This window comes from Sinohyriopsis cumingii, chromosome 5, assembly GCF_028554795.1.
Source record: "Sinohyriopsis cumingii isolate HCF-2022 chromosome 5, ASM2855479v2, whole genome shotgun sequence".
Classification (NCBI taxonomy): Eukaryota; Metazoa; Mollusca; class Bivalvia; order Unionida; family Unionidae; genus Sinohyriopsis; species Sinohyriopsis cumingii.
Window position 1 is genome coordinate 152,414,829 of NC_142965.1, and position 72,089 is coordinate 152,486,917.

General features: G+C 39.2%; 1 protein-coding gene across 2 annotated transcripts; it reads right to left on the reverse strand.

Moving 5' to 3' along the window:
- Positions 1-25,847: 25,847 nt before the first annotated feature.
- Positions 25,848-33,745, reverse strand: LOC149800481 (uncharacterized). 2 transcript variants are annotated; one of them, XM_089960115.1, is made up of 7 exons: positions 33,646-33,745; positions 32,568-32,591; positions 31,711-31,914; positions 29,940-30,110; positions 29,310-29,399; positions 26,755-26,845; positions 25,848-26,323 (listed from the first exon to the last, which is right to left on the reverse strand). In XM_089960115.1, the coding sequence occupies exons 1-7, from the start codon at positions 33,689-33,691 to the stop codon at positions 26,185-26,187; spliced, it is 765 nt and encodes a 254-aa protein (XP_089816241.1). In that variant the 5' UTR covers positions 33,692-33,745; the 3' UTR covers positions 25,848-26,184. The 2 variants fall into 2 exon arrangements, with proteins under 2 accessions (XP_089816241.1, XP_089816239.1); XM_089960113.1 differs by having other exon boundaries at positions 29,292-29,399.
- Between the last annotated feature and the right edge of the window lie 38,344 nt (positions 33,746-72,089).

Sequence of the window (72,089 nt, forward strand, 5' to 3'; positions counted from 1 at the left end):
CAGAGACAGAAAGAAGAATTGGAGAAATTTATGCAACGACAAAAGGAAGCGGAACAAGCTTTTCTCCTACAGCAACAGCAACAGCAACAAGAAGAGGTAAGACAAAAACAATAACAAGAAGAAGTAGCAGCAAAGAAACAAGAGGGTGAAAATTAAACGGCTACGGTACTGTTGGACATTTTAGCGGAGTTAATAAGTCTGAAACAAATGTATCAGACTTCTTTATCACGACCGAAGAGAATACGACCTTCCCGAGCTAAACACGCCAACCCTGTGACTACGCCTATCGTACCACCCTTAGTGATTTCAACCCAATCATCATCATCAGAAGTAGGCCTCGGCCGTGGCAAAGGCTTAAGGCAGTTAAAGTTGATTGTTTAAAATCACCCCTACACCAAAAAAGGCCCTTTTCAGGGCCACCCACTTCTCTCGAAAAGAGATAGCCTTTCAATTTGCCAATAACTCAAAAATCAACAAAAAAAACCCCATTTTACCCTTATAGTACATGTTTGTGTATGAGTGCGTGAGTGTAGCTTCTTATTTAAAATCAAAACACTTACCTTATATAATTAATGTATTCTTTTCTCCATAATTACAATCCAATTCACAATTCACAACAGAACACTTTATAAATTACATTCACTTCTTCTGTTTCTTTTTTTACTCTCTCCTTTTTTTCAATTTCTTCACCGTCACAGTCTTTTCCTCCTCTTCCTCTTCACTTTCTTCCCTTCTTTTCTTCTCCTGTTTCTTTTTCTTCACCTGGCTGCTTTCTTCCTCTGAAGAATCTCTCTCTTCTTCTGAAGAATCCCTCTTTTCTTCCGACTCCTCTTGTTTCTTTTTTGGGCAATCTGGAGACCAATGTCATTTTTCTTGACAATAATAACAGGTATCTTGACTTTTGTCTTTTCTAGCCCCTGTTTTTGTTCTTTTTTGACGGTCTGGACACTCTGAAGACCAATGCCCTTTCTTCTGACAGATATAGCAAGTATCTTGACTTTTATCTCGAAAGGAAGGAGAGTAGTTCGTCGGCTGGTCTGAAGAGAATTTTCTAATGACCCCTCGCAAAGCTCTGATGAAACGTTCCATCTGGGTAGTCTCTTCCATCGTTGTGCTCGGTTTGAGAGTGAAATGAATAGTGAAAGGACAAGACACACACCCTTTTTATATACGCTGGTTTGCCATGACTATAAATTAGTCTATGGTGTTTAAACTTGAGTCATTTGACGTTTTGCACTCAAGATGAAACGATCCTATTCATTCGAGAAGAAAGAAGAAGAAAGTAAGAGGCAGAAACGTGATCGATCGCCTCGTACCAGAGCTGAAGTCTTGGCACAAATTCATGCCAGTGATTTTGAAGAGGACATGAGTGAATCAGAATCCGAACCCTCTAAACAAAGTTCACCACCCTTAGTGAACCCTGAAAAGTACTATTCCATTCGAGAGACGGAAAAGCGCTCCTCTAGAAAATTTAGAACCACGGCTTACTCCTACACAGTGAAGTTTAAAGATTTCAAGTCCGACGTACCATTGGAGAAAGCAGAAGGATTTATCACCGAGATGTGGGATTCTTTGCTCACCGCACTCAAGCGACAATGTCAACCCAAAGAAGACGATCGCTTGACGCTATCCATAGATCACGACAGCTTGAAATCCCCTGTTTGGATCGAGTTTAGCAGACCCGCAGAGCTAACCCCTTCCAAAGTCATGGACAAGATTCAACACGTACAACAATCTAATGACCAGTTTGACATCACCGATCGTAAAGCCACACTGAAAATGGCCCACGTCTCTCCTCCTCAAGGGACCGGACAACGTAATAAGGTGTTATTGGTGAACGACCTTCGCAACACCAAAAAGAGTCTCGTCCAAATTCACAATTCTCAAGACCAGATGTGTTTAGCCCAAGCCATCGTTGTGGGACGAACCTATGCCAACAAGAACGACACGGTAGAATGGAAAAGAGGCTGGAAAACTATTCAACGATCCGACCGAGCCAAACAAGGAAACGAAGCAGAACTCCTGTTACAACAAGCCGGACTGTCCAAAGACACACCCTGTGGCATTCCTGAGATGCAGAAATTGCAAGATGTCCTAGCTCCACTCTACAACTTGAAAGTGCACCCTCAAGAAATGCGCGGACCTCTGTTGTTTCGAGGGAAAGACTTTAAGGACGGAAAATACATTCATGTTTATTATCATGATGACCATTTCGATACCATTACCACTATCACTGGATTCCTGGAATACAGTTATTACTGTGAGAAATGTGACTATGGCTATAACAATCGAGAGCAACACAAACATTGCGGATGGAAATGCCCAGGATGTTTGGCCTCTCCACCATGTCTGAGCGAAGGAGAAGAAAGAGTACACTGTCCTGCTTGTCTGCGCACGTTTGTCAGCCCTGCCTGTTACCAACAACATCTGAAGACGCAAGATTCACATCAGAAATGTGCTTGTAAACTGCTGAGATTGTGCCCTACGTGTCGACAAGGCCTACGTACCAACAGTACCAAGACACACGTATGTTCAGGAAAAAAAAATGTCACATTTGTCACCACATCGTGGACCTGCAACACGAATGCTACGTGCAAAAATACCAACCCCCACCAGAGAAAGAGGACGGTCACAAAAAGAAAGGCAATTTCATCTTTTTCGATTTCGAATGCATGCAAGAGACTGGCATTCACATTCCTAATTTCTGCGTGGCTCATCGAGCGTGCGAGAAGTGCATTCAAGAACCTATCTTCAGTCATTGCCCTCACTGCAGCAAGATTCCCGGAGGGCGTGAAAAAATCTTTCGAGGACCGAACACGTTAGCCGATTTTGCCCAGTGGGTCTTAGATCCCATCGACAAGACGTGGAGCCAAGAGGACATCGAACGTTACGGAGATTGTCATCGTCATGCCACAGTGATGGATCACAATTTCTCCGGATACGATGGACAGTTTCTTCTCAGATACTATACGGAACAAGGCACCGAACGTCCTAAAGTCACTTTGAACGGAGCCAAAATCATTTTCATGCAAGTGGGACAAGTGCAGTTTAAAGATTCGATGAGCTATTTGGCCATGCCTTTGAGTGGAATGCCTAAAACGTTTGGAATGACAGAAATGGCTAAAGGGTACTTTCCACACTTTTTCAATACGGAAGCCAATCAACACGCCGTTCTCCCCCATTTGCATGAGGCTCACTATTACGACCCCAACAACATGCGTACCAAACAACGAGAAGCTTTCTACGCTTGGTACCAGACTCACGCCTCCGACCCTTTCGACTTTCAGGAAGAAATACTAAAGTATTGTCGTTCCGACGTGGACATTTTACGGCGATGCTGTGGAAAATTTCGAGAACTGTTCATGGAACACGGAGGGGTCGATCCTTTCAAAGAAGCTTGCACCATTGCCAAAGCGTGTTCCTTAGTGTATCGACAACGATTCATGCCTGAAAACACCGTGTCTGTCATCAGTCCTCAAACGACCCACTATGTCAAACGTCAATACTCGGTCAAAGCCCTACGTTGGTTACATTACTTGTGCGACAAGGAAGACAAATGGATTCAGCATGCCCGCAACGGAGGAGGCGAAAAGACCATCGGAACGTATTCGGTCGATGGCTGGGACTTAGAAAACCCCAAGATCGTGTACGTATTTAACGGTTGCTTATTTCACGGATGTCCCGTCTGTTACCCTGATCGTAGCACTAAAAATCAGTTTTTACAACGAACCATGGAAGACTTGTACCAGGACACTTGTCAGCGACGCCTAAAGTTAGAACAGCAAGGATACCAAGTGGTGGAAATGTGGGAACACGACTACGATCACCGTATGAAAACCGATCCGGAGTTTAAACGTGCCGTGTAAAGTTACAAGCTGATGGACCCGTTGAACCCGAGGGATAGTTTGTACGGAGGAAGGACCAATGCCACCTGTTTGCTGTACCAAGCCGACGAAGAGAAAGGAGAAGAAATCAAATATTTGGACGTGTGTTCGGTGTATCCTTACGTGTGCAAATAATGTTGCTTTCCTGCAGGGCACCAACAATTGTTCACGGAACACATCGACCTGAAAAACATTCGACAATACGAAGACTTGATCAGGTGTAAAGTTTTGCCTCCCACGAACCTATACCATCCCGTCTTACCTCACCATTGCCAAGGCAAACTGATGTTTCCTTTGTGCCGTACTTGTGACGAAACGTGCAACCAAGACCAACCTTGTCAGCACACCCAGGAAGAACGGGCCTTGACGGGAACCTGGGTCAGCGTATAATTGTTCAAAGCTCTGGACATGGGATACCAACTGTTAGAAGTGTACGAAATTTGCCACTTTCCCAAGACACAACAATACCACAAGGGTGACCCCAGTCACAAAGGCATTTTCGCCGACTACGTGGATGCCTTTTTGAAACTGAAGCAAGAAGCCAGCGGCTATCCTTCCTGGTGTCACACTTCCGAAGACGAAAAGACATTCAAAGAGAAATACTATGAACAAGAAGGCATCTCTTTAGACCACATCGAGAAAAACGAAGACAGGCGGTCGTTTGCCAAAGTGATGTTAAATTGCTTGTGGGGTAAAATGGCACAACGACCGTGTTTACCCAAGACGGAATATTTGACAGAACCTTCCCGCTACTTTTAGATGATTCACGACAAAACCACATACATGAAACACGTGGACGTCGTTCGCGAGGATTTGATCTTGGTCAATTACGAAGAAGATCTGGACTTTGTACAAGACGACCCCTTTGGAAATGTCATCATTGCGGCTTACGTGACAGCTCATGCTCGCTTAAAATTGTACGAAGCTTTAGAACTGTTAGGGGAACGTGTCCTGTACTTTGGCACGGACAGTTGCATTTACATCCATCACTCGAGTCAACAGCACCCTGACATCGAAGGAGACCGTTTAGGAGCCTGGACAGACGAACATCCCGACGACAAGATTCTAAGTTTCGTCAGTGGTGGTCCCAAAAATTACGGCTACGAATACCGGGACGAACAAGGAGAATTGCACACCACGTGTAAAATGAAAGGATTGACTCTGAATTATCGTACCAGTCGTGTGGTGAACTTTGGGGTATTGAAAGAAGCCATGCAATCGGGAGAGGATGGAAACTTTAAAGTGACCACCTATCAAGCCAACAAGATTGTACGTTTACCCACTCACCACATCGTCAGTCGACCCTTGGAAAAAGTCTATCAAATCGTGTACCAGAAGCGAGTGCGACTTTCCAATCATTTCACCTTACCGTATGGACACGTCGGTATTGGTCTGTATATAAAAAGGAACCCTAGGCAAGATCGATAGTTCATTGTGACTACCAAGACCGAGCGAACAAGATGAATACTTTCAGAGAAACACAAAACAAGTTTAGACAGGCACAATTAAAGTGTGGGGCTTCTGAAGTGGAATGCGATTGTGAGCCTTGCGACTTTTCAACCTGTGTTAGTGACGGTGCCAGAAGAACCCGTCACCCAGGACAGGACTGTCGTGGACAGGCCTGAAAGAACCTTTCGGGAGGACACTTGTGTGACCTTACCCCCTATAGAACTGGTCAGAACATTACCCAAAACATGCTGTACAGACACTTGTGTTTATTCCACGTTGATGGTTATCATGTGCCTTTTATCCTTGTACTTAAGCCTTTGCCTTTTATGTATTTTTTTTGTCTTTCAATAAACGTGTTCTGAAAAAAGTATATATACTCTCGTCTTGTTTGTTTTCGTGTCACAAGTTACATTCCAGACAATATGGCTACCTCTGCTGTCTCTGCTCCCTCTTCCTCTACTGTCAAAGTCATCGACGAACACTTAGATCGTGCCAGTTGGGAGGCTTTGTATCTTCGCCATCCCTTTAACATGCTCATTGCAGGACCTAGCGGTTCAGGCAAAATCGAATTCGTCAAACGTTTGATCGAACATAAACTTCATTTGATCGATCGACCTCCTCAGCGGATCGTGTGGTGTTACAAAGAGTGGCAATCGGCGTACAGCCTCTTGCGAGAAAGTCAAGGCGATTCCATCGTGTTTGTGGAAGGCATTCCTAAAGAAGACGACGGCATCGTCTCTGACTCCCGTCTAACCCATTTGGTCATTTTCGACGACATGTTAGGAGAAGACGAAGAAGAAATTAAACTGTGGTTCACGCGCAAAGGGCATCACCGTAATGCCAGTGTCGTTTACATCACCCAAAATTTGTTTCAACAAAGTAAAGCCCATCGCACCATCAGTCTCAATGCGCATTACGTGGTCTTGTTTAAAAGCCCTCGAGATAAATCGCAAGTGCAAGTCTTAGTCAAACAGTTAGGGACACCTTGGCTGACTCAGGCGTACGACGATGCCACTCAAACTCCACACGCCTATTTAGTCGTCGATTTGAAACCTACGACCCCCGAGGATTTGCGATTTCGTACCCACTTGTTTCACCACTGGTGCCAAGACGGAGGGCCTGTCCTGTACAGGTCTCCGTCCTCGACTTAATTTCACTCCACAAAAAAAATCTATAAAAACCTCAGACCCTTTTCGTCTGTCTCACACACATTTTGAACATGACGTCCCTTCAGTCGCATCTTCCCGTCAAATTGATTCGTGCCTTGTATGGCATCAGTCGAGAAAAAAATCCACAAACACGAGCTCGTGTCTTAGAAGCTAGTCTCAAAGAAGTCTTACGATGGTTCACGGTGACGGCACGTCAATTACTCCAAGGAATCATTCAGATTCCTCATCAAACCAAACGCTTTTTTGATCGAAACAAAGTCGCTTTGACCCAACTGGCCGATCCCCGCATCGACACTCAAACCAAAAAACAAATCATTTTGAAACCTGGAGGGAGAGGTACTCTAGGAGGGGTCATCATTCGCTCTCTCTTAAGATGGGATCCTAATGCCCCCAAACTTCTCCCCAAGAAAAAAGTCAAACGAAGCTAAAAGAAGAAGAAAAAGACCAGGTCCCCAAGGAGAGCTTCTCCAGTGGCGGGACCCTCCTCTTACCAGACGCCACCCCGGAAAAAGAAAAGAAGCCCCCAGAAAAAGAAAAGTCCTAAGAAGAAAACTAGTCGCAAGAGGGGCAGTTCGGCCAGGACGCAACTTTACACTCGCAAACCACGACCTGCCACGGCGGTGACTGCGTCTTCGGCAGCCTCATGTTCATCCACTTCTCCGTTGATGACACCAAGAACTGAAGAGTACTTGGAGACGTTGATCACACCAAGAACATCTCCGTTGATGACCCCAAGAAGGTCTTCTCCAGTGGTAGGACCCTCCAATTTAGTGGCAGTGGCTGCTGCTCACAAATTACCTTCTCCCAAAATCAAAGTCCAAGAAAGATCGGGCATGTTACAAAGTTTACTGGATTTGTCCAAGCAAGAACTGGCTCGATTTAGTCCGTTACGTACCCCTGCACGACGTGTCATGCCTGTCCTCAAACTGATACGACGTAGAGAGAATCAGTGGCGACGCGTTCCAGTATAAAAAAGGTCTGTGACCAAGTAGGGGTATCAGTGTTTTTGGTGCTGAAGACTCAAAGATGTCACCCTCCAGAAAACATCCCTCTTCTAAACAGCCCCATGGAAAGAAAAGAAAAGGTCTGCCTCCTCGTTTAGTTAAACATGGGGACATGTTATCTGTCCTGTCCAAAGCTTCTCCACCCCTACGAAAAAAACTCATTCAATCGGCCTCCAAAGAGGTCATCGATACCGTGTGCGAATGCTGTTTGAACGTCTTGAAAGGCACGATCCCTTTGTCCAAACACCAGAAACAATGCTTAGGTAAACATCGTCACGTTCTTCGCCAAATGGTTCAAAAGAAAATTCCCATTCGTCAAAAGAAGAAGATCTTGGTCCAACGTGGAGGCATTTTACCCCTCTTGTTAGGTCCCTTACTGAAAGGAGTCATGGGAACCATGTTGGGAGGACTGGTGGGAGCAAGATAAAAAGGCCCTCGGAAGTCCCAAGATCTCAGAATTGACCCTTGACAACCCCATGGAAGGACGAAAACTAGCTTTAGTGCCTTACAAACGATGGATGGAATACCATCGTTGGCAAGAACAAGGCACCCCGCATTTACCTCCCAATTCCCATTTGAGCGAGATGTCCCAGTTACAACACGAATTGCAGTCCTTGATGGATCGCCAAGATTTGTCCGAAACAGAAAAATCGCAAAAGTACGGTCAACTCTTGCAACGACTGCAACTCTTTCACCAGAAACCTTTAGACGAAACAGCTCTTCCCACTCTGAAAGATTTTAAGACCTTGATGAAAAGTCCAGCACCATCACCAGTACCAGTACCAGTACCGCCACTACCAGTGACCAAGACAGAAAAAGGAGAAGAAGAAGAAGAAGAAGAAGGGTTTCAAAATCCACCAGAAAAAGTACGCAAGTTAACAACACCACCTACCTCCAGAATTGGATGGATTAAAAAGATGATGGCCACCCCTTCTTCATCACAAGATAAAAAGAAAGTGAAGACAGAAGTGAAGACAGAAGTGAAACAAGAACCGATATCCCCCGCACAGACATCCTTCTCTTCAACACCTATTGCCGGTCGCACACGTAAAGCATTGCAATCCAAGAAAGTACCCCAAGAGAAAAAGAGTAGCATCCTCCAAGAGTGGGTTTCTTATTAACACACAAACACAAAAAAATGGAAAAAGTCTTAGCCAGCATTTACTACGATCCCTCTCATCCTGCAGGTTACGCAGGAGTTCAAAAATTGTATCGTGCTGCCAAAACTCGATTGAAAAGTCTCCGTTTACCTCAAGTGCAACGATGGTTACAAGAACAAGCTACCTACACTTTACACAAACCCATTCGACGCAAGTTTGCCAGAAGTCGCACCCGAGTGGAAGGCATCGATCATCAATGGCAAGCCGATTTAGCCGATGTCTCTCATTTGGCCAGCTACAATCGTGCCTACAAATATTTGTTTTGTGTCATCGACGTCTTTTCCAAATTTGCCTGGGTCGTGCCCTTGACTTCCAAATCGAGCAGCGAGTTAGTGCGAGCCCTGCAACGAGTGTTGAAACAAAGTGGTCGTCACCCTCTTCGATGGCAAACGGACAAAGGTACCGAATTTCTGAACCAAGCTTTCCAAAAAGAATTAAAGAAACGTGACATTCATTTTTTTACCACCGAGAATCCCGAAACCAAAGCCAGCATCGTGGAACGTTTTCAACGCACTTTGAAAGAACGCATGTGGAAATATTTTACGCATCACCACACTCTGAAGTACATCGACATTTTACCGCACCTGGTGCAAGCGTACAACCAATCTTACCATCGAAGCATCGGACGTGCCCCGCAAGACGTGACTCCCGACAACGAAGTGCTGGTGTTTGAGCGTCTGTTCGGTACGTCCCCGACGAGGGCTGTCCCCAAGAAAAGTGGAGAGTTGACCGTAGGAGATTGGGTGCGCATTGGCAAAACCAAACGCACTTTCGACAAAGGTTACTTACCTAACTGGACGACCGAACTGTTTCGCGTCACTGGACGAGTACATGACCGTCATCCTGCCGTCTATAAATTGGAAGACATGAACGGAGAAGTACTCAAAGGAACGTTTTATTTGCCCGAGTTACAACGTGTCACCAAAAAAGAAGACGACGTGTACGACATCGAAAGCATTCTCGAACGCAGAACCCGTAAAGTGGGCAAACGACGTGTCAAAGAAGTCAAAGTACGTTGGAAAGGATATCCACCCAGTTTCGATTCTTGGATCGACGCTTCGCAAGTCATCGACTATAAAAAGAAGAAGTGACCATCATGCCCTTTCACACAGCAGCAGACGCAGCTACGTCAGCCAGTCCTTCTTCCCCTAGTTCTTCTGTGCAAGATTTACAAAAACAACCCTTGTGGGTGTGGTGTGGAGAACGTGTGCCTAAAACGCAAATCGTCTTTTTCTGCCAAATCTTCGTGGTGTATTGTGTCATCGGGGCAGCCATTGCCAATTTGAGTTTGCAACAAGGAGACAAACAATTGTGGACCATTTTATTGAGCAGTTGCATCGGTTACCTGCTTCCCAATCCCTCCCTGAAATTCTCCTCATAAGGGAACGTTGTGTCCAGTGCCAGTGCCAGTCACCACTCCAACAACCACAACCAGAACCCCATTTTGGGCGGAGACACGCCTCTGACATCCACTAACCCCTCGGACAGCCACAGAACTCTGGAATTATGAGTCACCAAAACCAATTTTACTTAACCTTACCCAGTGACAGTTCCATGGAGGTGTTTCCCAACAACACGTTGTGCTGTTACACGGCCAAATTACCTCAGACCATCCCATTAGATCACGAAGCCCATTGGGAAGTGGCTTTAGTAGAAATCATTCACCCGACACAAGTCCTGAATGTCCTTCCCAATCAAAATGTTTTTGATGTAGAAGTTCATGACGAACAATTGCAACAGTACTTGGATACCTATGCCAAATATGACAAGAAAACCCCTGGCAGAAAGAATCAAAATTACACCACCTATCACTTGTTCATTCCTCCAGGCTATTATTTTAGTGGTCAACATTTGGTCAGCACCATAACCTCCAGATTTAATGTTGTGTTTCTGAAAGCTTTGGAGAGTGTCAAAAAAAGTGTCACCATGGAATACCACAAAGCAGCTCGTCGCTTCTTGATGAAATCTGACGGGAGTAAAATCCTGTCCATTTTATTTTGTCCTGAATTGTTTGACATGTTGGGCGGAGACATGGACATGAGAATGGCCATGCTCAAGAAAAACGAATTACCAATCGTTTACGACAACGAGTCTTTTAGCAGGTTATTTCGTGCCCCGGTAGAACTGAACCAAGGACTGAATTTGATGTTTGTGTACTCCGATGTGGTGGAGTACAACGTGGTGGGACACACCTCCGCACCGTTACTGCGTGTCATTCCTTTCAAAGTGGATTCTGCCACGGTCACTGACGAGGAAGGTGGAAACACTTATCACGTTCACCGCGAATTTGTCCATCCTCACTATTTGCCTGTCGGCAAGTCGTATTTGGACACGGTCAACATTGCTATGAAAGTAGTTCTGGGACAAAATATTCCGTTCACCAAAGGAAAAGTCACGGTGAAACTCCATTTTCGAAAACGGTTCTCTCACGACTCGTAAGTCATGTATCCAGTGTACCGAGGGGTTGCTCGACAGCGAGGACACGGTTTAGGAGATATGTTAAAATCGGCCTTTCGTTCGGTGGCCCCGGTGTTGAAACCGATGGTGACACGCGGATTGCACGCCTTGAAAGATGCGGCACTGACGCAAGGCAAAGAATTTCTCCAAAATGTCATCATCGACAAACAAAAGCCTAAAGAAGCCTTCATGAGGGCAGGCAAAAATGTCTTGCTGCAAACGGGCAAAGACCTTTTGGACCGACGCGAAACACCTATAAATGCCCTGCACGCTACCGAGTCAAGCATTCAGCAAGGACAAGGCAGAAAGAGACGACGAAGAAAACACCCTTTCACCAGACTTCACACGTCTAAAGCGAGAAAGACAAAGAAAAGAAGAACCGTTCGAGACTTAGACGTTTTCGATTATTGAGACACAGAAAAAAGTGATGCACCGAGAGTCTTGTGCTTGTTCCAAGTCGGAACTGGATCTCTTTGCCATGCCCCCTACCATGATGACGATGCAAGAATCCCAATGGGTGGAATTTCATCCCGTCTCCTCTTTGACGGATTCCGCTCCCATCGAGTTTGAAATCAAAGGACAACCCGAAGATTACATCGATCTGAATAGCAGTTACCTGTATTTGAAAGTGAAAGTGATCAAAACGGACAACACCAATCCAGGAGGCGATGCTAGAGTAGCTCCTGTCAACAATTTCATGCATTCCTTGTTCAGCGAAGTGGACTTGTACTTGAATAACAAACTGGTCAGCAGCAGCATGGATACTTACCCATATCGTGCCTACTTGGAAAATCTCTTGACGTACGGAAAAGAAGCCAAGAATACTCATCTGGATGCTTGCGTGGCATGGAAACCTGACACGGCAGGTGTAGGCACGTTTAGCGACACAGTCCTGACAGAAGATGACAATCCTCACAATGTGGGGTTTAACGACCGTCGTAAGAAAATTCTGCAAGGGCGAAGTTTAGAACTGATGGATCGTTTGCATTTGGACATGTGGTTACAAGAAAAGTATTTGCTGAACGGGGTGGATATCCGTCTGTGACTGAATCGTAGCAGTGCTGCTTTCCATTTGATGGCCCATGCCAACGAATACAAAAATATCATTCAAGAAGCCCGACTTTACGTGCGTCGTGTGGAAGTGTTACATAAAGTGGGAAACGACGTCAGTCAGACGTTGAGCAGAACGACCGCCAAGTATCCGATACGACGCGTAGAAGTGAAAATGTTCACCATTCCCGATGGACAGCGATCTATGATCGAAGATCATCTGTTCCAAGGACAGTTACCCAAGCGTTTGATTGTTGGTATCGTCAGGAATTCAGCCTTCAACGGAACCCACGATGAAAATCCTTTTGAGTTTCAACATTACAATGTGTCCAAGATCGAAGTCAGTCGCGACGGCAAGACCTTGTGTACCCACCCTTTGAGCCCAACTTTGGTGTCGCAAAGAATTATTTGAGATCGTACTTGTCCCTGTACGAAGCCACGGGACAGTTAGGAACCAACACCAGTCACTGTATTTCGTACGAGGATTATGCAGGAGGCTATGCTTTGTGGGGTTTTGATTTCACTCCAGACCAAGGCAGCGACGAGGGACATTTCCACCTTATAAAATCGGGCCAGATCCGTGTGGAACTTCAGTTTGCAAATCCACCTCCAGATCACACAGTGAACGTCCTCCTGTATGCAGAATTCGACAATACCATATAAATCAACAGTTTGAGAGAAGTCATTCTAGACTATTAGAAGCCATGGAAGACTGTTGTCCCTCTTTGCCTAGTGGAGAAACTTTAGACATGAAATGTGAGGAGACCGTGGAAGGAGAATCCCAAGACAAAGACGAAAAGGACATCATGATCAAGTCGAGATGTCCAGAACAAGAACAGCAATTGGTCTCCTACTGTGCTACATACCTGGCAGACACAGTTACGATATGGATGAAGCATGATTACTATGAATGTCAAAACATCAGTCAAGAAGAAAAATTCAACGAATATCTGGATGAAGCTTGAGTCTGTTTAAAAAAGATGTGTTACGTTGGTGGTATAAAGACTTGCGTGAACATTTCTTTCCTCCATTAACGACTCAAGAAATCCATTACATCAAAGCCCTATTTGACAAATTCAAAGAGAAAGTCGAGATCGAAATTGATCACTGATTATCAGCAAAAGAACATTTAGTGACTTATTTTGATCATGATTTTTCTAGAAACGATGAGAAAGTAAATCGTTGATTTTGTGACTAGTATGCTTATTTTGTTGTCTTCAGCTAGGAAACGTAGTGTCCATCCATGACTCGATGACTTGCAACAGTGGAAATCACAATTTCATTCACAACGTTGCCAACCCTGTTTAAAGTAGAGTGTAAATTGAAAAAAATGTTTGTCATTTGAAAAAGATGTTTGATGTTATATTGTTGGATTGTTGTTAAAAAATGTTAGAGTTCTTGGTTAATGTTAAGTGATTTTGAATAAAAAATGTTGTGTTTTGAAAAAAAAATGCCTTTGTCTTTTGTTTAAGAATGTTGATTCATACCCTTTGACTTCTTACTATCCCTCTCATGACACTGATTGAACGTTGCGGTTCGAAAGCCGTGGAGGGATGTTTTCCTTCACGTCCGCGCTTTGACTTTAAGAACCGGGGGGAGTTTCCAGTCTAACCATCCATTGTCGACTCATCCTCCTACGAAGATGTGCTCCAAACTAGCTAAACTCAACGAAGCCTACGTGAATTTGCATAGGGTCAGACACAGTCTGATACCGAAGCCAGAAGAAATAGAGAATGTGAGAATGCTAAAAGTCACTGAAGACTTGATAGAAGAGCTCTTCAGAGAAGAAGTGAACAGGGAGAAAGAAGAATGGACAGAGAAGTACAGACTTCAGAGACAGCAGCAACAACAACAACAGCAGCAGCAACAACAGCAGGAACCTAAACCTGAGAGAGGCTTTGTCGATTGTCGTATCGACACCAAAGAGTTCTTCTTCTCATTCCGAAGACGAAGAAGCAGACCTATCGTCAGAAAGTCTATCCTCAGAGGACGTCGCATTCTTAGAAACTAAAAGATTGCCATAGCAAACAAAAAAAAAAAACAACAAAAAAACAGCCCTTTTCAGGGATACCCCAATACTCTAGAAAAGAAATGACAATCGATTTGCCAATGTGTGTAGGTAGAGTAGTGTGAATATAAACACTGACTCTTTTTTATAGTGTGAGGGTATGTGTTTGTGTAGAGGATTGTGCGTTTGTAAATGCTCACGTACGTTGGTGTGGATAGTAGATTAAGATCATGTTTTTTGGGCTGTTTGACGTGTGGGGAGAGTAGATTTGGGGTTTGATTGCTTTGTGTATGTGGATAGTATATTGAAGTGATTAATGAAAATTTTTTTTAGAATAGAAATGGGTAGTATAAAAAAGCGAGTGAGTGTTTCTTTTAGGTCCGCGCGTTGTTTGGTCATGATCTAGGTAAGATCAATTTTATGTTTTTAGGGGGGATGTTTTCCTTCACGTCCACGCTTTCACTATAAATTGAAACTCGCTGGACAGTCTAGCTACCCTTGTTGATTGATCAACAATAAAAATGAGTAGCAGACTTCAAAAACTTTTTGAACTCCAGATGCACCTGGAATATGCCAGATGCCTCCTGAACGAGCTGGCTGCGGAGGCCCTTGTGGAAGAAGCCAGGATAGAACAGGAGGAGGAAGAGAGAAAAATGAAAGAAGAGGAGGAAAGAAAGAGAGAGATCAGGTGTCACCCTATGATGAACCCTGTGTGCAAGGTGAAACCTAAGGCAAGAAAATCTCCCCAACCTGTAGCTACACCACATTTACAACAGGAGGTAAGGATGCCAATTCATCCTAGAATAAGAAATAGAAGAAGAGAAAGGGAAGTCTTCACTATTCCAGAGACAGAAGATTGGAATAGTGAAGCCACTCAACCCGCCTCTGCGCTTACAGCAACAAGGGTGAATTGGCAAGGAGACTGGAGTCGAAGATGTGTGTGTGGTGCCAGACCAGGAAGGTGCCAGCGTTAGATAGGTACATCTGGAGTTAAAAAACAGCCCTTTTCAGGGCTACCCCAATCTCTAGAAAAGATATAACAATCGATTTGCCAATGTGCGTAGGTAGAGTAGTGTGAATATAAACACTGACTCTTTTCTTCTTGTGTGTGTGTGTTTTTTTAAGCGCTCACGTATGTTTGTGTGGATAGTAGATTTGGGTTTGGTTATTGTTTCTTAGCGTATGTGGAGAGTATAGTTTGGGTTTTGTAACCGCTCACGTACGATTGTGTGGATAGTAGATTATGGATTTTGTTTATTGTTTCTTAGCGTATGTGGAGAGTATAGTTTGGGTTTTGTAACCGATCACGTACGATTGTGTGGATAGTAGATTTGGGGTTAGTTTATTGCTGATTCACTTATGTGAATAGTATATTATATGAAATGAGAAAGTAGGGGATGTTTTCCTTCAAGTCCGCGCTAAACGACTTATGTTTTCCAAACTAAATCACTAAATTAGTGTTGTAAGATTGGTGTACATCTTGACTGTCGCATGTTCTTGTCTAAATCTGGTTACCGGAATTCCGTATTGTTTAGCTAAATTATAGTCATTGACTGTCAAATCCCCACAATCATGTTTCCGTACGATTACGCCCAGAAACATTATCGGAACATGTATTACAAATTGGTATCCGGCTTAGTATTAATGCGACCTTGACCTAGATCCATGTCAACACACTACATCGTTCCTTAGCAGATTAAAAACCACTCATTTTCAGATTCATTCGTTAGCGAACAATAAACGTCTTTAATTTTAGGTGGACTTATACAAAAATTAGATTTTCGGGAGATAGAGGACTAATTTGATTGTCAGAGTTTGCATACAGTCACTCTCATTTCTGCCAATAAAATCGATTCATTTGATTTGACTGTCTACCAAATTTGGTACAAATCTAGACCACAATGAGCCTTTGACTGTGTGTTCAATTTATCAGCATTATATATAGCTTAGTGTCTCACCCATTCTTCTTTCTGTCTGCACCATGACTCATATTTCACCCACCCTAATTCTGTATGTATCATGACTCCCATCTTGGATTTTATGCAAATGTTTTTGACACCATAGTTTGATTGTATGTCTTGCTTGGGCATATTGTTATTTATATTTAATTTGAATTGTTTTTTCTGTTAGTTGTAAAGAAATTCATTACATGTTATTATAATGTAATATGTTTGCTGGATATGACCTTGTCCAACATTAAATTATTTCTCCTTGACATGATTGACATTTGTTTATTTCATTTATGTAAACAACTAATAATAGCATCATTATTCTATATGTGTATGACCTTATTATCAGGGTTATTTTTTAGGTAAACAAGAATACGCAAATATGTTGAACCACGGTCAAGGTTTTTGGAGATTCCTAAATGAATTTTGCAGGCTATTGTGTTGTAAATCAACAAGGCTCATTAGATCATTCTAGAAGGTTATTTTCCATTAGATAATATTTATTTTTAGAAAATGCTAATTGTGTATATTGTTGTTTACTTTGCAATGCTTATTTGCGTGTATGTTATCTTCCATTGTACTTTTTTAAGCTCTCCTTTCTGGGGCTATATTGTCATTCAATATATATGTTACTTTGTCTTTAGCGGAGTAGATTTATAAAGCAGGTGGGTCAAATTACTTAATAATTTTATTATCTGTGAAAGGAACACCAAAATGGCCTCTGTTGGTTTTATGGTCAATTTGCCACCTAATTTAAGGTCTTCACTAAAGTGTAACATATATATGTCTATGGATGATCTAATAAATTGTTTGAGATGAGCTTGGGGATCTTACGAACACCATGTAACAATATCTATAAACCAATGGTATCATTCTCTGCTACTGCAATATTATGTTTTGTTACGAAATAATTACTTGAAAAGATGCTTCTATTTATTTTCAGTCTGGCAAATTTATTAAACCGGATTAAAACAAGGAAGTTATATTTTGAAATAGGATCTCCTTGCACCACATTAGTTTAATTTTAACGTGTAACGTGAAAGACGAACTAAGTATTGTCTGTTCACTCAGACTGTACTCGCATGACCTTGTACTACGGTCGGCAAGCCTCTCGCTCAACCATTTGTTCTGTATTTAGTTGATGACTTCACGCTGTTGAGGCAAACTAAATGCTACCGTCGGTAGCCAGCTAAGATATTCGCCATTGAAAACGTAAAACGCAGACAACAAACCGTTTTCTGCGCATCAGTACAAATCAAATTTTCAGCACAAGCCAAATGTATCGTGCTGATGAAAGTGGAGCGAATATATTTATTGTGCTATTGTAATGATCTTACCAATACTACCATGTAACACTCAAAGACAGATGGAACAAACATAGGTAGCTGTTGATACTGTGTAGAGCTATGGGTGGTAGGACATCCAATCGAAGAGAGATGTGGGTTGTATGATAGGCAATCAAAGAGAGCTGTAGGTTGTAGGATAGCCAATGAAAGAGAACTATGTGTTGTAGGATAGCCAATCAAAATGAGGTATGGGTGGATAGGAAGCCAATCAAAGAGAGCTTTGTTTTGAAAAAAAGCCAATCAGTGAGAGTTATAAGTTGTAGGATAGCAAATGAATGAGATGATTGGGTTGTATGATGATCTTTACATGACTATTTAACACTAAAGATTTAGCCAAAATATGCATACTTTGATTGATTCAGCAATGATTATTTATTTTAGGATGAAACGGTTGTTCAATTGTTGATTAATTTTGAGGTACTTCATTTTAGCACATATTCCAATAAGATTTTGCTTGCGTTATTACACGTTGCAAGCACCATGCTCTGTTTTGTGGCATCTATTATAGTGTATTACTCAACCTGTTCAGCCTGTGTATACTATACACTGTAGTGTCGAACTAAACGTGCTGAACCTGCTGATACTATCCACTGTAGTGTAGTACTCAACCTGCTCGGCCAGTTTATACTATCCATTATAGTGATGTACTTAACGTGCGTGTAATATAAGGGGCCCCGAGTGGCCGAGTGGTCTAAATCGCTCTCTGTTATGGATCACTGCCATCTTACCTCTGCGTTGGTTCGAGACTAAGATTCGGCCAATGTGGGTATGTGAGAAAGCTTCTCAGTAGCTTCTCGTGGGTCGGTGGTTCTTGACGGGATTTTCCCGGGCTCTTCCTCCACCATTAATACTGGCCGCCATGCATAGCCTATCGTGTGTTGAAAAATGGCGTTAAACCCGCAATAACAACAAAAACAACAACTTATTATATAGCGTAGTATGTAACTTTGTTATAGTAATCACTATAGTGAAGAACTCAACCTGTTCAAACTGCTTATAATATCCACCGTAGTGAAGTATTCAATTTGCTTATACTATCTACTATAATTTAGCACTCAACCTACTCATTCTGCTCATACTATCCAATATAGTGTGTTACTCATCCTGATCAGCCTGCTTATACTCTCCACTTTAGTGTATTACTCAACCTGCTCACCCGGCTTATAATATGCTCTAGATTGTAATACTTAACTTGCATGTAATATCAAATATAGTTTAGTACCCATCCTGCTCAGTCTGTTTATACTATCCTTTAAGGTGTAGTACTCATTCTGCTGATACTATGCACTATTGTGTAGTACTCAACTTGCTCATCCTGCTTATACTATCCACTATAGTGTAGTTCTCAATTTGCTGAATCTGTTTATGCTTTCAGGTATAGTGTAGTACTCAACTTGCTCATTATGTTTATACTATCCACTATAGTGTAGTACTCAACTTGCTGAACCTGTGTATGCTTTCAACTATAGTGTAGTACTCAAATTGCTAAACCTGCTTATGCTATCCACTTTAGTGTAGTACTCAACTTACTGAACCTGTTTATGCTTTCAGCTATAGTGTAGTAATCAACTTGCACATTATGTTTATAATATCCACTATAGTGTAGTACTCAACTTGCTGAACCTGTGTATGCTTTCAACTATAGTGTAGTACTCATATTGCTCAACCTGCCGATACTATGCATTATATTATGGCATTTAATTTATTCGTACTATCAACTTGAATGTAAAACGCTACCTACTCGCAATATCCACTATAGTGTAAAAAGAATAAAGAATACCAACAAAAGTTGAAAATTAGTTTATTTTATAATTCAAATGACGTGTATAGTAATAACTGCTATTTCTTAGTCTTAGGGCATCAATACCGTTGTTGTAATATTTGGTGACGTTATTTTATCGGTTGCAGAACCCTTTCTGACAGTAAAAAGAAAATAAATTGGGCCAGATAGATTTTGTATTCATGCTTAATAACAGTTTGTATAGTTTTGATTTAAAAAATGTACGGAAAAGAAAAATGAAGATCTAGATTATGTATATGTATTTAACAGTGATATAAGTGATTCTAAAATAAAGCTTTCAAGTAAGAAATAAGTTTTAATGTAAACAATATGACAAACATAAAATAAACGTTTATTGTAGAGAAAATAATTCGGTTGTACATGTAAACAAGACCCAGAGTAGACGAAACACTTCAAACTGATTTCGAACGCGCATATCATAATACTGTTTTCAAAGCGCCTAATTCCCGTATTACTAGTGATGGGGTAAACACCTTATAGCCATGTCAATATTACTAACGGTGAGGGAAACACCTTATACCCTTGTCAATATTGCTAACGGTGAGGGAAACACCTTATACCCTTGTCAATATTACTAACGGTGAGGGAAACACCTTATAACCTTGTCAATATTACTAACGGTGAGGGAAACACCTTATACCCTTGTCAATATTGCTAACGGTGAGGGAAACACCTTATAGCCCTGTCCACAATGCTAATGGTGAGGTAAACACATTATACCCTTGTCAATATTGCTAACGGTGAGGGAAACACCTTATACCCTTGTCAATATTGCTAACGGTGAAGGAAACATCTTATACCCTTGTCAATATTGCTAACGATGAGGGAAACACCTTATACCCTTGTCAATATTGCTAACGGTGAAGGAAACACCTTATAGCCTTGCCAATATTGCTAACGGTGAGGGAAACACCTTATACCCTTGTCAATATTGCTAACGGTGAGGGAAACACCTTATAGCCCTGTCCACAATGATAATGGTGAGGTAAACACATTATACCCTTGTCAATATTGCTAACGGTGAGGGAAACACCTTATAGCCTTGTCAATATTACTAACGGTGAGGGAAACACCTTATACCCTTGTCAATATTACTAACGGTGAGGGAAACACCTTATAACCTTGTCAATATTACTAACGGTGAGGGAAACACCTTATACCCTTGTCAATATTGCTAACGGTGAGGGAAACACCTTATAGCCCTGTCCACAATGCTAATGGTGAGGTAAACACATTATACCCTTGTCAATATTGTTAACGGTGAGGGAAACACCTTATACCCTTGTCAATATTGCTAACGGTGAAGGAAACATCTTATACCCTTGTCAATATTGCTAACGGTGAGGGAAACACCTTATACCCTTGTCAATATTGCTAACGGTGAAGGAAACACCTTATAGCCTTGCCAATATTGCTAACGGTGAGGGAAACACCTTATACCCTTGTCAATATTGCTAACGGTGAGGGAAACACCTTATACCCTTGTCAATATTACTAACGGTGAGGGAAACACCTTATAACCTTGTCAATATTACTAACGGTGAGGGAAACACCTTATACCCTTGTCAATATTGCTAACGGTGAGGGAAACACCTTATAGCCTTGCCAATATTGCTAACGGTGCGGTAAAGACCTTATACCCTTGTCAATATTACTAATGGTGAGGGAAACACCTTATACGCTTCTCAATATTGCTAACGGTGAGGGAAACACCTTATAGCCTTGTCAATATTACTAACGGTGAGGGAAACACCTTATAGCCTTGTCAATATTACTAACGGTGTGGGAAACACCTTATACCCTTGTCAATATTACTAACGGTGAGGGAAACACCTTATACCCTTGTGAATATTACTAACGGTGAGGGAAACACCTTATAGCCTTGTCAATATTGCTAACGGTTAAGGAAACACGTTATAGCCTTGTCCGTATTACTAATGGTGAAGGAAACACCTTATAGCCCTGTCAACAATGCTGATGGTGAGGTAAATAACCTTATATAAGTTAGGACATTAATACAGCTCCCTTAGTATATATATAAATATATATATATATATATATATATATATATATATATATATATATATATATATATATATATATATATATATATATATATATATATATAAGCACCATGATATTAAAAATTCAATAAATTCACTTTCCTCAGTGTTCATCATCAAACCTAGATGCATCCTGGATGACGGCTTCTTTGTAGAGAAAACGATATACCCCATCTTCACTCATTTACGGACTGTTCGTGCTTTTCCTTACCATTAGTACCGTGTGTCCAATAGCTTTATCATTATTACTAGTGATAAGGTAAACACCCTCTAACTGTATCAACATTACTATTGATGAGGTAAACCCCTTTTAGCCTTGCAAACATTGCTAGCAATAAAGTAAACACTTTATAACCTTATCAACGTTATTAGTGATGAGGTGAACATTTTATAGCCTTGACAAAATCATTAGGGACGAGGTAACGATCAATGGTTGTAAAGTAGGACATCAACCTCTGTAGCACTAAATGAGTAGTATCATCCTACAGCCTTATCCATGGTTGTAAGGTAGGACATCAGCCACTGTAGCATTAAATTAGTAGTAACACCATACAGCCTTAACCATGGTTGTAAGGTAGGATATCAGCCTGTGTAGCGTTACATTAGTCGTAATAATCTACAGCCTTATCAATGGTTGTAAGGCAGGACATCAGACACTGTAGCGATAATGAGTAGTAACACCCTACAGCCTTATCAATGGTTGTATGGTATGACATCAGCCACTGTGGCATTAAATGAGTAGTAACACCCTACAGCCTTATTAATGGTTGTAAGGTAGGACATCCGCCTCTGTAGCATTGAACGAGCAGTTTAAAATTACATGGGACGTGGCTGTTGATCGATTACTCAAACTGTTTAATGCGATTTCGAAATATGAATTTAATTGGAGCTATGTGGAAATTTTAAAACCGGTGAACCATCTAAAGTCAATGCAATATTAAGATATTAATAACTGTAAGAGGCACCCTCAATCCGTACAATTCTTGGAAAATGTTCACGTGCTATGTAAGCAGAAACATTGACACATACCACAGCATCACGAATTAAATCACGTGACTGAGCGATCTAGTATTATATATCCTACCTACCCAGAAAGGAAATAAGCGGGTGTGTGCCATTTCAAAAAGACGAGCGGTGCACACCATAACTGTTATTTATTTACATTGGTTTTAACTTATTCTGATATTATTTTTACAGGATTGTTCTGATTACATTCGGTAAACTTGCCATTAAATTAGAAGGTGTAAATGGTGGTTATAGTGTGATTTTCGCATGGATATAGATGCACGTTTTTATTCTAGAGTCTCCTATATTTCTAGAGATAAGTAAATAATTGAAGGAGAATTCGATATTATCACGTTGTATGGGGACAATTGAATGTATATGCTATAGTCCATACAATTACAATGGGAACTTTAAATACCTCTCTTCTTAAATACAAATGAATCTCTTGTAATAAAGCTAGCGTATGTGTTGTTTGTAGCTTTGCTAAATTTGAGTGATTAGCTATTTGATTATGGGGAGTCGATAATGGAGAGATATTCCACAACACGAGGATATAGCCAGCTTTTCGGAATGTATACTTTTTAAAAAAATCATTATGATAGCATGGTTTAGTTTCCTAATATAGTATACGTGTTTAGTAACTTGAGATGAGACAGGGGGTGGTAATGTTTCCGATTGACATGAAGCCAAGTAGTTCCATCTTAATTTAGAGGTGCTGTTTCACTGTGCCTTTCAGTGTGAAAAGCTAATGGCAGGGACGAATATTTGTACCACTGAATAATTGAGAATGTGTCATTCATTTATTTCGAGATGCCTTGTATTGTTGATGTGAAAGCATTACGGTGAAGGGGCACATCTACGGTTAGTAGGAAATGCGATTCAAAGCTGCAATTTGATTGACTCCGGGAGGGAATCTGAAGTACTGAGGTTCGGATGCGACGGGCTTAGTGTTAAATTATGCAAATGTAACACAAGGAGAAGCCATACCAATGTGAAGTTATAGTTGAGTTATTTGTGATCATTGTTTTTTTTAGACCAAATTAGTTGTCTTTAGGTCATCGAAAATGGGGAAAACTAGAGACTTCCAGCCAAATTCACGCAGGTGCTTGATTCGCCCGGTAGGGAGACCCAAGTATGTAAAAATATTCATTTAATTTCACCGCCACTGTGATACTAATATAATGAAGAACGTATTTTACTTATATTACAAATTTAACCTATATGGTACAAAGGTTTTTCATAACTTTATAATTTTAGAAATGCATCATTGTTACTGAAGTGATAGCCAATACAATATAAGTACACATAAAAATAGATAGTCAAATATAAGCACGCATATAAATATTCAATAGAAGTTTCAAATAAATATTTCATTGCATCTATGTGTGATTCTACGTTGCTTTTCTTACGCTGTATAGTCTTAGGATGCTTCAGGACAATTGGATGGCCATATGTTTGTATTAAATTCGGTCATGTGGGATTAATGTAGCCTTAGACTAATTTAGACCACTGGTTGGCCATATGCTCATATTAAATTCGGTCATGTGGGGTTAATGTAGTCTTAGGCTGCTTCAAGACCGATGGATGGCCGTGTGCGCATAGTGAATCTGGACATATGGGGTTAATGTAGCATTAGACTGCATAAAGAACACGGGATGGCCATGTGTTCATATAGCATCGACTTAGAATGATTAAATACAACTGGAATGTCATGTGATCATACTAAGTATGCTTCTTTAGGTTATTGGCAATGTAAATTAGACAGATCCATTTTAGTTTCTGTCTTCAGACCGGAGGACTTTAGATGTTCTGAAATTAAAGGAGGAAATATTTAGGGCCCAAAATGACTCGGTTTCAAGGGAGTTTGAATTTAGGGTCCAAACTGAGTTGGATTCAAGGGATTTCGATTTACTGAGGTTTCAGTGTGAAGGGATTTGTTAAAATGCTTAGATTGAATTATATCATAAACTAATTCGATCTATTGAAAAATTGGCAACTGTTTGAGAAAAAAGTAATACGAAAGATTTCTAATTTACATTGATAATTCATTGAACAAGCATGCATCTATATTTTGTAACGGGTAATTTGGTTGATTAATGAAAACTAACACAAAACACACATGTGTGAAATAGTAATGAAACAAAACTCATATACATACTGGACATTTTTGGAAAAAGTAAGAAAACAAAGATACACGTACAAGATGAAACAGTGAAACCCCATTCCTTATAGCCATAACTCAATGGCTAAAGAACATAATGGCCATTACTCGATGGCTATAGACCTTACTAGTTAAGACAACTGGTACTGCAAGTAAAAGAATGTTATATGCACCTGTCTTCGTTTGTTAAATTAAAACCTTCCTTAAGAACAATTAAATGATATATTCATAAACTTATGGAACATTTTCCTTCAGGTCTTATACACCAAAGTTTGGAGTTTTATGTTGTATAAGATCCAAAATTCCTGCAGCACACATGGTTAGGATATGAATGTAAGATAAGTCCAGCCGTGTCATTTCTATTGACCGTGGCGCTAAGGAAACGTTTGAACAGACAACTAATTGGTCAATTACAGGCATAATTGTTCGTACAAAAGGGCGTGTATCATAATTGAATACACCTGACCAATCCGTTTAAACAATAATGTCCTTGCGTAGAATGCGTAAATTGTGCACAAAAAAGATAACAATAGTTATGTAGGCAAAGCTTTTAACCGAACAGTTTGTATATATATATATATATATATATATATATATATATATATATATATATATATATATATATATATATATATACGAATGTTTGTTCAAAGTGGTATGAAGTTATTTCTAAGCAAAGCCACACTCACCTGTGTAGCCATTTAGGTTATCTAATAATTGATAAATACTAATATTATATAATATAAACATCAAAGAAACATCATTTGAAGAACCGACCTAGACAAAACAATTTTATTAATAAATCGTAGCTATTTCTAAATGCCTGAAGATTCTAAGTTCGGGTAGAAATTGAAAATGATGTCATTTATTGTTTACCGATTATCTTTAGAAACATAAAGCGATTCTATTTGGTTTAACTTGAGTCATTGTAAAACCATTAAAAACAAATGCTCACGACAGTCTTAAATACAGGGTTATGATAGGAATATATGATTAGTCCAGCCATGTCACATTCTATTCACTGTGGCGCTAAGGATACGTTTGAGTAGACCACTATATTGTCAATTACAGACATAATTTGTCTGATAGACAGGCTAGTCTCATACCTTTACATAAGTGATTAATCCATTTAAACCACGCTGTCTTTAATGGTAAAATGCTTAGAAAACAAATGCAAATATGCTTAGTAACCGAATTTATAAACCGCATAGTTTGTGCATATATATATAACTAAATATATATATATATATATATATATATATATATATATATATATATATATATATATATATATAGTTATATATAGTTATATATAATTATATATATATATATATATATATATATATATATATATATATATATATATATAAATAACTGTTCAAAATGGAATTAAGTTATTTGCTAACAAAACCAGTTCACTTGTGTAGCACAATAATTTCCTCTAATAAATTGATAAATACTACTATTATATAATAAAAACATCAAAGAAAAGAAACGTCAATTGAAGAATCGACCTTGACAAAATGCTTTCATTCATAAATGGTCGTGGAACTATTCACAGAAAGCAAAGCTATAATGTCCAGCTGGAAACGTTTCGTTTCCTGATTTTTTCAACAGTTTACTCTTTGCTAATATCTTGGCTTCACACTCACAACGGTTGTCACTAGTTTACTCTTAGCTAATATCTTGGCTTCACATTCACAACGGTTGTCATATCTTTTTTGTTCATAGGGATAAAGCCGATTACTTGGTTGTAGGGTGGTGGCATCTCATGGTCAGGAAATGTTCTGAATCTTTTGTGGTTCTTTCTAAACTGCCTGTAAACAAAAGAAACTTAATAAATTTAATTTTTCTTCACGTTTTTTGAAGATCTTTTTCCGATAATGCACACAGTGATACAAAATATCAGCCACACTATTTTGTCCATACGGATGAAATTCCTTTCCAGTATCAGTGAACATTATTCTGCCAGACAACATAAAATCTCTGGAAAACTTGTAGATGTTTGTTTAAAATATTTTCCTCTGTAGTTATGTTTTCTTAAAAACAACAACAAAAAGAAAAGAGAAAGGGAAAAGCACATGCAGATGCTACAATTTCAGAAACGTTTTAACTTCATAAAGATGGGTCCTTTAAATAAACGTAACATATACGAACCAAATGAATATACATATTTGCAATCGACAAAAAATGCCTTTCAAAGGAAATGTATTATACAAATACAAGATATTGAATTCATTCAACCCACCTGAAGATGACAACGATAATCACTACAAGACCAATGATAGTAATGGATAGTGCGGCAATTACAGCTATCATCCAGCTTTGTACCCCATTGTCTGCAAGAAGAAAGAAGCTATGTGTATATACTATCATATTTGTTTCCTTGGAATTTCTTTATAGATAGTGGTAAACTCTGCTATAAGTAAAAAACAAAAACAAATTCTAAAGCCTATTTAAACGGCAAAATGTGGTAACTTTTTCTATGAGTGTCTGTAACTTTATATGGCTGATAAACTAAATTGATTTTAAATTTCAAGTAGACTATATTAATCACTTCATGTCAAGTTAGTTGTATTATTATTGATTGACCGTGCCGTTTATTTTGTCCATCGAATATTATCAGTGTCATGTCATTGACGTATTCACTGAGAAATCTAGATTCATATCAAATGCGGTAAGTGACTATGATGGGTTCATTTTTTGAGACAAATACAATAAACAGAAACAGGGAACATTAACGTTTCAGCCTGATGCAAGTCGAATATATTTGATTCTATGAAAGACACTGAGAAGTAATCTTAGTGGTACGTCTCAAATTGATAGGGTTTTGGCGAACGAATATCGGGTTAGATTATGAAGAATATAGGTGTGGAAACAATTGGAACGTCGTACCTGTAATTCTTCGACATTATAACTATATTTAGAATTACTTTACTTCATATAGCACATGTGGCGGCTGAAAAAAGAACAATAACATAATTACTGTTGGATAATTGTCGGCCTGTTCTTTCGCAACATATGTGGTGCACTTTGTCGGAGGAGAATCACCCAAACCCTTCCAATGTATTCTTATTCCTACAGCTACATCTTTAGCTAATTTTCGACTTGGCGGAAATGTCAGAGTGATATTCCAAGTGGTGCTGAAAATTAAGCTCGGCGTTTGGGAATTACTTTCACTTATGTTTCTTGCTATGCTATTCCTGTACCTTTTAGTTACAACATTAAGAAGATCATTTGGTAAAATATGACTAAAACTATTGTGTAGCGTTTCTATGATCAATGACACGTCGTCGAGTTCACGTGATATGAACAATAATAAACAAGTGCTTGAATGATGCAGATAATGTCCACTATTTATATCCGATACGTCTTTTACTCTGAATGCTTTTGTATCTTTTGGATGCGAGGACAATTTCTTCCACCCTTTGGAAGAAACTAATTGGAACAGGTTGTGATATTTTCCAGACTGGTAACATTTTGGAGGAGGGAATCACGGCCATATGTGTTAGCAATATCTACTTAAAATATGTTAGGTGTACAAAATAACAAAGAACAACTATGCACTTTGAGTTTTAATATTATTTCTGTTACTTTTGAACGAAAAGAAAACGAAATAATCTTTTGATTTTAGTAAACATAAACTATTGCTTAGGCTATTGGCTGTTGGCTATTCCTTATCATATAGTCATTGTGACATCGGTGATAATATTATGACGCAATAACAACCAAGGGCTTGAGGGCAGTGAAAGTTACCATCATATACATACGAGACTTTTCCTAGCATGTTGTATGCTTTCTCTCTCTCTCTCTCTCTCTCTCTCTCTCTCTCTCTCTCTCTCTCTGTATCTGCCAGTATGATATGCCATACACAATATTCATTAGAAATTGATAAAGCTCCATTTAAACGGAAAAATGCCTTCTATACTTGGATTTAGCATGGTATTGGAAACATAGGCGAAGCTTCATATCTGATAACTAAATAAAACTAATACAATCTAAAACGCTGGATGGAATGCAATTGTATTACAGTAATTTCCTCCAATTAAATTGAATTATGTTATGAAATGATGGTTAGATTTACCTTTTTTTTCTCTAAATTGTTCGTAAGCGCGTTTATATTTAGGTTATCATCGATCTTAAATAAAATATAAATCATTTTTGAAATGTTAATGCTAATTTGGTTTAACCAAATTTATTCATTTGTGATAGTTGAGTGAGAAATGCCTTTTTTTAGCATAAATGTTTCTGACTAAAACTATCGATTGTAATTGTCCGTTACAATGCCGTCCTGAAAATAAACTGGATAAAAATGTGGGTGTCCAATTACCAGTAAATGTATTCCAATGCACGGCGCTTTCATTGTGACATCATAGCACGCGACATTCAGTCTGGTTTACAATGGATGACATGTTTTCAATGGCCTATCGAAAAAAAATGTTAGCGTACGTTAAAACTGATTTTGTTGAATTTGCGACAGAATGGATTTTGTTTTCAATTGAGCCTGGATAATTGCAAGTTATCCGTACTGTATCGGCACTAAATAACTAACATATGTTGATGAACTTAACAACACCAAACCACATTAATGTGATGGGTTCGTTCATACTGTGGAATAATCAATTTCGTGTTCCACTACAAAATTCATGCATTGAGTCTGATGCCCTGGTAAATACATGCATTGAGTCTTGTACCCTGGTAAATGAATGCATTGTCTCATACCCTGATTGACAGTTTCAGATATGTTGATCTTGAACTAGAGTGTTATTGTGAATCTAAATATACCTTTAAAAATGGGCATACCTCCTCCGTCTGTTCTGGGTGGTCGAGTAATTGGGAGTTTTGCTGAAGTTGTTGTTGAAGTCGTTGTAGTGAATATACTGGGATCTAAATCTGAAAGAAATTAGAAAATGTAATAAATTGCAGGTCACCTATGCAGTCAATGTTGTTTATGTGTAGCAACTCATACGATAGATAATTGGTATCATTCCGTAATTGACCAACATACGCACACAGGTAGATTACAGTGACCCACATTTGGATTCCGATATACGTCCTGTCCGAATACACCCTTGTTTTAAACTCTTTGGGAAGAAATTCAATAAAATATCGAAATTAAATAATTGGCTGCAAAACATAAAAGTTTTCACTGTGTGTAATTTTTTATGAAAGATAAACAGTTTTAAAGCTTAAAGGACAAAGACTAAATGATCAATCTGTCACCCTTCTTACCTTAATTCGAACGTTTTGTCCCTACTCCTCAGCACCTCTTACCAAATAAGAATTTATTTTAATGGATACGGTTGTAGATATAAACTATTGAATGATGAATGATTTAATAGTTTATTTTGATCTCAGATGTATCATATACATGCATATATTTTCATCTCTGTTTTTTTTTTCTTCAAGCGGAATAGAAAGCGGAATACTCACCAAAGCAATATCTCTGCTGGATGCTACTGGGAAGGTTTTCCAAACAGTACACTGTGTTTGACGAGTCACATCGTTTTACCTTGATCACATACGATATTTCACACAATCTGTCGAATGTTGCCACACAAGCTGTCCTGGTTACTACACCTTCTCCAATCACAGGAATCGTACCTGTCGTGCAATTAGAATGTTCGATTTGATACACTTATATATATTAATGTGAGTGTATTAACTGACCGATATTAACTTGTGTGCATTAGCTTCTGAAAGAATGAAATACGCAGTAAAACGCAACAACAGCACCAAACAAAAATAAACAAAAACAAAGTGATGTTGAGGTTGTGCGTCCGCTTATAGGAGCAAGAGGTTGGGGAACATACACCCAACTCACGATTTTTCTTTTTGAACCCTGAACATGTTCTTTTTTGTTGTTATTTTTAACAGAAACTTGAAATGTAGCTTTAATCACAAACTGGATTTGTCTCGTTCTACAATAGTAACGTCAATTCATGTTTTTGAGGTCTGTGTAATATTTTCATATTACAAATACTTATCGTGCTATTTATTTATTAATTTTATTAGATTTGTTCATGATACTAAGGTATTTGTTACTTGTACCAATTTAAAACAAACTAAGGCTTCCCAGTCTAGTAGATCCCAACGTTTTGAACTTATTTCTTGTCCAAAGCTAATAAATAAATTTACGAAGGTTTGAAAATGGTGCTAAAGCAAGGCCAGCCTTCAGTGACGAATATCATCACTTCTTGCCTTTTTCATACGGCACTTCCTTCCTGTTTTGTGTCGAAGTGTAATAATAATTTTCTTGATGACATTGAAATACAAATATAAATAAAAGGTATACATCAATACAGTTATTATACATACATAACCAATAATATTAACTTAAATAAGTATGCGAAAAATATAAATAAATAAGATATATTGATGCTTTAACATATGGAACAACATTTGTTTAAACAAAAACGATTTGCAGTGAAACGTAAAAGTCTTTAAAGTACATTTACAGTCTGATTCCATTTTAAGGACATGACCGTTGTGTATCAATACTAGTTCAAAGTCTGATCGCATTTTAAAGAGTTGATCGTTCAGCATCAATGGCATCTCACAACTTATTCCCATGTGAGTTTGTCACAGTCTTCCTGAAATAGGTTGGCGCAGTGGCGACGGTTCTGCACAGAATGCGCGGAATGTATTCCATGAAGTCGCATCAAACACGGTATTGAAGTTCATGGATACATACATTGATAAATTCATTTCGACTGTTTTGACTGAATTGGGTTGCTGGAAATACATATGCTTCAAAGAGCGTCATATTTTGTTTTTAAATGAACTCTTCTTGCTTGACAAATCGGAAGATGGGGGAGTGTAATAGTGGCTTTGAACAAGAAGTAAAAATTTAGCTCAGAATCAAGACTTAGAAGCACAATCTCATTAAAATTTTCGTTACAAGAAGGGAGCAAATCGATGTAATATCCTTCACAAATAGTAGTTTCGTTACAAGAAGGGAGTTACATCGATGTTATATCCTTCACAAATACTATTTTCGTTACAAGAATGGAGTTACATCGATGTTATATCCTTCACAAGTGCTATTTTCGTTACAAGAAGGAATTTAAATCGATGTAATATCCTTCATAAATACTTTTTTCGTTACAAGAAGGGAGTTAAATCAATGTAAGATCCTTCACAGTGTTAAGTTAACAGTGTTAGTGTTAAGTTTAACTGAGAGATAAGTATAGCAAATTCAAACCATTCATCCAGATTGGAATTCGCGTGCCACATCCGTAAGGAGACACATATCGGGTTGTCATGTTGAATGCAGTGCCGTACCAAGTATCATGGTCAAGGTCATATAGGTCGTTCCGGTCGTTGGAAAGGTACTCACAAACGGGACATCGGTCTGGCATGTAGGGAAATGGTTTATGGTTTCCACTGGAACAGGGGTCGAATGTAGCTGAAGCGAATGCAAACAGAAATATGGATTTGAGATGTTTTAAAGAATATGATATACTTATTTTTGTGTTCGTCAAAATAGTGCAATGGGCAACACTTCGTTGTCCCAGAATAATTCTTTTTTTTGGAATTATATTCGCTGTACCACATTCTGACACTGAATCGTTCAACCCTGCGTATAACGTTATATCACCATAGACACAAGATTGAATAATAAACAAAATATCAAAGATAGCATGATGGTTTTCAATGGATCTATAGTAAACATAGGCAGGTCAATGACTGTCAAGGTCATGTTCCCATGTTATTCTGTTGCATATTGTTGTATTACCTACTCTACCAAAACCCCATCCGTAGATAATTCTACCATAATAAAATATATTCTCTATATGTTTATTTGTTTGTCTGTCTCTCTATCTGAGAACACTGTGTTTAGATATAATTGCTCTTAAACTGCACTGAATCAGCAACAATGTGAATTTAAGTGAAGCCTACTTGAATGCACGCTATGGCATCAGTCATTTCAAGCTTTTGAAATGTGTCTATTGGGAAGCGGTTATTATACAGTTGCATGTTAGCGTATTGCTCTCACACGGTTCAAAAGCTTCTAATTTTTTAGAACTTGTTTAGAATGCAAACACCAATAATACATACCAGAAAACTGACAGCTTTGACCACCTGCAAGAGAACATATTAAAAAATAAAAGATAAGGTAGATAGTATTGATTCCATTGTTTGTGAAGCAGACCATCCTATATTAGATTGTACAGATAGTGTACCAGACACTGTTATTGATTATATAACTAGTATAACAGTGATATAAAAATAGCGATTTTATCCTTAGTATAGTACCCAACGATATACTTGTATTAATTCTAATGATAGTGTAGCAGACGGTGATATATTAGAATCGATTATATAATTAGTTAAGCAGATCTTGAAATACTATCAGTTATACTACTGCTAGCATAGCAGACCCTGATATATCATAATTGATTATATGGCTAGCGTAGAAGACCCTGATATATCATAATTGATTATATGGCTAGCAAAGCAGACCCTGATATATCATAATTGATTAAATGGCTAGCGTAGCAGACCCTGCTATATCAGAATTGATTATATGGCTAGCGTAGCAGACCCTGCTATATCAGAATTGATTATATTGCTAGTGTATCAGATATTGATACATTAGTATTGATTGTATGCTTAGTGTAGAAGTCAGTGATATACCAGTATTAATTATATATCTATTGTATTATAACAGCTGTTAATGACCAAGAGTATGGATGCAGAATGAGACCATACCCCAATCAAGCTAAGAACATTACAAAAGCCAGACGCAAACAAGAAATGGATCGTTTGCACGTGATGAATCTCTATATTTTATTCATGATGGTACGATTGACAGAGATACAATTTTGAAAATAACCTCGCACCTCTGTCGACCTAGGTTCAAACTCGAGCTTCATTGCCTTGGGTAGATGGTCACTGCTTACAGATTCGCAGACATTCAAAATTACTTAATAGCCAACTTGCTGGAGATTTTAATATAATTTCTAAAATATCGGCACATCAGGCTTAAGACACTTATGTCACCGGTATTATATACATATTACAGAAGAGAAATAGAGAGACAGGTACAAAGAGACACTTATAGAGAGACAGAGACAGAGGCAGAAACAGAGACAGATCAACAAAAACAGAGATAGAGACAGAGACTGAGACTTAACTGTCCATTGAAATATCGATGTAATGGCGATGATGAATATTATCATTTTTCTGCCTTTTTAGTCAACGTTTCCCTTGGCTCCAAGATTCGCGAAGCAGACTTATGTAATGCAATGAATCAATTAGATTTTTCATAGGTTTGAAATACTTTTGGATGAGGAGGAGCTATAAAGTACCTTATATATCCATATATTGGTAGTAGGAAAGAAGATAAATTTTAATGAATAATTAATATGACTTTCACCCTTATTAACGAAACATCAGTTTATTACGAAATGATGAAATGATTTAATAAGGCTTTGAATTCTTATACCACAATTTTGATTTAAAAACATTCTTTGTTTGAGTAATAAGAGATTGTGTTCGGGGATATAAGTACAAGGAAGTTTAAAACTCGTTATTGGTTTTGTAGATTTTTGGCGGTTATCGATAACCAATTAGTTTTGAAGCAGTGCCAAGAGAACGTGAAAGGCTACACTGTATGGTTAACTATACTAGACATTATATATAGATTTTAAACAGTGGAATTATCGTTATTCTTTAGTATTGAAAATTCCCCGATTTCTCTTTGTGTGTTGAGTGGTAGCTGTGTGTGTGTGTGTGGGTGTGTGCTATGGTTGTGGGTATTTTTGCAATTGTTAATTCTTGTTTCGAGGATAGCAATACTATTTATTGTTGTTGTTATGGTGTTGGTATTGGTGTTGGTATTAGTAGAAGCATTAGTAAATATTGCTCTTGTTACCCTGATTTCTCTTTATGTGTGCGGTGGTGGTGTGTGTGTGTGTTTTGGGTGTGAGTGTTTTTACACTCGTTAACTGTTGTTGCGAGGATAGCAATAGTAGTAAACGTTGTAGTTGTGGTGGTGTTGGTATTGGTGTTGGTAGTAGTAGAAACATTATTACTTATTGCTCTTGTTGTCAATGTTGTTGTAGTGGTGTTGCGGTAGAGATGCTGATGGTGCTAGAATTAGGCACAGTAGTATACATAAGATTGGTTTCACTAGATGAGGTCTTTGTTGTAATATATGTTGTTGTTGTCGTGGTAATGGTGGCAAAACCGGAGTAATACTGGAAGAAGTGGTAGCAGAAATCATTGCTGTTATTGCCATTGTTGATGATGTGGTTGTGGATATGGTAATATTGACATGAGCAGTAGCAGTGGTAAATGGTTTGTAGTGGATATAACAATGTTGATGCTAGCAGTAGTTGGAGTAAATGGTTTGTAGTGTATATGGTAATGTCGATATTAGCATTAGTTGTAGTAAATAGTTTGTAGTGGATATGGTAAAGTTGGTATTAACAGTGGTTGTAGTAAATAGTTTGCAGTGATTATAGTTGTGGATATGGTAAAACCATGGTATAGATGTGGATAAGGGCTTAATATTAGCAGCAGTTGGTAGTTGTAGTAAATGTTTTTTTAGTGGATATGGTATTGTTGTTATTACCAGTAGTAATAGTAAATGTTTTTAGTGGATATGATAATGTTGGCAATGGCAGTAGTAGTCGTAAATATATTTAGTGGGTAGGGTAACGTTGATATTAACATTAGTTGTAGTAAATGGTTTGTAGTGGTTATAGTTCTGGATATGGTAATGTTGATATCAGCAGTAGTTGTCGTAAATTGTTTGTAGTGGATATGGTAATGTTGATATTAACAGTAATTGTAGTAAATGGTTTGTAGTTGTTATAGTTGTGGCTGTAGTTTTCGTCTTCGCCGTTGATGTGATGGAAGTGATGGTGGTAATGGTAGTATTTGAGAAAACAGAATCATTATCAGCATTAGAGGCAGTACATAGGGGAAAGTAAATTCTTTAAAGAAAAGTCTAGACGCATACTTTTGTCACATATCGCCCAAGCTGCAAATGACAATGCCGATTATTAACGGCACAACGGCCGATTATTAACGTCACATAACGTTCACGCTGCTGATGACAATGCTAATTATTCTCCATTTTAGTCTCAAACTAACCTTGATATTTCTAACATGACGGCACACTATTCGTTGGCTTACCTGGTCTACAAAGTTGAATTTGTTTCTTGATTTTCATGGTAAGCGTTTCAGAACTTAGAACATTATTTACAATAACTTGGATAGGAAACGGGAACTAAGAATTGCCTTTAACAAGGTATACCAAAGTAGCCGAGCCGGGCAAGCCAGGTCAGGTATCGAACCAGCAACGTATTGTTAATGGGTCCGACACTCTACCAATTGAGCTATTATGGCCCACTTAGATTAATAAACGCAAGACCTTTCGAAGAAGAATTGTTTAGTCATTCTATAATCGTGACGTTTGTATCCAGTAAGTACATAATGGCATACTTCCTAGTAATCCCCACAATCAAATGAATAGAACTGTTGTCGTTGATATGATTCGGGTTTCAAATAATTTTGTATTTTACCGTATACCGGTATAGTTCCTATTATATATTTGTCTTTTTACCCACTATGTGAAGCAATCTTAATCACCAACTGTTTTGATTCCACACTATGTGAGGCAATATTTATTTCAAACTGTTAAGGACGATATAGCAAATACAGATGTTAACGACAATCCATCGCTTATTCCATAAACAACATGGACAATGTATGTACAATGACGGATTCAAGTTTTTTTTTTTCTTATTGATATTTTCTTCTACAGCAACACGTTTTGATACAGATGCACCGGTATATAGAATCAAAGAAATATAAAAGTCAAGCACATGTGCTAAATTTGAAACCCATAAAATATTTGTTATGAGGTATTATATGAGAGAGAGAGAGAACATTCTTATATATACATATATACACACATGTATATATACATATATACACACATGTATATATATATATATATATATATATATATATATATATATATATATATATATATATATATACACATATATATATATATATATATATATATATATATATATATATATATATATATATATATATATATATATATATATATATATATATATACATATATATATATATATACATATATATATATATATATATATATATATATATATATATATATATATATATATATATATATATACATATATATATATATATATATATATATATATATATATATATACATATATATATATATATATATATATATATATATATATATATATATATATATATATATATATATATATATATATATATATATATATATATATATATATATATACAGATATATATGTGTGTGTGTGTCTGTATGTGTGTGTGTGTAATAGCAATTTCTTGGTTATGGGTAGTCAGTCTTCTGAACATATTTCTCAAGCCAAATAACTGGCCTGTCACTTTTAGCGGACGGCACTTTGTTATGTGTTTGCGAGATTTTATATTAGCATGAATTATTTTCGTATGTTGGACACTACCTAATTTCTTGATATAATGAATTCTCTAGGTATATTAAAGTATAAGTATATAGAAATTCGAAATAGGATAAACTCTGTACATGGTGTTGGCCGTTTCGTGGTGTTAGGTGCCGATATGCGGTTTAGAAAGACTTAATAATATGCACGAAATTGAAATTACGTTCTTGTGAATGAATGACAATGTGCTGATTAGAAATACAATACTTGTGATATGTGTGCTTTTAGGAGTTCTTCAGTTGTCAACTAATATTGTCACGAGGTCCTGAGAAATAAGGCAACACCAATCTTAACCGGACACCCACAAGTGTTGTTTGATTATCTTTGTAGTGAATGACATCGGTGAAGTTACGTTTTCGTCGTGAAAGGGACATAGTCCTTTTTGTTAATGAGCTTTGTCTTTATTTTATTTGTTGTGATTGGAACGTTCTCGAAGTGTAGTAATGCATGTGTCCATGTAGTGTTTGTGTGTAATGTTGGTTGGCAGCGATGTGTGCGATTATGTTTTTATTTTACTCCTTTGGATTTTCATGCCGCTGCCATCGTCTGGGGTGATGCAGTATATTTAGGATCGAAGTCAGATGAATTCCCTGATAAGTACGCCCTGATTTTCATTATTGAACGTTCCTAGGATCATGGTGTCGTTGTCACAGTGGAATTGACTGCGTGTGGGACAAAATTTGAAATCAAACTGTTCTCGATGTTGATACATGTCCGCGTATACGTCATCGTTGTGAATTTCTTACATGAGAGAGTCTGTGTCGGTCACTAGCAGCGTGGCTTTGTCTCCACATTTGTTTTTGATCAAGTCATAGAGAGATTCGACCATGCTGCACCAATTTACATTGGTTTGTCCAGCTTAAGATGTTATTTTTGGGGGATTCTATTGCGACGAGTTCTTCGTCAAAGATTTTCATATGCACAAAGGCATCACTGGGGATCAGTTTAACTAGGCGTCGTACGTTATTGGGAATTTCGATTTTCTTGCCGTGTCAAATTTTTTTATTGTTTATTTTCCGAAAACGCTGTAGTTTATGAATTTGAAGAAGTCTTAGTCGAACGCCATGGTGGTTCCGGCTCGTAATTTCGTGTTTATAGTCGACGTAGGGTTTTATCCACAGTGGCTGACGAAATTTGAGAGCACGATGAACTTTTTCAAGAACGAGTCCTTGCTGTAGAGCTTGTCCAAGCAGTCGATGGTGTAATTTATACTTTGTTTTAATTGGCGAGAGTGGGTAGCAGTTTTTTCACCTTGGTGTCTCCAAGTCCGGATTGGTTCTTCTGCTGTACTTGTTCTGCTCGTAGATTATGAGCGATCATAGGTAGGAAGTATGGATCTTTGAAACATAAATTGCTGTTGTCGTGAACGGCGCCTCGATATTGACCGGTGAGATGACAATGATATCTGACAGTTTTTGTTTGTATCGTGCGGTTAAAGTACTCTTCGCAGATGTGGTAATGCTTTGCTGCTTTGTGATGTCGTAGTTGTTGTTGATGAGTGTGATCATAGTCGCTTGATCTTTTCGGATGTCATTCATACATTTCCATTCTTCCACGAGGTCCTCAAAGTACCACAAGACGCAATCTTTGCCGCGATGCTGTAGATACAGTGAAGATAAATCTCATCGAAGGAACATCATGTTAGTAGTGAAAGGGGTCACCCTAGCGACAATGGGAATTAGCATTACAGAGACCCCTGGGTCACTCTAGCGATAATGGAAATTTAACATGGAGAAAAATCGTGGGTCAATCTAGCGACAAGGGGAATTAACATGGGAAAAAACCCTGGGTCACTCTAGCGACAAGGGAAATTGAACATGGGATTTTTTTTTTTTAAATTTTTTTTTTAAAAAAATTTTTTTAAAAAAGGGGTAGGCAATTCAAAGACTATCTCTTTTCGAGAAATATGGCTGGCCCTGAAAAGGGCCTTTGGGTTTTCTTCTTCTTCTTCTAATTTCTTCTTTTCCTCCACCAACTTCTTATTTTATCTCCAACACTCTTTCTCTTCTTTTTTTTCTCCTTCTCTTCTTTCTTCTCTTCCTCCTCTTCTTCTTTCTTCCTCTTCTCATTTTCCTCTTCTTTTTCAATTTTTTCGTTCCATGTTCTTATTCTTATCTTTTCCTCTTCATCCTCCTTCTCCTCCTTTATCTCTTTCATAACACCACTAATCTTGTCCTTTGCTTTCCTTAAATTGTTAATTTCCATCTTTACACGATGGGGACTATAGGAATAATGGTCTTCAACGAGTCTTATTAGCATCTGTTCCATTATTCCTAAGTTGTCTAAAACGTCTTGCAAGGTTTGTAATTTGTCCATTTGGTTTGACGCCATCTTCTTTGTATTCTTTGCAGAATGGTTTGAACAACGAATACTGTGGGTTCTTATACGAAAAGCGCGGACGTGAAGGAAAACATCCCCCCTAAAACATAAAATGGATCTTACCTACATCATGACCAAACATCGCGCGAACGTGAAGGAAAACATCCCCCTACTTTCTCATTTCATATAATATAACCCTAACTATACTCTCCTCATTTGCTAAGAAACCCATAATCTACTATTCACACTAACATACCTGAGCTCTTACAAACACATACACTTCCACTATTAATTAAGAGTTAGTGTTTATTTTCACACTACTCTACCTACACACATTGGCAAATTAATAGTTATTTCTTTTCTAGAGTATTGGGTAGCCCTGAAAAGGGCTGTTTTGTTTGCAACTTCATGGACACCTGGTTAATGGTGGCACCTTCCAGGCCTGGCGCCACATACACATCTTATCCCCCAGTTACTTTTTACCTTTTGGGGGGAGAGAGCAGAGGCAGGATATGTTGCTTCAGAATCCCAATTTTCACTCTCTGGGATTTTGAAATTTCTTCTCTCCTTTTCCTCCTCCTCTTCTTTGTTTCTTCTTTCCTCTTTATATCTTCTTTCTTCTTCTTTGTTTCTTCTTTCCTCCTCTCTTATCCTTCCCTCCTCGACAATGGCTTCCGCGGCCAGTTCATTTAATATGCGCCTGGCATATTCCAGATGCACATGAAGCTCCAACAGTTTCTCAAGTCTCGTGTTCATTTTTTGGTGTTGATCAATCAACAAGGGTAGCTGGACTGCCGAACGAGTTTCAATTTATACTGAAAGCGCGGACGTGATGGAAAACATCCCCCTAATAACATAAAATTCATCTTACCTAGATCATGACCAAAAAAAAAACAACATCGCGCGGACCTAAAAGAAACACTCACTCACTTTTTATGCTACCCATTACTATTTTAAAATTTTTTATAAATCACTTCAATAGACTATCCACATAAGCAAAGCAATCCAATCTATCTCCAAATATACACCTCAATAACCCAAAAAAAATCATTTTAATCTACTATCCACACCAACCTACTTTATCACTTACAAACACAATCACACAAACACATACCCTCACATTTTTTAAGAAAGAGTTAGTGTTTATTTTCACACTACTCTACCTACACACATTGGCAAATTAATAGTTATTTCTTTTCTAGAGTATTGGGTAGCCCTGAAAAGGGCTGTTTTTTTGTTGTTTTTTTGCTATGGCATTCTTTTTTAGTTTCTAAGAATGCGATGTCCTCTGAGGATAGACTTTCTGGCAATAGGTCTGCTTCTTCGGAAAGAGAAGAAGAATTCTTTGGTGTCGATACGACAATCGACAAAGCCTCTGTCAGCTTCAGGTTGTTGCTGCTGCTGTTGTTGTTGCTGCTGTTGCTGCTGTCTCTGAAGTCTGTACTTCTCTGTCCATTCTTCTTTCTCCCTGTTCATTTCTTCTCTGAAGAGCTCTTCTATCAGGTCTTCAGTGATTTTTAACATTCTCACATTCTCTATTTCTTCTGGCTTCGGTATCAGACTGTGTCTGACCCTATGCAGATTCACGTAGGCTTCGTTGAGCTTAGCTAGTTTGGAGCACATCTTCTTAGGAGGATGAGTCGACAATGGATGGCTAGACTGGGAACAACCCGGTTCTTAAAGTTAAAGCGCGGACGTGAAGGAAAACATCCCCCACACGGTTTTCGAGCCGCAACGTTCATGAGAGGGATAGTAAGAAATGAAAGAGCATCAATCCAACATTCTTATAGCTAAACAAAAGACAAAGGCATTTTTTCTAAACACAACATTTTTTATTCAAAAATCACTTAACACTAAACAACAACATTTTTAACAATAATCCAACACTATAACATCAAACAATTTTTTTCAAATCACAAACATTTTTTTCTTCAAATACAATCTACTTTAAACAAGGCTGACAACGTTGTGAATGAAATTGTGATTTCCACTGTTGGAAATCATTAGGCCATTGATGGACACTACGTTTCCTAGCTTGAGACAAAAGATAAGCATAATGGTCACAAAACCATCGATCTACTTTCACATCGTTTCTAGCAGAAGAACGAGGATCAAAATGAGTCACTAAATGTTCTAAGGAATAGCCCAGGCTGCGATGATGCAGAAAATACACACAATATTGTCCACACACCAAGGAATCTGTGCCTTGTAATTTCACGTTATTGAATCGGGTGGTTTGAGCATTTCTTCTCATAAAGTCGATGATATCGTCTTCCAAAGGGGGCAATCCGTACGAATCGAAATATTCCACACAGCCTTCTTGAGGAAAGTAGACGGCTACCCAGTGGGTTCCTGGGAGATGACTGTCGTCCGTGTTGATCACGTAAGCTTGATGGTCTTTAGGTTTGCGATGAGGGAGTTCATCTTTAGCACAGACGACGGGATTCCAAGAAGACGTATACGAACTGTGGTTCAAAAGGTAATAAAGTTCCCAGGTATCCATTGTTTTGTGTTTTTTCTTCACAGGTAATAATAAGTCGTCAATTCGATCCTGACTTTTTGCTTGAAAATGTCTGACGAATAAACGGTTATTCGTTCTGTTTCCTCACTCTGATTCAGGAGAGTTTCGATACGATGGATCTCTTGAGTGGTTAATGGTGGACAAGAATGTTCACGCAAGTCTTTATACCACTGGTGCAACACGTCTTTGTTCGAGATGAGACTCCAAGCATCGTCCAGATACTCGTCCAATTTTTCTTCTTGACTCAACATCAGGCATTTATCGTGTTGAATTTGACTGGGATGATCGTTTTGACATCCATAGCAATTTTTCTTAATCAGTTCTGTTATTTTGTCGACCAAGTGTTTGGCAAAACAGGAGACTAAATGGGCTTCTTGTTCTGGCCATCTCGACTTCATCATGATATCTTCTTCTCCTTCCACGGTCTCCTTACATTCCATCTCCAAAGTTTCTTCACTAGGTAAAGAGGGATAACAGTCTTCCATGGCTTTCTAATAATCTAGAATGACTTCTCTCAAACTGTTGATTTCTATGGTATTATCGAATTCTGCATACAGGATGACGTTCACTGTTGCTGGCAGAGGATTTGCAAACTGAAGTTCCACACGAATCTGGCCAGATTTTATAGGGTGGAAATGTCCCTCGTCGCTGCCTTGGTCTGGAGTGAAATCGAAAGCCCACAAAGTATAGCCTTTGTCATAATCGTCGTACTCAATGCCGTGACTGGTGTTGGTTCCTAACTGACCGGTGGCTTCGTACAGGGACAAGTACGATCTCAAGTAATTGTTGTTGGCAAAGTCAGGTTCGAAAGGTCGGGTACACAAGGTCTTGCCATCCCGACTGACTTCGACTTTCTTCACGTTGAAGTGTTGAAAGTTGAAAGGATTTTCTTTGATGGTTCCGTTGAAGGCTGAATTCAGGACCATACCAAGGATTAAACGCTTGGGTAGCTGTCCTTGAAACAGATGATCTTCGATCATGGAATGCTGTCCAGCAGGAATGGTGAACGTTTTCACTTCCACACGTCGTATGGGATACTTGGCGGTCGTTCTGCTCAACGTTTGACTGATGTCGTTACCCACTTTGGGTAACACTTCTACGCGTCGTACGTAGAGTTTGGCTTCTTGGATTATGCTTTTAGGAGCCTTAGCAAGATCAGCAGCCTGCAAATGGAAAGTGGCACTGCTGCCATTCAGTCTCAAGCGAACATTGACCCCGTTCAGCAAATATTTCTCTTGCAACCACATGTCCAAATGCAAACGATCCATCAGTTCTAAACTTTTCTTGTTTAAGATTTTGGTTTCTCTTGCATTAAAGCCTTCATTGCTTGGATCTATTGTGTCGAACTTGTCCGGTGTGTCATCTACCCACAGCACACAGGCATTGAGATGACTTGTCTTGGCATCTGTTCCGTACGTCAAGAGATTTTCCAGGTAGGCACGGTAAGGGTAAGTATCCATGCTGCTGCTGACCAGTTTGTTATTCAAGTACAAATCCACTGAGCTGAACAAGGAATGCATGAAATTGTTGACGGGAGCTATATTATCATCGTCTTCTACTCCTTTATCATCTTTTTTTAGAACTTGGACTTTCAAGTACAAGTAACTGCTATTCAGATCGATGTAATCTTCGGGCTGTCCTTTGATTTCAAACTCGATGGGAGCGGAATCGGTCAATGAGGAGACGGGATGAAATTCCACCCATTGGGATTCTTGCATGGTCATCATGGTGGGGGGCATGGCAAACAGATCCAGTTCCGTCTTGGAACAAGCGCAAGATTCTCGGTGCATCATTTTGTTCTGTGTCTCAATAATCGAAAACGTCTAAGTCTCGAACGGTTCTTCTTTTCTTGGCCTTTCTCGCTTGAAGTCTAGTGAAAGGGTGTTTTCTTCGTCGTCTCTTTCTGCCTTGTCCTTGCTGAATGCCTGATTCGGTAGCGTGCAGGGCATTTATAGGTGTGTCTCGTCGGCCCAAAATGTCTTTGCCCGTTTGCAGCAAGACATTTTTGCCTGCCCTCATGAAGGCTTCTTTAGGGTTTTGTTTGTCGATGATGACATTTTGGAGAAATTCTTTGCCTTGCGTCAGTGCCGCATCTTTCAAGGCGTGCAATCCGCGTGTCACCATCGGTTTCAACACTGGGGCCACCGAACGAAAGGCCGATTTTAACATGTCTCCTAAACCGTGTCCTCGCTGTCGAGCCACCCCTCGGTACACTGGATACATGACTTGCTTACGATTCGTGAGAGAACCGTTTTCGAAAATGGAGTTTCACCGTGACTTTTCCTTTGGTGAATGGAATATTTTGTCCCAAATCTCCTTTTATAGTAATGTTGACCGTGTCCAAATACGACTTGCTGACCGGCAAATAGTGAGGATGGACAAATTCGCGGTGGACGTGGTAAGTGTTTCCACCTTCCTCGTCAGCGTTTGTGGCAGAATCCACTTTGAAAGGAATGACACGTAGTAACGGCACGGAGGTGTGTCCCACCACGTTGTACTCCACCACATCGGAGTACACAAAGATCAAATTCAGTCCTTGGTTCAGTTCTACCGGGAAACGAAAATACCTCGCAAAAGAGTCGTTGTCATGAATGACTGCTAATTCGGGGCTTTTTTTTTGTTCTCCTGTCTTCCTCAGCTCCGTGTCACCGCCCAATATGTCAAACAATTCAGGACAAAATAAGAAAGACATGAATTTTTTGGACCCCTCAGAAAATTTCATCAGAAAGCGACGAGCTATTTTGTGGTATTCCAGGGTGACACTTTTTTGGACATTCCCCAAAGCTTTATGGAACACGCTATTAAACCTGGTGGCTATGGTGCTGACCAAATGTTGACCGCTGAAATAATAGCCTGCGGGAATGATCAAGTTGTAGGTCCACGTTTGAGTTTTGTCATCATAGGTTTTATTGGTATATGTGCCAATCTTATTTAACTCCTCTTGCAATTGTTTGTCATGAACTTCCACCTTAAACCAATTTTGCTGTGGAATGACATTGAGGACTTGGGTTGGGTGAATCATTTCTACCAAAGCCACTTCCCAATGGGCTTCGTGATCTAAGGGGATGGCTTGAGGTAATTTGGCCGTGTAACAGCACAACGTGTTGTTGGGAAACACCTCCATGGAACTGTCACTGGGTAAGGTTAAGTAAAATTGGTTTTGGTGACTCATAATTCTAGAGTTCTGTGGCTGTCCGAGGGAATATTAGTGGATGTCAGAGGTGTGTCTCCGCCCAAAATGGGGTTCTGGTTGTGGTTGTTGTTGGAGTGGTGACTGGCACTGGCACTGGACACAACGTTCCCGTTCGAGGAGAATTTCAGGGAGGGATTGGGAAGTAGGTAACCGATGCAACTGCTCAATAAAATGGTCCACAATTGTTTGTCTCCTTGTTGCAAACTCAAATTGGCGATGGCTGCCCCGATGACACAATACACCACGAAGATTTGGCAGAAAAAGACGATTTGCGTTTTAGGCACACGTTCTCCACACCACACCCACAAGGGTTGTTTTTGTAAATCTTGCACAGAAGAACTAGGGGAAGAAGGACTGGTCGACGTAGCTGCGTCTGATGTGTGAAAGGGCATGATGGTCACTTCTTCTTTTTATAGTCGATGACTTGCGAAGCGTCGATCCAAGAATCGAAACTGGGTGGATATCCTTTCCAACGTACTTTGACTTCTTTGACACGTCGTTTGCCCACTTTACGGGTTCTGCGTTCGAGAATGCTTTCGATGTCGTACACGTCGTCTTCTTTTTTGGTGACACGTTGTAACTCGGGCAAATAAAACGTTCCTTTGAGTACTTCTCCGTTCATGTCTTCCAATTTATAGACGGCAGGATGACGGCCATGTACTCGTCCAGTGACGCGAAACAGTTCGGTCGTCCAGTTAGGTAAGTAACCTTTGTCGAAAGTGCGTTTGGTTTTGCCAATGCGCACCCAATCTCCTACGGTCAACTCTCCACTTTTCTTGGGGACAGCCCTCGTCGGGGACGTACCGAACAGGCGCTCGAACACCAGCACTTCGTTGTCGGGAGTCACGTCTTGCGGGGCACGTCCGATGCTTCGATGGTAAGATTGGTTGTACGCTTGCACCAGGTGCGGTAAGATGTCGATGTACTTCAGAGTGTGGTGATGCGTAAAATATTTCCACATGCGTTCTTTCAAAGTGCGTTGAAAACGTTCCACGATGCTGGCTTTGGTTTCGGGATTCTCGGTGGTAAAAAAATGAATGTCACGTTTCTTTAATTCTTTTTGGAAAGCTTGGTTCAGAAATTCGGTGCCTTTGTCCGTTTGCCATCGAAGAGGGCGACGACCGCTTTGTTTCAACACCCGTTGCAGGGCTCGCACTAACTCGCTGCTGGATTTGGAAGTCAAAGGCACGACCCAGGCAAATTTGGAAAAGACGTCGATGACACAAAACAAATATTTGTAACCACGATTGTAGCTGGCCAAATGAGAGACATCGGCTAAATCGGCTTGCCATTGATGATCGATACCTTCCACTCGGGTGCGACTTCTGGCAAACTTGCGTCGAATGGGTTTGTGTAAAGTGTAGGTAGCTTGTTCTTGTAACCATCGTTGCACTTGAGGTAAACGGAGACTTTTCAGTCGCGTTTTGGCAGCACGATACAATTTTTGAACTCCTGCGTAACCTGCAGGATGGGAGGGATCGTAGTAAATGCTGGCTAAGACTTTTTCCATTTTTTGTGTTGATTGGTGTCTTAATAAGGCACCCACTCTTGGAAGAGGCTACTCTTTTTCTCTTGGGGTATTTTCTTGGATTGCAAGGCTTTGCGTGTGCGGCCAGCAATAGGTGTCGAAGAGGAGGAGGATGTCTGAGCAGGGGATATCGGTTCTTGTTTCACTTCTGTCTTCACTTCTGTCTTCACTTTCTTTTTCTCTTGTGAGGAAGAAGGGGTCGCCATCATCTTTTTAATCCATCCAATTCTGGAGGTAGGTGGTGTTGTTAACTTGCGTACTTTTTCTGGTGGAGTTTGAAACCCTTCTTCTTCTTCTTCTTTTCCTTTTTCTTTCTTGACCACTGGTACCGGTACTGGTACTGGTACTGGTGATGGTGCTGGACTTTTCATCAAGGTCTTAAAATCTTTCAAAGTGGGTAGAGCTGTTTCGTCTAAAGCTTTCTGGTGAAAGAGTTGCAATCGTTGCAAGAGTTGACCGTACTTTTGCGATTTTTCTGTTTCGGACAAATCTTGGCGATCCATCAAGGACTGCAATTCGTGTTGTAACTGGGACATCTCGCTCAAATTGGGATTTTGAGGTAAATGCGGGGTGCGTTGTTCTTGCCACCGATGGTATTCCATCCATCGTTTGTAAGGCACTAAAGCTAGTTTTCGTCCTTCCATGGGGTTGTCAGGGGTCGATTCTGAGATCTTGGGACTTTCGAAGGCCTTTTTATCTTGCTCCCATCAGTCCTCCCAACATGGTTCCCAAGACTCCTTTCAGTATGGGGCCTAACAAGAGAGGCAAAATGCCTCCACGTTGAACCAACATCTTCTTTTTTTGACGAATGGGAATTTTCTTTTGAACCATTTGGCGAAGAACGTGACGATGTTTGCCTAAGCATTGTTTCTGGTGTTTGGACAAAGGGATCGTGCCTTTCAAAACGTTCAAACAACATTCGCAGACGGTATCGATGACCTCTTTGGAGGCCGTTTGAATGAGTTTTTTTCGTAGGGGTGGAGAAGCTTTGGACAGGACAGATAACAGGTCCCCATGTTTAGCTAAACGTGGTGGCAGTCCTTTCCTTTTCTTTCCTTGGGGTTTTCTGGAGGGTGACATTTTTGCTTGTGGGTTCCGGGACATTCACCGAACAGACACTAACGTCGATGACTTAACGCACACCCTTTTATCTTTTTTTGGGACTATCGCTTTGTCATAAAGGTGACAATGTTTTTCCCAAAATCGCCAAGGAATCCTCCCCTTTGTTGACGCCTCTTTTTCTTGGAACGACTGTGTCTTTTCTTAGGGTAATGTCGATGCTTGGCTAAGCGCTTTGTCGGATGACGCGTCTGCCTTTGTCTCTTTCTTTTGTGGCTTCTTGGAGGTGACATCTTTTACAAGTTCACTGATACCCCGACTTGGTCACAGGCTCTTTTTATACTGGAACGCGTCGCCACTGATTGTCTTTACGTTTTATCAGTTTGAGGACAGGCATGACACGTCGTGCAGGGGTACGCAACGGACTAAATCGAGCCAGTTCTTGCTTGGACAAATCCAGTAAACTTTGTAACATGCCCGATCTTTCTTGGACTTTGATTTTGGGAGAAGGTACTTTGTGAGCAGCAGCCACTGCCACTAAATTGGAGGGTCCTGCCACTGGGGAAGTTCTTTTGGGGGTCATCAACGGAGATGTTCTTGGTGTGATCAACGTCTCCAAGTACTCTTCAGTTCTGGGTGTCATCAACGGAGAAGTGGATGAACGTGAGGATGCCGGAGTCGCAGTCACTGCCGTGGCAGGTCGTGGTTTGCTAGTGTAAGGTTGCGTCCTGGCCGAAGTGCCTCTCTTGCGACTAGTTTTCTTCTGTGGACTTTTCTTTTTCTGGGGACTTTTTCTCTGTTTCTTTTTCTGGGGGCTTCTTTTCTTTTTTCGGGGTGGTGTCTGGTAAGAGGAGGGTCCTGCCACTGGAGAAGTTATTCTTCTTGGGGACCTGGTCTTTTTCTTTTTCTTCTTGGGGCTTCGTTGGACTTTTGTCTTGGGGATAACTTTGGGGGCATTAGGATCCCATTTTAAGAGTGAGCGAATGATGACCCCTCCCAGAGTACCGCTCCCTCCAGGTTTCAAAATGATTTGTTTTTTGGTTTGAGTGTCGATGCGGGGATCGGCCAGTTGGACCAAAGCGACTTTGTTTCGATCGAAAAAGCGTTGGGTTTGATGAGGAATCTGAATGATTCCTTGGAGTAATTGACGTGCCGTCACCGTGAACCATCGTAAGACTTCTTTGAGACTAGCTTCTAAGACACGAGCTCGTGTTTGTGGATCTTTTTCTCGACTGATGCCATACAAGGCACGAATCAATTTGACGGGAAGATGCGACTGAAGGACGTCATGTTCACACTGTGTGAGACAGACGAAAAAGGGTCTGAGGTTTTTATAGATTTTTTTCATGGGAGGAGTGAAATGAAGTCGAGGACGGAGACGTGTACAGGACAGGCCCTCCGTCTTGGCACCAGTGGTGAAACAAGTGGGTACGAAATCGCAAATCCTCGGGGGTCGTAGGTTTCAAATCGACGAGTAAATAGGCGTGTGGCGTTTGAGTGGCATCGTCGTACGCCTGAGTCAGCCAAGGCGTTCCTAACTGTTTGGCTAAGACTTGCACTTGCGATTTATCTCGAGGGCTTTTAAACAAGACCACGTAATGCGCATTGAGACTGATGGTGCGATGGGCTTTACTTTGTTGAAACAAATTTTGGGTGATGTAAACGACACTGGCATTACGGTGATGCCCTTTGCGCGTAAACCACAATTTAATTTCTTCTTCGTCTTCTCCTAACATGTCGTCGAAAATGACCAAATGGGTTAGACGGGAGTCAGAGACGATGCTGTCGTCTTCTTTAGGAATGCCTTCCACAAACACGATGGAATCGCCTTGACTTTCACGCAAGAGGCTGTACGCCGATTGCCACTCTTTGTAACACCACACGATCCGTTGAGGGGGCCGATCGATCAAATGATGTTTATGTTCGATCAAACGTTTGACGAATTCGGTTTTGCCTGAACCGCTAGGTCCAGCAATGAGCATGTTAAAGGGATGGCGAAGATACAAAGCCTCCCAACTGGCACGATCTAAGTGTTCGTCGATGACTTTGACAGTAGAGGAAGAGGGAGCAGAGACAGCAGAGGTAGCCATGGTGTGAGAAATGTGACTTGTGACACGAAAAACAAACAAGACAAGAGTTTATATACTTTTTCAGAACACGTTTATTGAATGTTTCAAATATGAACACGAAAGACAAAATACATACAACCCAAATAGTGATGTACAGGAATATAAAACACAGCAAAGCGATCAAAGTGGAATATAAACAAGTGTCTGTACAACATGTTTTGGTTAACCAAGATGTCCTAGGGACAGTGTGTAATGTTCTTACAGTCTCTACATGAGGTATTGTCACACAAGTGTCCTCTCGGAATGACCTTTCAGGAATGTCCATGACAGTCCTGTCCTGAAGCGAGTGGTTGTTCTCGGTGACGGGTTCTTCTGGCACCGTCACTAACACAGGTTGAAAAGTAACTTTTTTCCTTGAACAACTCTTGTGCATACTGGGCCACTTCTTGGGTCCAAGCCTCAAAACCCCCCTTTTTCCAGTCACGAACATCTGTCCAATGAGGGTGTAAGTCACAAGCTACACACACATCGTCATACACGTCTTGGGTAGCTAAAAGTTGACGAATCTTTTTTTCCTGTTGAGGTCGAGAAGTATCCAGATGAAAACGCAAGGCTTTGAACAAAAGGAGTTTTTCGTGACCATTTAAGGCCATGGAGGTGGTAAGTACTGATCGTAAAGAGTCCACAAAGAATCGGCTGGTAAACGAAATCCCAGAAAACAAGTCACTAAGACACACACCACTTGTCGTCCAAAATTGAATGGATACAGTTCTTGTAATAATTGATGGTAATGATCCACGGTTTGAATATGGTCATTGAGTTCCTTCCACGGAATCTGTTGGATGACATGTGACATAAACCGTGGCATGGCAGCCTGTTTTTATATTCTCTTTTTTTCGGATGCAATAGACGTACTTTCTAGCCAGAGATCTTCGTTCTCCAGTAGGGAATCTAAATCTTGCATACTGTAACCGAAACGTCAGAGTTCGTTTAGGTGTTTCCTCTTCCTCTAAGTAGATTCCACGTAAAATATGTTGGTAATCCTTTAACTTGTCTTCCTCAATGCATTGCACTAGGTGAATCTCGAAGTAACCATAATCATGAACATGTCGATCATTAGCGACCTCAAAGTTTTGAACAATGTCTGACCATTGAAAGAATTTCTGACGAATCAGTTCTCTTATACCATTCAGGTACCAGTGGTTAAAGATCTGGTGACGTATCGGATGCAATTGTTCTTTACGTTTGACTTGTATTTTGACCAGCTCTCGGTAAATGCGTTCTCTCAACTCCACAGGCAAAGCACGAATGTTCTCTTGTAAAGTATCCATGAATAGGTCATACTAAATCCTCTTTGGTCTGACACAAGAAATGTACTCTTTGCACAAACATGGTTTCACTTCAGTGTCGAATTTAAATCGTTGAGTCACTAATCTACACATTACAATTCGTTCAGAAGTTTCCTCTTTCACCAAGTTGACATTGTGTTCAAGATGTTGGTAATTCGTTAACTCTTCCTCTGGAATTCGATGCAGTACGTTTACAATGTAGTAGATAAAATCGTCCATACCAAACCATTCCTTTTTATAATCAGGAGGTCGTTGATCAATGTCTGTCCAATGGAACACTTTCAATTGAATCAGTCCTTGTATAGCCTTCAGGTACCAGTGGTTCAAACACCGGTGACGTATCGGATGCAATTGTTCTTTACGTTTCACTTGTATTTTGACCAGTTCTCGATAAATGCGTTCTCTCAACTCCACAGGCAAAGCACGAATGTTCTCTTGTAAAGTATCCATGAACAGATGATTATGGTAAAAAGTTACTTCAATGTCTCGGTCCCACTAAGGGTAAGTAATGACAATTCGGTGACCATCGAGCATGTTCTACGTAGGCCGAATCTTGCGGTTCCCAGTGGTGAAGTGTCACATCGCAACTGAAGCACCTGACTTTATCTCCTTCGCCCAAGTAGAAAAATCCGGCTCTGGCTAATTCTTCGGGGGTCGGTCCTCCCAGATACTTTGGCCATTTTCCTTTGAACGATTGAAGACGATTTTCAAAGTCGCAGTATTCCGACAAACGCACAGGAAAAGAATATTCGTTTTTCACAGGTTCGTTTCGATGAGGGTTGAGTGACATGGGTAGGAGTTTGCTCAGGGCTGGATGACATCCGTAGGGGGGTAGACGTGAAGGTGAACATTCCCCTTTAAAACGAAACCCAGTAAAATGTCCAAGAGGACGAGCAGCATCGCTTTCGCATCCCACAGGTTTGACACGCACAGCATCACTTTCCATGATAGGGGTAGGGGCACTAAAGTTCCCATGATGCTTTACGGCATCGCTCAGGTCACAAGGTACAGCATCGTATCCATCGCAAGGCTCACAATCGCACTCGTCTGCAAACTCCGTTACGCAATTACAATGGTAACCACATGGACAATCGCAGTTTCCTTCCGGACATTTTCCGTCGCAATGCATGGGTCTTATCCATCCAATATTAGTCACACTAGAGGAAGATACAACTTTTTTACAATCCCCAAACTGGAACGATGCCTCTTTCAAAGTATTCATCTTGTTCGCTCGGTCTTGGTAGTCACAATGAACTATCGATCTTGCCTAGGGTTCCTTTTTTATATACAGACCAATACCGACGTGACCGTAAGGTAAGGTGAAATGATTGGGAAGTCGAACTCGCTTCTGGTATACAATTTGATAGACTTTTTCCAAGGGTCGACTGACGATGTGGTGAGTGGGTAAACGTACAATCTTGTTCGGTTGATAGGTGGTCACTTTAAAGTTTCCATCCTCTCCCGATTGCAAGGCTTCTTTCAATACCCCAAAGTTGACCACTCGACTGGTACGATAATTCAGAGTCAGTCCTTTCACTTTGCACGTCGTGTGCACTTCTCCTTGTTTGTCACGGTATTAGTAGCCGTAATTTTTGGGACCGCCACTGACGAAACTTAGAATCTTGTCGTCGGGATGCTCGTCTGTCCAGGCTCCTAAACGGTCTCCTTCGATGTTAGGGTGATGTTGAATCGGGTGATGGATGTAAATGCAACTATCCGTGTCAAAGTACAGGACGCGTTCTTCTAACAGTTCTAAAGCTTCGTACAATTGTAAGCGAGCATGGGCTGTCACGTAAGCCGCAATGATGACATTTCCAAAAGGGTCGTCTTGTACAAAGTCCAGATCTTCTTCGTAATTGACCAAGATCAAATTCTCTCGAACGACGTCCACGTGTTTCATGTATTTGGTTTTGTCGTGAATCATCTGGAAGTAGCGGGAAGGTTCTGTCAAATATTCCGTCTTGGGTAAACACGGTCGTTGTGCCATTTTACCCCACAAGCAATTTAACATCACTTTGGCAAACGATCTCCTGCCTTCGTTTTTCTCGATGTGGTCTAAAGAGATGCCTTCTTGTTCGTAGTATTTCTCTTTGAATTGTATTTGGTCTTCGGGAGTGTGACACCAGGAAGGATAGCCGCTGGCTTCTTGCTTCAGTTTCAAAAAGGCATCCACGTAGTCGGCGAAAATGCCTTTCTGAGTAGGGTCACCCTTGCGGTATTGTTGTGTCTTGGGAAAGTGGCAAATTTCGTACACTTCTAACAGTTGGTATCCCATGTCCAGAGCTTTGAACAATTCTACGCTGACCCAGGTTCCCGTCAAGGCACGTTCTTCCTGGGTGTGCTGACAAGGTTGGTCTTGGTTGCACGTTTCGGCACAAGTACGGCACAAGGGAAACATCAATTTGCCTTGACAATGGTGAGGTAAGACGGGATGGTATAGGTTCGTGGGAGGCAAAACTTTACACTTGATCAAGCCTTCGTATTGTCGAATGTTTTTCAGGTCGATGTGTTCCGTTAACAATAGCGGGTGCCCTACAGGAAAGCGACAATATTTGCACACGTAGGGATACAGCGAACACACGTCCAAGTATTTGATTTCTTCTCCTTTCTCTTCGTCGGCTTGGTACAGCAAACAGGTGGCATTGGTCCTTCCTCCGTACAAACTATCCCTCGGGTTCAGCGGGTCCATGAACTGGTAACTTTCCACGAGGCGTTTAAACTCGGGATCGGTTTTCAAGCGGTGATCGTACTCGTGTTCCCACATTTCCACCACTTGGTATCCTTGCTGTTCTAACTTTAGGCGTCGCTGACAAGTGTCCTGGTACAAGTCTTCCATGGTTCGTTGCAAAAACTGATTTTTAGTGCCACGGTCAGGGTAGCAGACGGGACATCCGTGAAATAAGCAACCGTTAAACTCGTACACGATCTTGGGGTTTTCTAAGTCCCAGCCATCGACCGAATACGTTCCGATGGTCTTTTCGCCTCCTCCGTTGCGGGCATGCTGAATCCACTTGTCTTCCTTGTCGCACAAGTAATGTAACCAGCGTAGGGCTTTGACCGAGTATTGACGTTTGACAAAGTGGGTCGTTTGAGGACTGATGACAGCCACAGTCTTTTCAGGCATGAATCGTTGTCGATACACTAAGGAACACGCTTTGGCAATGGTGCAAGCTTCTTTCAAAGGATCGACCCCTCCGTAATCCATGAACAGTTCTCGAAATTTTCCACAGCAACGCCGTAAAATGTCCACGTCGGAACGACAATACTTTAGCATTTCTTCCTGAAAGTCGAAAGGGTCCGAGGCGTGAATCTGGTACCAAGCGTAGAAAGCTTCTCGTTGTTCGGTACGCATGTTGTCGGGGTCGTAATAGTGAGCCTCTGGTAAATGGGGTAGAACGACGTGTTGATTGGCTTCCGTATTGAAAAAGTGTGGAAAGTACCCTTTAGCCATTTCTGTCATTCCAAACGTTTTAGGCATTCGACTCAAAGGCATGGCCAAATAGCTCATCGAATCTTTAAACTGTACTTGTCCCACTTGCATGAAAATGATTTTGGCTCCGTTCAAAGTCACTTTAGGACGCTCGGTGCCTTGTTCCGTATAGTATCTGAGAAGAAACTGTCCATCGTATCCGGAGAAATTGTGAGCCATCACCGTGGCATGGCGATGACAATCTCGGTAACGTTCGATGTCCTCTTGGCTCCACGTCTTGTCGACGGGGTCTAAGACCCATTGGGCAAAATCGGCTAACGTGTTTGGTCCCCGAAAGATTTTTTCACGCCCTCCGGGAATCTTGCTGCAGTGAGGGCAATGACTGAAGATAGGTTCTTGAATGCACTTCTCGCACGCTCGATGAGCCACGCAGAAATTAGGAATGTGAATGCCGGTTTCTTGCATGCATTCGAAATCGAAAAAGATGAAATTGCCTTTCTTCTTGTGACCGTCCTCTTTCTCTGGTGGGAGTTGGTATTTCTGCACGTAACATTCGTGTTCCAAGTCCACGATGTGGTGACAAATGTGACATTTTTTCTTTCCTGAACATACGTGTGCCTTGGTATTATTGGTACGTATGCCTTGTCCACACGTAGGGCACAATCTCAGCAGTTGACAAGCGCATTTCTTCTGTGAACCTTGCGTCTTCAAATGTTGTTGGTAACAGGTAGGGCTGACAAACGTGCGCAGACAAGTTGAACAAGGCACTGGTTCTTCGCTCAGACAGGGTGGAGAGGCCAGACATCCTGAGCATTTCCATCCACAATGTTTGTGTTGCTCTCGATTATTATAACCATAGTCACATTTCTCACAATAATAAACATATCCCAGGAATCCAGTGATACTGGTAATGGTATCGAAATGTTCATCGTGATAATAGACATGAATGTATTTTCCGTCCTTAAAGTCTTGGCCTCGAAACAACAGAGGTCCGCGCACTTCTTGAGGGTGCACTTTCAAGGTGTAGCGTGGAGCTAGGACATCTTGCAATTTTTGCATCTCGGGAATGCCGCAGGGTGTGTCTTTGGACAGTCCGGCTTGTTGTAACAGGAGTTCTGCTTCATTTCGTTGTTTGGCTCGGTCGGAACGTTGAATAGTTTTCCAGGTTCTTTTCCATTCTACCGTGTCGTTCTTGTTGGCATAGGTTCGTCCCACCACGATGGCACGGGCTAAACACATCTGGTCTTGAGGGTTGTTAATTCGGACGAGACTTGTTTTGGTGTTGCGAAGGTCGTCCACCAATAACATCTTTTTGCGTCCTGTCCCTTGAGGAGGAGAGACGTGGGTCATGTCCAGTGTGGCTTTACCATCGGTGATGTCAAACTGATCATTAGATTGTTGTACGTGTTGAATCTTGTCCATGACTTTGGAAGCAGTCAATTCTGCAGGGGTGCTAAACTCGATCCAAACAGGGGATTTCAAACCGTCGTGTTGTATGGAAAGTCTCAAGCGATCGTCTTCTTTGGGTTGACATTGTCGCTTGAGTGCAGTGAGCAAAGAATCCCACACCTCAGTGATGAACACTTCTGCTTTCTCTAACGGCACTTCAGCCTTGAAATCTTTAAACTTCACCGTGTATTTGTAAGCCGTGGTTCTAAATTTTCTAGAGGAGCGCTTTTCCGTCTCTCGAATGGAATAGTAATTTTCAGGGTTAACTAAGGGTGATGAACTTGGTTTAGAGGGTTCGGATTCTGGTTCACTCATGTCCTCTTCAAAATCACTGGCATGAATTTGTGCCAAGATTTCAGCCCTGGTACGAGGCGATAGATCACGTTTCTGCCTCTTACTTTCTTCTTCTTTCTTCTCGAATAAATGGGATCGTTTCATCTTGAAAGCAAAAAGTCAAATGACTCAAGTTCAAACACCATAAACTACTTTATAGTCATGGCAGACCAGCGTATATAAAAGGGTGTGTGTCTTGTCCTTTCACTATTCATTTCACTCTCAAGCCGAGCACAACGATGGAAGAGACTAACCAGATGGAACGTTTCGTCAGAGCTTTGCGAAGGGTCATTAGAAAATTCTCTTCAGACCAGCCTACGGACTACTCTCCTTCCTTTAGAGATAAAAGTCAAGATACTTGCTATATCTGTCAGAAGAAAGGGCATTGGTCTTCAGAGTGTCCAGACCGTCAAAAAAGAAAAAAAACAGGGGATAAAAAAGACAAAAGTCAAGATACCTGTTATTATTGTAAAGAAAAAGGACATTGGTCTCCGGATTGCCCAAAAAAGAAACAAGAGGAGTCAGAAGAAAAGAGGAATTCTTCAGAAGAAGAGAGGGATTCTTCGGAGGAAGAGAGGGATTCTTCTGAGGAAGAAAGAAGACAGGTGAAGAAAAAGAAACAGGAGAAAAAAAGAAGAAGGGAAGAAAGCGAGGAGGAAGAAGAAGAAGAAAAGAGTGTGACGGTGAAGAAATTAAAAAAACAGAGAGACTAAACAAGGAGAAAAGAAGAAATGAATGAACTTTTGATTAAAGTGTTGTGATGTGAATTGTGAATTGGATTGTAAAAAAATGGAGAAAAGAATAAATGAATGATATAAGGTAAGAGTCTTTGAGTTTTGATTTTAAAATAAGAAGCTACACTCACGCACTCATACACAGACACGTACTATAAAGGTAACATGGGTGAGGTTTTTTTTTTTGAGTTATTGGCAAATTGAAATTGTATTTCTTTTCGAGAAATGTGGGTGGCCCTGAAAAGGGCCTTTTTCTTCATGGTGTAGGGGTGAGTTTAAGCAATCAGCTTTAACTGCCTTATGCCTTTGCCACGGCCAAGGCCTACTTCTGGACTGCGTAATGTTGATGATGATGATGATAATGATTGGGTTGAAATCACTAAGGGTGGTACGGTAGGCTTAGTCACAGGGTTGACGTGTTTAGCTCGGGAAGGTCGTATTCTCTTTGGTCGTGATAAAGAAGTCTGATACATTTGTTTCAGACTTCTTAACTCCGCTAAAATGTCCAACAGTACCGTGACCGTTTGATTTTCACCCTCTTGTTTCTTTGCTGCTACTTCTTCTTGCTGTTGCTGCTGTTGTTTTTTTCTTACCTCTTCTTCTTGTTGCTGTTGCTGTAGGAGAAAAGCTTGTTCCGCTTCCTTTTGTCGTTGTATAAATTTCTCCAATTCTTCTTTCTGTCTCTGTCTAAAATTTTCCACTTGCGGTAATGAAGAAGGTAACGCAGGTTCCGGAACAAATTCTTGCGAAGAGAGAAAATCCACAAAATCCCAATTCACCTCTTCTGAAAGTAAGTCCGAGTTCCCTTGGGCGGTCTCCCCTGCTGGTGCACCCCAATGGATCGTTTTCTGAGTTTCCGTCATGTTGAATGACTGTCGCATAGATTGACTGCACACAAGCGCTAGCAGATCTATATTGACTACGTGACGTCACAGACTGCTCTCTTCGGATTGGATGCGGCTGGCTGAATTTTGTAACGCGTGTTTGGATTGGTGAATGAACTCAATCCGTTTCAATCCTACCTGTACCTATAAATAAGCGCCGTTGACTGCATTGATTCACCTGTTCTCGTCGCTTCAAGATGTGGACCACAGTTGAGTCATCCACCCTTGTGTCTTCCATGATGTTTCGGACAGACTTGCTCATGTATGTCCGATCGAAGTGGACCGTTGTCCACAGGACAAACACCAGCCTGTGGATACGTAGGATCTACGTCGAAAGACAAGGATGCCTAAAAAGAGTGCTGATGTACGGACCAACAGTGAGACGTAGCCTAAGAACAAGAAGAAGACCAATGCGGTGCCATTTATGTTAATGAATAGATTAACATAAAACCCAAAGGCCCTTTTCAGGGCCAGTCATATTTCTCGAAAAGAGATAGTCTTTGAATTGCCTACCCCTTTTTTAAAAAAATTTTTTTTTAAAAAAAAATTTAAAAAAAAAAAATCCCATGTTAAATTTCCCTTGTCGCTAGAGTGACCCAGGGTTTTTTCCCATGTTAATTCCCCTTGTCGCTAGATTGACCCACGATTTTTCTCCATGTTAAATTTCCATTGTCGCTAGAGTGACCCAGGGGTCTCTGTAATGCTAATTCCCATTGTCGCTAGGGTGACCCCTTTCACTACTCATGTTTGTTAGCCGATCACTCAATGGAATTCAGTACCATCGGATATTCCATCGTTCATTTGTTTGTAGGTGAGATCAGAACCACGTTGTACCGTCATCGTTTTGTGTTTTGTAGCGCACCCAGTTGTTCCACCTGGATACTCCGCCGTTCATCTCAACGGTGATACATCCGATAATAGATTAGATATTTTAAAGATAAGTCCATTTATCAGTTTAATTAATTCTTCTCGAGTCATGCAGGAGAGGCAGTACTTGAAAATGAAATTTATATTGAAGACAATGTGAAGCGTGCTATTGTCATAGGGCTGTTTGTGCTGCTCGTCGGTGTCTAAAGCATAGCGTTTATACCCAGTCATTTTCTATATATATCACTATGATAATCCGTGACACGCTTTTTATCGTGGAATGTTTTAATCGGCTTAGCGACGTCAACCACGACTGGTTTTTCCTGCCATGTCCACGATAAATTCATCGACTGTTGTCATCTCGTTACGCACGCATATACGTTCGGATCTTATAGAGCATTTTCTGATTTGACAGCCTGGTCTGATTGGAACTAGTTGTTTGGCCTCCACTCCTGGCTCGATGCGTTTCATCATTGTTTCTAAAGCCAATACAACCGTGGGCAGAATCAGCATCATAGGATTGGCTAGCGCTTCCATGGAGATCACACCTAAGGTAGTCACTGCGAGGGGTATCATCGAGATAAATCGCAGCACGCCTTTGTAACCACGATACGCATCATTGTGCAGGTAGACATTTCGATGATAATAGCCGTAATAAGTCTCGAACGCGCTACGCTGCTCCGCAGACAAATTCTCGTCGACGTGGTTTAAGTCGATGATCGGATTCATCGTCTTATGCTCATGTGTCGACTAAACTCTTGATGAGGTTTCATGTTATTGAAGGTAATCTTTGAGGAATTTGATATGCGTTTGATCCACTTTGATGGTTCTATCGTCGAATTCGTTGGCGTGGCCACGGTTAATGGGTACTCTAAACGTCAGATCCTCTTTTATATCAGTCATCTGGTTTAATTTAACAGGATCTGCTAACATGGCAGGAGCAGATTGCAGGTTAATATGAGCTAAGTGTTGATCAAAATTTGCCACCACTGCTACACGAAACATTATAGTGTCTTGATCACCGCGTTCATGTATGTAAATTTGATAAAAGCATGTCATATTTTTCGCAAATTTCTATCTACGTTTCGGAAGCCGTTGAGAGGCCATTGGAGGATGAGCAAAATGTCACCTTGACGATGGTGTCACCTTCCTTAAGAACACTGGCCAGATTGGGATCCACCATTCCATGTTCTCCGTACATGATCAAAACCATAAGGATTCTATGGCGCTTGGGGCTTTCAGCGTGGGAGCGCGTCCTGGCGGTTTTACAGCTGGTACGTCGTTCTCAGAAGCACCTACACTGGCTAGTTCGTCGAGCGGCTTCACTGTGATGGTGGTTTTCACTTCCTTGTACTCCAAGAATACGCGCTGAACAAATTTTAGTTTGTTGCCCTGATTTTACTTGTCCCTTCGTTGAACCAACAATATGTACGTGTGCAGAATGGGCTTAATTTCAATGCATACATCTCAGAACACAAAAGGTTTGTAAAATGTAATAACATGGCTACTACAGTTTACGGCTCTGTCAACTGCCCTAGTTGAAGGCAGCAGCGATATTTCTTCGGTGAGTATTCCGATTAGTATTCCACATGGGGACTGGAGATCAAAGATGTGCATGCATATGATATAATTGAGTACTAATTAAAGTATTGAATCATTCAACAAAGACATATTTTTCCAAACGAAATAAATAGAGCGAACTATTTTGTGTTATTGTATTTGCTTCTTTGATGTAAATATTAAATTTAGCTAGCTACTAACTACAGCATTTAATATCCCGGTTCATGAAGTATACACAGGTTTATTCTTACTTGAATTGATGTCGTTGTTATGGGTACGTATCAAATCTTTCTCATATATCTTGGGGTTTTATGGAGTGTTGTGTGAATTAGTTATCGGTTGTGTAAATATAAACAAATAGCACGAGGAACATAGTAGATGCTGTAAATTAGTTTTAAGAAGAGTGGCAGATTGATTCCCTTTCAAAGATATTCTCTTTCATGTAGAATTCATAGGAAAAGAGTATTTTGTATGTTTTGTGTAAAAAGATATTGCAGGGGAAACATAATGATTAGTAAGATTTTGTGTTGTTCCCAAACGGAAATCAAATCTAAATTTCAGACCTTTTACTATCTAACTACATATTCACGCAAAATGTTCTGATTCTTAGCGAGGTATAGATTTTACTGAATCGGGTAATGACATTATTATAAACATTTTGCAGTCATATAACAGCTACTTAGGCATAGGGGTAGGTATGGATTTTTCTAACGTATCAGGAATTAAATTTTGCTTTCTTGCGTTGATTTCACACCATAAAGTCTAAAGCATTATTCACTGATTTGTCCATACATGTAATCATTTTAGATATTTTGAAGAGATATATTTAATAGTATTCCAGATATGAACGTTCACATTCAAAAAGGTCTTTAAAATTAAATTGAAATAAGATTAAAGTGCTCATCAAGTAAGTAATATTCAATTTGCAAGTGTACAGTTATGTATCCATACTTACCTTAAATGTATCAGAACTTTACTGAAAGCCGCGTAACAATTTTGTACACGAATGCAAGTTCCGTTTCTTTCTGATTACCCGCATGGAAATACAATCTACGAACGTATTAATTATGCATCGTTGTCATAGATACATATTTTTGCTAGATTTCGATCCATCTGAGCCATTGTCGACAAAAGCATCAACGACTCCGATTACGTCATCTAATACAACATCGGTGACAATATCTTTGAAAACATTGACCAGAAAACCTCTTCTCCACCGTCCCTATCAGCTGAAGCCAAGGGGAAAACAGGCACGTCAGGACGCGGAGGTTTTTCTTTGCTTTCCAGGACAGATTAAGATTTTCTAATACCTTCCTTTCTACAATTTCCACAATATCCCAAGCAGTTTCTGGCCATGTAAATGTTTGAGAATTGGAATCTCACATGAAATGATAAACGAGGTCTCTAATCAAATATAATTTGTTTCAAAATTTGCACTCTCTGTGTTAAATCGCATACCGTGCAGTTTGCACATGGTAACTAAATTCGTTAGTGTCATCATAATAACCATCTGTTAACCACTCTACTTAATATCTATTATCAAGTTTATAACCAACAATACGCACGTGTGCAGAATGGGCTTCATTTCAATGCATACATCTCAGAACACAAAAGGTTCGTAAAACTTATTAAATAATTTAATTCTCAAAGCTATAAATGAACACTTAAGAGGAACTTAACAGTACTGTGAACAAAATTGAACATAATCCTGAAAGGTCTATCACAAATTTGAAAAAAAAATAGTGCTCCAAATGAATTCCGGTACTGCGTTGGCTGATATTACCAATATCTTCGAAGAGTCTGTAGAGCAAACAGTCGTGATTTTTCGCAATGGCATTGTCCATAATATTTCTTTTGAATGAATTCATAATAATCGCACATTATATTTCCAATAAATAATTTGATTTATCTCAGATCATATCTAAATACAACATTAAATACGTCCGTAGAATATTATTAAACAAGAATAATATGGAATATGAATTAGGAATAAAATAATTGTTCACTAATCTCTTTTTATATATAAATCCCCAAGCATCCAACCTATATCTAAAAAATTCTTCAGTCACGGAGCAAATTTAAAACACGGAATATTTTTATACATAACACCATTAGACTAATTTTTGTTCAGAATATGCATATAGTGGGGTAGTTTATTTGAGAACAGATAAAAGTATGTTCTCTTGACGTGCAATCTAAACCTGAAGACTTTAGTGTTGAAGCGAAGGGAATACAAATATGGGTGATAGGAGTTATTGCAGGACTTATCGCTGTTATTGTCATTCTTGTAGCTGTGCCAATTGCACTGAAAAGGTTAGTTTTCTTGTACACATATTTATTTTCATGTGGTGTATCAAATTCATATTTGGAGTTGAGGTATGTAGAATGGAAGAATTTCTGTAAATTAGAGAAAGCCTTAAATGACTGAGACATTATCATAATTCTTTTCAGAAGCAAGAAGAAGACAGAATGCACGTCAGCATTTGATTGCATTATACTTCCTTTAATATGGTATTATGCTATTATATCCGGGTCACACGAAATACTAAATATTAATTATGTATCTTAATAATGAAAAGTAGGGCACCAATTTACATCCATGAACTATTTATACTGAAATCAGTTTAAGGCTGACAAAGAGAGGGAAATCAGGATACAAATTTATTGGTTATCGATCACCAGCTAATTATTTAATCAGGTATGGAAAATTGATAATGCAACCATCTTCATCAGACTTGGAATATACACCGAAAAACGTGCGGATAATGTATACTGCAATTGGAAAGTAAATATAGTTATAACTAAGAATACCGCGTTCATTGTGATAATAATGAAGTATACTATGGTACAATGTTTACAATGCAATACGTGTAGCAACTAGTTTAACTAGTGGCGATTAGAAGAGCCCCGGTATCTATGTTAGGAAAACGTCAGACTCGTAATGTAAATGTCTAGCATTAAATATCCTCCTTGCAGAGCTTATATCGACTGCCAGCCTGTATCATTCTGAACGGTATTAAGCTTCCTTATCCTTTGTGTCATATAGCCATTAGCGAGTTAAATGAATCTTTTAAACTAAAACAAAAAAAGAAAGAAAAACAACCAAAAGCCACAACACAAATAAATCATGCATCAGTAGTTATCTTTCTATCTCAGCCGCTGTGACCACGTGGGTAATGATTAAAGAATTATACTCCTGACCACAATGATTCGGGTTGGATTCCCAACTGCAACGTATTCCTTGGCAAGGTGATTAACTCTCCTTGCCTTGGCAAGTCTTAAGTTTCAATGTATTGCTGTGCGATATCACTCAAACACAAACCACACACACACAAACACACACACACACACACACACACACACACACACCTCTTTCTGGTTCTGGTATTTTATTTGTGGCAGTTATAAGCAAGAAAAAAATGTGTCTAAATATCGAGAATAATATAATATATAAAAATGAATGATTATAATGTGGCCAAGTATGCATGGTACCCGGATGTTTTCTCTATTAAACTATGTGTACACACTCCTTCCTTCAGCTTTGAACCGCTAATCATCTCTACCTGTGCCATATATATGTATACTTGTATAGACCTATGTTAACGTCGGTATTATTTCAAACAGCTTAGGTATTTAACTAATGACAAAGGCACATGTATGACTCAAATATTCAAAGAACTGCAGCAAAGACGACACTGATATAACCGTACATCTTTCGGGTTTATTGGCAAGGTGAAGTTGGGTAAATATAGTTATCCAGACATGCACTTCTTCACACCAATGTAGCATAATCGTAATTCGAAAAATACGTTATTGTTTACACATAAGAGCAGAGAAAGGACGGTTCTTTCATGACAGATGGAAAACCAACAGCTCTATATTTATTTTTCCGTACTTGGAACTTAACGCCACCATTGGAAAGTTTCCAGGAAACAGAGTTACTGGAAACAACGGTGAGCATATGGACACTATTTTTTGTATCAAAGTAGAAAGTGAAGTTTGTACAGAATTGAAATATTTCGAACATGGTTATAAAATCTTTGTATCTACTACGGTTGGTCATTGAAAATCCAATATTTGTTGGGAGTAATTCAAAAATATTACGGTTGTAAAGAATAAATAAACATTGCCTTTAGAACAAATCACCGCTTTGATGGAAAGATTTATGAAGGTAGAGGCTGTAAGAACGAAGTTTGTAAACAACCCAAAATTTGTCATCAATGCTTTTTAAAAGTGCTAAAGATGATAACTGTCACAAAGAGCATGTAGCTAACTGATATATCTCTCTCTCTCTCTCTCTCTCTCTATCTCTGTATATCTTCCCCTTCTCTCTCTCCCTCTGTCTCTCTCAGTCTGTCTCTCTCTAGCTCTCTCTCTAGATCTATCTCAACACTCTCTCTGTCTCTGTCTTTGTCTCTGTCTGTCTGTCTGTCTCTCTATATATATATGTGTGTGTGTGTGTGTGTGTGTGTGCGTGTGTATGCAAAAGACAGGATATGCTTTAGCATACTATTCATGGGACAGTAACGTGTGTGATGCGTATTTGAAGCGTTATCTCCATTTCTATTGCAAATTGCTTCCATCCGTTAGTCTTAATCTTGACTGATTAACATTGCCAGAGCCATTTAAACATATGAAACCTGATAAGCGTTTGCATCATCACAATGGTTTTGGTCTTTAAATAAAATAGCTTTGCAAGATTAATTCTATAAGATTTATTTTTCCAATTTTTAAGCACGCTTTTATACCAATGATTTGTATTTGAACGAGGGTAGTCTATATTAAAAGTTCTAGTTAGAAAAGGCTAACACAATAATTTTAGTCCTGGCTATTCAATTATGTGCCAAACGAATAAACTATATAAATCATTATCTGTTTGCATTCAAAAGCTGGGCAAATTGGATAATGAAAAAGTAAATGTGCGTTAGGCGTGAGCATGAATATTATATAAATGCCATTCATACACCTAACATTTATATAATATAAATGATGTCATTATCTATGTATTCCACCCCTAAATCATGTTTAACATCATCATCGTTGTGAGTTTTGTCATTTTCCTCATCATGATCTTTGTTATCTTCAAATGGCAGCAGTAGCAAATTGTGGGGCACGTAGGAGTCAAAATGCAAAATCCAGTGCTTAATCATATTGCCACGTAATGCGTGTATAGCGTCACGATGGAAACTGATATACTAAGTGTTTGTTAATATGTTTAACATGATGAGATCATACTGGCAGGAAATAATACATGTTATATAACGTGTCTGTTTGGTGGAAAACATAAAATTGTAACAATATGGGTCTATCTGGTCCATCGTGCCTACAACTGGCAATTAAATGTTACCAATGGTCATATCCTTAAGATCATATACTTATATCGGGTGTAAAGAAAATTGTTAAAAGAACTGTCTGATCAAGGTCTAACATGATTGCATAGTGGTATTCAGTTTCATGCATTATACTCCTTATATAATGTCAAATATTGCGTGAACGCATACAATATAGTACTGACACACATATAACAAGCGTAGCCATTAATATACGTTAAGCAGAATGACGAGAAGTATGAACTCACGCTTACTAATATAAACTTGTTTTTGCCTACCAGGTGTATTACGGCAAGAGCAAAATTCAGTTTTTTTTCCTTAATTATCTCCATTTGGAAGAGTAAACATCCGTTTCGTATGTGTTACTGCAACATTAAGAGTCAGTTGTTCACAGACTTCTGTGCATCTGCAACAGGGAACGTCAGTTTCTTAACTGTTGCTAATACAACAGCTAAAGATAGTTTCTTCTCTAAAATTAAAAGTCTTGGATTCCTAGACTTCCTTTGTAGATGGAAAGTTATGTACCGTTTCAAAAGGCTAACATTTATCTTGCAATGTAACATTTGGGTTACAACAGGATTTTGAAAACGAATGTTTCACATTCACATGAAGGGATGAAATTGGATTGTTTTTAAGATAAATACGAGTTTCCATTCTACCATGAAAAAGGGAAGTTAGCACTTTGATATGTAAATATATTGTATCATGAAAAACCAAAAAACAAATTATGAACTTTACTTTTCTCAAAACAATTGTTTGTTTCTCATGAAAGAAATATATTAACTGTTTTTTTTTGTTTTTTTTTAAATGTGAATTAGATTTTCAGGATAGAAAATATGTTTATAATATACATTTTTTTTTCTCACACATAAACAAAACAAAACTGCTTTGCGTTTTTTTTGTAAATGCGCATTTTGCTTTGCGCAATAAAAAGTGTATTTCATGGTGCACTAAAACATTTATATTTCAGAAAGCAAATGTCATGTATTGTTTCTAACTTTGTGACAATGGATTAATTTCATGGTTAAACACATGATGTTTTTATTTCATTGCACATCACATTCACATTTCAACGAAACAGTCGGACTAGTTATGTCTTTCATGGCGCATGTTATTTACATTACACAAATTAAATCATGCTGATATTATTTTTCTTCATTGGCGCTATAAGGACCTTTACATCTGGGAAAGAAAGTTCATACTTTATTAATGGTACAACATATTCACATATCCATAAATACTAAGTTTCCATTTCATGTTGCAGGAACTATATATGTCACAAGGAAGTTCATTTGCCTTTTTATGTTGGAAATACTTTAGAAGTAAAGCTTGTAAAAGTTCGTATTTGTCTATTTTGTTACAAAACTTAGGTACGTCTGAAAACTATCATGAGTTTCATGGTACAACATAAAATAATTACATTCTTAACTTGTCAACGTTCTTATTTTCTTCATGGTGCATCAAATTCACACTTGAGATAAGCAGTTTAAGTTTCATTGTCTTCTATAGGTTGTCAAATAAAATGGTAAGCAAGGTTTATTATATTCATGATGCAACAAATTCATATTTTGTTAAAGTTAGACTTTTATTTCATGCTACAAAATGTTGCATTCGAAAGTAAAGTTCATGTGTTATCTTTCATGCTACACATATTTACGTCTTAAAAATAAAAATGTTTTTGTTTTATTCATAGTGCAAATGAATTTCATTAAAAAAAACAAGCGTTTCTTTTTCTTTTCATGGTGCAACAAATTCAGATCCAGCAACTAAAGGCTCACGCTTTTCTTTCATAACAATTATTTACTGTTCCATGATTTTTTTTTAATGGTCACAATAGTACATGAGGTATTTGCCAAAATTAAATCACGTCCAAATATCCAATGTACCACCTATTCTTTGCAGTAGTACACATTTTAGTGAAAATTTAACTTTTCCTATTTGAATATTTCCAGATGCAGATGATTCCTATATCACCGACTGAGCCTGTTCATACGGACATGGACACAAGAGAAAATTCAGACTAATGCGGTTAATTAATCTGATGTGATCTATGTAGAATCGTTTCCATTAAATAACAAATTATTTACAATTAAAGCAATAGTTACTTAAAATGCTAATGATAGAGTGTCAAGACTTTATATTGCCTAGTTTGGAGCGTAAGCATGCTTGTTTTACTTCTGTCACAAGTTGAAACTGGGTTGGAACTGGATAAGGGAAGACACCAAAAGCAACTGCGTTTAACAAGATGTTTATTTATAAACGCAATTGAAATATTAACAAATCTGACACCATTATAAACAAAAATACATGGAAAATTATAAAGTTCCTAACATGGAACTATCAACAATTAACTCAACGAGAAAAAACTCAAAACATGAATTTAACTAATGGAATTTCAAAACAAACGTGAATTCCTATCACCGGTCAACAAAATAAAACTCATCTACACCCAATATAAAGACAGTCTTGAATGTATCGTTCAAATAACAATTTAGAAAAGAATGTAAATGTTAGATGTATCGTTCATAAAACGATATTGAACAGAATGTAAATTTGAATGTATCGTTCAAATAACGACTTAGAAAAGAATGTAAATTTTGGATGTATCGTTCATTAAACGATATTGAAAAGCAGGTAAATTACGTACCTATCGGTCGTTCGCATAACTATATAGCGATATTAATGAATGAAATTATGAACCTATCGATCGTTCACATAACGATATAGCAATACGTGCAATTATGAACCTATCGATCGTAAACCGATATTGAAATAGGAATAGGAATGAATGCAATGATGAACCTATCGATCGTTTACATAACGATATAGCAATAGGAATGAATGAAATGACGAACATAGTGATCGTTCACATAACGATATAACAATAGGAATAAATTAAATTATGAAATGCGATTGTGGAAATAAGATGGAACACTATATATAACTATCGTGGCGCCCATTTGACGACGAAGATGTAATTCCGGTTCCACGCGCTCTAGTCAATGGCCAGAGAAGCACCCACGCATGGTCAACTCCTCTCAGTCTGTTGAATGATTCATCGAGAGCTCTCCAATCACAGCCCGATGGTCGCGAAGACCTGGTCCCTCACATCGAGAAAACCAGTCCACTCTTCCGATCCAAAGTCACCATAACACAGCGTATACGTCACACAAAACCCCACAGACTTCTGTGACTCCACATCAAACGATGTGGCGGACATGTATAAAGCAGCTCTACAGCTGGTGACTCCACATCAAACCATATACAAGGCATGGTATAAGGCAGTTCTACAGCTGGAGATTTGCTTCCGTAAAGGGGTAAGCTTCCTGACAAGACTCGGCGTAATGTAATTTTCTATAGAGAATTTGCTCCATATGTACACTAGCTGTGACTGATATGCCCAGCTAGGTACTTAGGTTTCCCCGCTGCAGCCATTTGCACGTGCAGGGGTCTGAATTTTGCTCAGGAATTCGAAATAACTAGAGACGAAAAAATATGCCTACCTCTGGTGACTCTGTACGCGGCAACGAAACCCGAGTACATTTTTGACAATATATACATATTGATATAACTCCTACACAATTTCGTGACACCCTTATTTTGTAATAATTCAATAAAAACATGCAAGAGGCCCTTATTTTGTAATAATTCAATAAAAACATGTAAGTGGCCCGTATTTTGTAAGAATTCAATCAAACATGCAAGTGGCCCTTATTTTGTAAGAATTCAATCAAACATGCAAGTGGCTCTTATTTTATAATAATTCATTCAAACATGCAAGTGGCCCTTATTTTGTAAGAATTCAATCAAACATGCAAGTGGCCCGTATTTTGTAGGAATTCAATAAAAACATGCAGGTGGCCCGTATTTTGTAAGAATTCAATAAAAACATGCAAGTGGCCCGTATTTTGTAAGAATTCAATTAAACATGCAAGTGGCCCTTATTTTGTAAGAATTCAATCAAACATGCAAGTTTCCCTTATTTTATAATAATTCAATAAAAACATGCAAGTGGCCCATATTTTGTAAAAATTCAATTAAACATGCAAGTTGCCCTTATGTTGTAAGAATTCAATCAAACATGCATGTGGCCCTTATTTGATAAGATTTCAATCAAACATGCAAGTGGCCCTTATATCGTACTAGACGTGGACCAGCGCTATCAATCTTAAGTTTATAACCCCTTATATCTTACCCATTTTCGTTGTGAAATTTTCACTAAATTTATGTACAGGAGCATAATTTGCTGTTTCGTTTTAGATGGAAAATGACAATAATGGACGGGTTATGTGTCAGAATTATAAATGCTAGCATTGTCTCATCAAGTAGTGAAGAACAGGAAGCTGGCGATTATTCACTAATTAAATCTACACTGTTAGAAGTTTAAATAATAATTCCAAATCGCGCAAAAACATCTTGTAAACGCAGTTCCTTTTGGTGTCCTCCTTAATTCAGTCCCAACCCGTCTTCATCCTGTGACAAAGAGCCACATTCATCTTCACTCAAGTCAATTTTTACCCAGTAATTTGTTATGCCGTGTAGTCAACTGGTTTTGGCTGTGGTAGTAAGTCCATCTTTCATCTAATTTAATTTCGTTATTGTTTTCGTCTTCCAAGTAGTTTCTATCTGATTAAAATTGGGAATATAAATTATGTTTTACTTATATTTTATATACGACATTTCACAAAACACTAATATAAAAGTCAACAGGTTGATATTACCCTAAGAAATATGATGCTTCGAGCCAATATAACAATTTTAACTAACCAACACGTTTACAAATGTAATAGAAAGTTACAAAATATAATATTTTCGCCAAATAGTGGAAATGATTTCATTACTAACTCGACGCAGTTATTTATCCTATATTTATTTCTTAGAATCCTATTTCTAAGCACCATAAAGTAACCTGCTAGAGTTTTCCAGCTTCTGTTTATCTCAACAATCGTATTCTCTAAATTGTATAATGTTTGAAGTTATTTGTTCTTTTTTGAAGGAAAGTAGACGAGTTTCGTGATTTTCCTGACTAATTACATACGTTTCGAAAAAATAATTAAACTATGTAAATATAATTATCGTTTATACGCAAATTTAAGTGTTTCACTTTTGCTCATATTTATCTTTCTCTCATACACACAAACACACACATAAACGACGACTTTGTAAATATGGATGATATCATCTTTTGTCATTTTCTTTAAAATGAGTCAATGCAACCGTCACATAATATCCCATGTGCTCATTGCCTAGCACAAAAGGGAAAGATGGTAGTAGTTACAAATATTGAATAATGATGGCAATATGCTACCTGAAATTTGTATATAAAAACTATGTATGTATCTAGAACGGAAGATGCGTAGATAAGAAACGCTAGGATCGCTTAATTTCCGTACAGACTTGTGTGAATGACAGTTCTTTCATGTCCGCTTTTCCTATGCTAACCTCTTTTATTGGGTACTTGACACGTATTGTTTTAGACACTCCATCCTTGGAGAATGCCTAAAGGAATGATATAATGTAAGTCCATTCTACTGGACTGACTTCTGACGCAGACAAAAGGTGTATGTCCTATCATAGGGATGATATAATGTAAATACATTATACTGTACTGTGTTCTGACGCAGACAAAAGGTATATGTCCCATCATATAATCAGCCTCACATGAACATGGTATTGATAAAGTGAGAAAGAAAATAAAAAAAAAAAGATGACGATCATCTGTCCGCCATTTTCCTTCCGTTCTTTATACATCGATAAAGGATCTTGGTCCCATATGTATACTACCATATTTCTTTCAAGATGACAGTCATCAGTGGTGTTATCTTGGTCTAAATAAGCAAGGGTGATGAATGATCAACCAAAAATATGTTCATAGCTGGACTACCGACAATGGACGAACCCAAGAAACAGGCAGATGGTTACACTATTTACAACTAGAAATGTATGTATTCCGCTTTTTAACTCTAACTGGAATAATGAGACATGTCTGAGACAAAAATGGAACATGTAAGGGACACTGATGTGTATATAATCATCGTACAACGTAGAATAGAGGTCATATATTAATTTTCTATACACTAGAAAAGACTAAAACGAAGTCTCATACAAATTTGGTTACCTTTCTTTAAATATTCCAATGAATTTGCCAGGCACCTCGTCATGCTAATGCTGATAAATCTCCTTTCTTTAATTATGTTGAATGCTGGTTGGTGTGTGTGTGTGTGTGTGTGTGTGTGTGTGTGTGTGTGTGTGTGTGTGTGCATGAATGCGTGTGTGTTTGTATGCATGTTCGTGTACATATTTCCACACATATATACATTATACAAAGAATGCAAGATCAATGAGAGTTGGTTGAGAATAATATCAAAATAATCACTTACGGTGACACTGTAATGCATTACAGAAGAGTAATCGTAGGGGACATTCATCTGGTCAACTGC

Excerpts from the sequence above, each read along its gene's own strand:
- LOC149800481 (XM_089960113.1), bottom strand. The coding sequence starts at position 33,691 with ATGATAATATTCATCATCGCCATTACATCGATATTTCAATGGACAG. Across the intron at positions 30,111-31,710 it reads AATTCCAATCTGGATGAATG|GTACGATTCCTGTGATTGGA; the intron begins GTTTGAATTTGC and ends ATTGCACGACAG. Across the intron at positions 29,400-29,939 it reads CCAGCAGAGATATTGCTTTG|ATTTAGATCCCAGTATATTC; the intron begins GTGAGTATTCCG and ends AATTTCTTTCAG.